Raw genomic sequence first — 72,089 nt, forward strand, 5'->3', positions numbered from 1 at the left:
AAATATGGGGCAGCTTTGGGGGCATTAAACTGTATGGGGGCAGTTATGGGGCATTATACTGTATGGGGAAGCTATGTGGGCATTATACTGTATGTGGCAGCTATGGGGGCATTATGCTACATGGGAGCAGCTATGGGGCATTATGCTGTATGAGGGAATTTGTTTGGGCATTATACTGTATGGGGGCATCTGTTTTGGCTTTATACTGTATGGGTGCATCTATGGGGCAGTATATTGTATGGTGGCAGCTATGGGGGCATTATACTGTATGGTGGCAGCTATGGGGGCATAGTACTGTGTGTGGGCAGCTATTTGGTATTATACTGTGTGGGAGGCACTAAGGAAGCATGATACTGAGTGAGAGGCACTATGGAAGCATGATACTGTGTGGGCTGAACCGGGTGTGCATGTGTAGGGATTGGTGGGATTAGAGGAGTAGCTTAAAATGAAAAACAATTGACGCTGGAAGCCGCTGCATTGGCTGTCCCTCCTTGTAAATCTTGAAAGTTGGGACTTATGCATTACTGGCACATGAGGTCAGGAGGAAGCACTAAATATGGCAGCTTATATGAATGAACCCCAGACCTGACAGCTGATTGATCCGGTTAGGCTGGCCAGATCGATCGGCTGCCAAGCCTTGAAGTGGGTGACACTGTGATAAATACGTGTAACAACAGATGCTGAAGGATCTCTGTGACACCAATGGATCTGCACGTCCCCTGTAATTCTGCTGAAGAGTGGGTGATTATCTCCCACCAGCATTTCTGGATACAGACCTTGGAAGATGGTCGCATTGATCCTTTTTTTTTTTTTTTTACAATAATGCTGCCCATTTGGTGGAGGAGTGAGAGACCATCAGGATTCTTTGCCTCCCGGAGAGAGTTTTTTTTAAAACCTATGTAAAGAATGAAGCATGACAAGGGGGATAGAATACTTGTCCCCTGTGAGTTTTTATTTTTACTTCAAACAGCGTAGTGGAATTACATCCCTTAAATCACCACAGATGGAAATCCCTTGTCTACACATCCTGCCATTTTTTACTTTGTTTTGACTACTACAATCTTAGGCTATCGTGTAATGCTCATTAAATCAACTTATTTACGAAGTGATTTAGTTAAATGGACATCCTTTATCTAGAATGGAATTACTGTGAGTACTACTACATAAACTATAAGCGTAAATGATTGTATTATATTTTACTGACAGAGAATCCTCTAGGTAGTAAATCAGTTTTACAGATGTTAGGCTTCGTTCACATCGGCGCTAGGGTCCCGTTCCAATGTTCCGTCTGAGCTTTCCGTCGAAACGCGACTCTGACTGACACAAACGGAAACCAAAGGTTTGATTTCAATGGTGACGGATCCGGTGTCAATGGTTTTCATTTGTCTCAGTTGTGCAAGGGTTCTGTCGTTTTGACGGAATCAATAGCGTAGTCAACTAAAAATACTCAGTTGTCAATACATACATTTCTAGGAGGAATTATAGAGGAACGTCAAAACAAAGTTCTAAGAAAAGATGCTCTAGCATTGTTATTTTATGGGGAATGGAAGCATGCACTAAAACAAACAAAACAAACAAACAAACAAACAAACATGTCAAAACAGCCGACAGTCCTTTCTTAAAGAGGCTCTGTCACCAGATTTTGCAACCCCTATCTGCTATTGCAGCAGATCGGCGCTGCAATGTAGATTACAGTAACGTTTTTATTTTAAAAAAACGAGCATTTTTGGCCAAGTTATGACCATTTTTGTAGTTATGCAAATGAGGCTTGCAAAAGTCCAAGTGGGTGTGTTTAAAAGTAAAAGTCCAAGTGGGTGTGTATTATGTGCGTACATCGGGGCGTTTTTAATACTTTCACTAGCTGGGCGCTCTGATGAGAAGTAACATCCTCTTCTCTTCAGAACGCCCAGCTTGTGACAGTGCAGATCTGTGACGTCACTCACAGGTCCTGCATCGTGACGGCCACATCGGCACCAGAGGCTACAGTTGATTCTGCAGCAGCAACAGCGTTTGCAGGTAAGTCGATCTTACCTGCAAACGCTGATGCTGCTGCAGAATCAACTGTAGCCTCTGCTGCCGATGTGGCCGTCACGATGCAGGACCTGTGAGTGACGTCACAGATCTGCACTGTCAGAAGCTGGGCGTTCTGAAGAGAAGAGGATGTTACTTCTCTTCACAGCGCCCAGCTAGTAAAAGTATTAAAAACGCCCCGATGTACGCACCTAATACACGCCCACTTGGACTTTGACTTTTAAACACACCCACTTGGACTTTTGCAAGCCTCATTTGCATAATTACAAAAATGGTCATAACTTGGCCAAAAATGCTCGTTTTTTAAAAATAAAAACGTTACTGTAATCTACATTGCAGCGCCTATCTGCTGCAATAGCAGATAGGGGTTGCAAAATCTGGTGACAGAGCCTCTTTAAGGGTTATGGTAGCACCAAATCTGGATGACTTCCAACGTAATAATAAGTGGCGGTGCGGAGTTTGACGCATTTCTTTATTTCTTAGACTGTTCAGCAGATGATCCTCAATGGCAAGGTACCATAGATGCTCCATCCATCTTCCTTATGATTTGCTGTAAATCTGCTCAGGATACACAATCAACACAAGCACCATAATGTTAGGAATGGACGGAAGCTTTATTTTCTACAAAGAATAGTCAAAGCGAGCCAGAAGGAGATCCACATTTAGATTTTTTTTCTAATAGGTTCCTGATACTCCATGTATACCTCAGTTTTCATGTATACTCTTATGACCACCAAACATTGTAGTTGTTCTTGTGATTAATGGAGTCAGTGATTGGATACCCAACCTATCACAAATTTATTTTGACATATACCTTTAATGCCAAAACCCTTTTAACCATGACATTTGACCTATACTCAGGTCATAGCCAGGTAGGGTAAGTATAGAGTGCACTCACGGGCTGAGCCTGCTCCATACAACGCGAGTGTCGGCTGTATATTACAGCTGACACTTCACTGTAACGAGCTGGACACCACCCGAGCGTTGTGCAAAAAAAGTGCAGGTCTATAGCAGCCCTACTCCTAAACGAGAGAGGCCCCCGCATAACCGTCACCTAACTCTCTGAGCCAGAAGGCCCTAAGAGGATCGAGGACTGATGGTCCTCCCTCGCCGAGGCTCAGGGAGACCCACAATACACAAGGATTCGACCTGGGTTGCCACCCCAGTGTCCATCTAGGAGCCTGCATCTGGTTTGCACCTCCCCTCCTCAAAAGAAGGGAGACTGAGGTTGCAAGGGAAGAGGGAACCAGTAAGGCCACACAACTCTTCGCCCTAGACCTCAGGAGGGTCCCAAAAGGGGTACCGCATCTAAAAATCCTTGTGAAAAACACACAGTGAAAGACATCTATAAATTAAGTGAATGTGTGCTGTGATACATCCTGGACATTCACCAGATATAAAAATTCCTCATTGCCTATTTAGAAGGCCGAGCAAATAAAGGTGTGTGCACAAATAGTGTGAAAGATAAATGCGTGCAAATGTCCCCAATGAGTTCAGGCACCCCAGGTTCACCAGGCCTGGGGCACTTAGCACCTCCAGCGTTCAAACTACCCGACCCATGGATTCGATCTGGTGGCTGCCTGATCAACTACAAATGGTACCTTTAAACCAAATTCATACACCAGGGTGCTTATGATCCACCTCTGTGGTTCTCTGCTCCACTCAGCTGCATTTTCTCATCCCTCCCGATGGTCCTACTTACTGGCAGGGATGATTACTAACCACTGATAAGAACAGATACTACACTTGATCTTAGCCAAAAGGCTGAGACGCAATAGGAGAACGATCTTAGTGATCATAGTATCTCCCCTGCCAGGAAAGTAAATTGTACTACATCAAATAACACATGATTGTAGTACTATAGAAGTAATATACACTCTCCAGTGTACATGTGGTCTACATTATGTAAGTATAACCAGTAGAGATCTTAGGGTGAGAACACGCGAGCATATATAAATGTACAACTCTGCCCTTCACCGTGCCAAACAAGTCTGTTTCACCTCTCTCATCTGCACATTATCTAATAATCCAAAACGATTATTTGATACTTTTTCACTCCCTCCTTAGTCCTAAAGTGCAGACGCCAATCACAGATCTCACTGCTGAAGACCTGGCCACTTATTTGAAGTCTAAAATTGAGAACATCCGCCATGATATTATCTCCCAGTATTTTTTACTCAGATCTTTTCTTTACTTTGCACATTCAATCACTTACACCCTCGTGTCACTTTCGGCTCAAAACCATCTCCAAAATCTGCCGTTTTCTTACTGTGGAAACAGCCAAAGCTCCCACTGTTGCTCTGATTCACTCTCGTCTTGACTACTGTAACTCATTACTAATCGGTCTTATAGTCACTAAAGTCTCCCCTCTCCAATCTATCCTTAATGCAGCAGCCAGGCTCATCTTTCTGACCAACCGCTACACCAATGCCTCTACCCTGTGCCAGTCACTGCGCTGGTTGCCCATTCCCTTCAGAATTAAATTCAAAATTATACATCTCACCCTCAAAGCTCTCCACAGTGCTGCACCTCCTTACATCTCCTCCATCTCTGTCTCACACTTTACTCGCGCTCTACTTTCTGCCAACGACTTTAGATTAAAATCCTCCATAATCTGAACCTCCCACTCCCGTCACCAAGATTTCTCTCGTGCTGCACCATGAACTCTCTAAATTGTAATGTGCTGCAGAATATGTTGATCAGGGGTGTAACTAGGAAAGACTGGGCCACATAGCAAAGTTTTGACTGGGTCCCCCCCTCCCCTGGGTGCCACACGCAGACCCTTCTTGTAGATAGCGCCATACAGCACCCCCGTAGATAGTGCCATACAGCCCCCACTCCCCCTTGTAGACAGTGCCCCCATACAAGTAAAACAAAATAATTGTACTCACCTAGGTCCCATTACTGCGATGAACTGAGCTGCTCCCTCCACAACGCCGACGGGATCCTTGCGTAGGCCGGCGTGATCCAGTGACGTCATCATGCCAGCCTACGCAGGGATCCTGTCCCTGCGCCTGATGGGCTGCAGGCCGAACGTGGCCTGTAGCCTAGTAAATGGCAGAGCAAGGAGGTACCTCCCTGCTCTGTCACAGTGTTCAATAGTGTCTGTGGGCGCAGATATTATTGAATGTGGCGTCGCTACCGCTGTAGCAGCAATAGCGGCTGCTACCAGCGCCCCTCATGCCACGGGCCCCGTAGAAGCCGCTATGGCTGCTACAGAGGTAGTTGCGCCACTGATGTTGGTTTTATATAAATAAATATTATTATTATTAATAAAATAAAAATGGTAAGAATGCCTTCTACGATATGGACCTAAGAGGAAAAATAATATATTCTCCCAAAAATCCTGAACATATAAATAACCAGATAGGTACTAATTGATTTAGGCTTAAAATATTGCATAACAAAGAAAATTAATATAATTATCTCAGTAAGTATTTTGTTTGATATATTCTAATAAATGATATATAATGAATTAATTCATAAACTCATGTGAAAGAGGAAATTAGACCAATGTGACAATTTACCAAACAATAAAAGGATTTAATACTTTGCTTTAAGAAATAAGTAACAACATTTAAATTTATAAAGTCTAGGGTAAAGTAATAGGGTAGCAGGGTGAAAGAAATACCCCACTGGAGGGATCTACCTTATACTTTACATAAATAATATATAAATATATATTGAAGAAAAGAACAATATAAGAAACATTTTAACCTGCCATGATTGTATAATAAATCTATGTTTTGAACATAGTATAGTTTGGAAAAATAAATATTGTATATTCCGTTGCTTGCTTGTCATTGGATGAAGGTGATGCCAATCACATTTGAACCAATAAACAACAGCGGGATCATGGCGCCCTCGACCCCAAAATGAAGCTGAATGTCACTTGGCAAAACGCTTGTCGGGACAGAGAAGCAGTGGGTTTGGGACAGAACAATAGCCACTAGGGTCAGGTTATAACCCTCAAGAGCAGTGTTTCCTAATCATATAGCATTAGAGATCACTATATGCACTGCCTACGAGATACAGGAGAGGCGTACATGGCTGACTGCCTCCTCCTGTACTTGTGTAAATTGGATGTGCGGTGTTCATAATAGACGCTGCACATGTTGATCCATTAGACCTGTGCATTCAGCCCATTGATCTGGTGGCATTGCAATCAAAGACTTGCCGAATAGTAATACCTAAAACTATTTACACGCTGGTCTATACATAATTATCATACAGTACCCATTATGTGAAACATGCTGTCATAAACATTTTTTCTTTGGGCGAAGTCATACTTAGAGCGGTTAGGCTAATGACACACATGACCCGCTGTCACTGAAGCCGTCAGTCCCACTGGCTTGAAGGATTTGGGTTGGAGCGCAAGATACCTAATCCAGGATACATAAAAGTTGGATATCAAAAATATATATATATATTTTTTTTTTTATAAAATCCAATTAAAAAGTTGTTTAAAATACCATGATACATTGTATTATTAAAAAGAAAATGTGTGTAAAGGTTTACATAGCCTTAGTGTACAATGTATCTAGAGAAAGTTGAAGGTCAATTATGGAAACTGGTGACAAACAAAAGTAAGAGCCAAAAGCTTGCATTTTCTACATAGTACATAAGTCAGCGAGAACTGGTTATGTTCAACACCAATCTTTTTATAACACTACTTTTCATAACTGTTCCCCGGTTTTTATGGAATACGGAAATTACAGAGAGACACATGATAAGTACAATTATGTGATATGTAATATAACTGATGTCACTGAAACTAGAAACTAACAATGTGTACTTTAGGTAGAACAGAAAGTCTTGTCCATATTGCGGTGACTTATATAAAAAGTACTGTATGTCCTGTGCCATCTCGGAACATACAAGGTTATTCCTGCTGAATATTAAGGTCAGACAGATCTTGTATTCTTATTTTAAGCTGCTGGTCCCAGTCTCGTGTTGTGTCGATTGTGAATAAACTTTGTAACTTCTGAACACACTGCTCTCATTTACTTCACAGCTACCGGTTGTTAATATCCTGTAATTTCCCAAATTAAATTGCTGTTTACACCTAGCCCATGTCAGATTGGCTGAAATACCCAAAAATAAATCCTACGGTCTTTCCAAGCCGACTCTTGTGAGTGTGTGCCTTGTTTTGTGCCTGCTGTGATAGCAATAATTAGAAGGCCGCCTATGTGAGAGCTGACTGGCACGCAGAGCTGGAATTACTCTCACCACTGTTTTGTTTGGATGTTTTTATCTTTATTTTAAGACGAAAAATTTCAGAGGGACACAGAATTGAAACATAAAAATTACCAGCACAATACCGCTCTTGTGCTTAGAGCTTTCCAGTAAATTATGGCTTATTCTATCAGACTCGCTTGTAGTCCAAGGATTTCTAAATAGTGAACCATAGAAAAGAAAGAAGAAAATATTTTAGTTACATGCAAAATACAGTACATATGGAGTAGGACCTTGCAAGGAAGGTATTTTCGTAAGTGCCAACCTCTTGAGGAGAACCGCAGTATCACCTACGGTAAGCGGGTAACCTCCTTTGGTATGGAATCTAATGTATAGCAGTGTTCACCAGTGCCCTTCTTCAAGCAGGTAATGGGCTTTGTGGTGTTCCACCTACAAGTCCTACCGCCTTCTCACCAGGTTTTCCTCATGTGATAGCAGAGTTCATGGTGACAAGCAAAAATGCATATTAGCCCTACTTACTTAATGTTATTCACTAACTTAAAGAGTAATTAAACTTTCAGAAAACTTCTGACATGTCATAGTGACATGCCAGAAGTTTTGATTGGTTGGGGTCTGAGCACTGAGACTCCCACCAATCGCTAAAGCAAAGCGACTTAAGCGTTCGGTTGTGCGCTGAGCCACTTGGTTTCTGATCGGCTTTTCTCAGAAAGCTGAGGTAACGGTGTACGGGCTCAATAGAAAGTCTATTCCGAAGTCTATTCCGAAAAAATCAGTTCAGAAACTAAGCGTCTCAGCGCTCAACCGAGCGCTTCTTTCGCTTCGTTTTAGCGAGCGGTGGGGGTCTCAGTGTTCAGACCCCAACCGATCAAAACTTCTGACATGTCACTATGAAATGTCAAAAGTTTTCAGAAAGCCAAGTTACCCTTTAAAGGGGTTGCCCACTACCGGAAAACTGATGACCTATCCACTGGATTGGTCATCAGTATATCATCGTTCCGGGTCCAACACCCGGACCCCGCACCATTAAGCTGCTGCGGTGGCCTCCGGGCACCAGACGTACATTCTGGACGCAGTTGGCTCCGGCCACGGAATAACGGCCGAGCTGCAGTACTGTATATTGGATATAAAAAGTCTACACACCCCTGTTAAAATGCCAGGTTTTTGTCATGTTACAAAATCAGTCCATTCTTTTGTTGATTTGGAGGTATGCTTTGGGTCGTTGTCGTGCTGAAAGGTGAAATTCCTCTTCATCTTCAGCTTTTTAGCAGAGGCCTGCAGGTTTTGTGCCAATATTGACTGCTATTTGGAACTGTTCATAATTCCCCCCACCTTGAATAAAGCCCCAGTTCCAGCTGCAGAAAAACAGCCCCAAAGCATAATGCTGCCTCCACCATTCTTCACTGGGGGTATGGTGTTCTTTTGGTGACGTGCAGTGTTGGCTTTGAGACAAACATACCTTTTGGAATTATGGTCAAAAAGTTCTACTTTGGTCTCATCAGACCATAACACGTTTTCACACATGCTTTTGGCAGACTTGATGTAGGTCTTTGCAAAACATAGCTGGGCTTGGATGTCTTTCTTTGTTAGAAAAGGCTTCTGTCTTGCCACCCTACCCCGCAGCCCTGACATATGAAGAATACGGGAGATTGTTGCCACATGCACTACTCAACCAGTACCTGCCAGAAAGACCTGCAGCTCCTTTAATTTTGCTGTAGGCCTCTTGGTAGCCTCCCGGACCAATTTTCGCCTTGTCTTTTCATCAAGTTTTGAGGGACGTCCAGTTCTTGGTAATGTCACTGTTGTGCCAAATGTAATCCACTTCTTGATGACCTTCTTCACTGTGTTCCATGGTATATCTAATGCCTTGGAAATTGTTTGGTACCCTTCTCCTGACTGATGCCTTTCAACAATCAGATCCCTTTGATGTGTTTTAAGCACTTTACAGACTATGGCTTTTGCTGTCACATGCAACAAAGAAAATGTCAGGAAAATCCTAATGGAACAGCTGAACTTTATATGGGGTTACTCAGAATCATTTTAAATAATGGAGGCTTTGTACTGACTACTATTTAACATGAGTTTAAATGTGATTGGCTAATTCTGAACACAACCCCATCCCCAATTATAAGAGAGTGTTCACACTTATGCAACCACATTATTATAGTTTTATTTTTATTTTTCCCCTCTAAATTATTTCGGTTTGTTATTCAATGGAATTGTACAGATTATGGGTCACATTAAGGGGATGTTCACACGGAGTATTTTGCAGAGTTTTTGACGCGGAAACTGCCTCGCGGGAAAAAGAAGTGGCATGCCCTATCTTCGGGCGCTTCCGCCTCTGACCTCCCATTGACTTCAATGGGAGGCAGAGAAAGCGTATTTCGCGCTGTTTTATGCCCGCGGCGCTCAATGGCCGCGGGCGAAAAACGGCGCGAAAATCGCCGCGAAAATCGGCGTGCAGGGAGAGGAAAATCTGCCTCAAAGTTCCAAACGGAATTTTGAGGGAGATATTCCTCCCCCAAAATACTCTGTGTGAACATAGCCTTAAGGTGGAAAAAGTTTTGAAATGATTCATCTTGTACTGATTATTTTACATGACAAAAACCTGGCATTTCCTCAGGGGTGTGTAGACTTTTTACATCATATATATATATATACACGTACGTGTGTGTGTGTGTGTGTGTGTGTGTGTGTATGTATATATATATATATATATATATATATATATATATATGTATGTATATATATATATATGTATGTATATATATATATATGTATGTATATATATATATATATATATGTATGTATATATATATATATATATATGTATGTGTATATATATATATATATATATATATATATATATGTATATATTTATCATATATGCATATATATATTTGGCAAGGACGTGGTGTCTGAGGCACGGTTAGCTCCGTCCACAGCCCGACCTGCAAGAAGCCTGTGAGGAAGGAGATCTGAGTGCTCAGTCTGTCTGTTGTTTGTGCCTCTATTGGTCTGTGTGTCTCTGTGCTTTTGTGTGTACATAAGTTCCAGTTTGTGTGTATTTGTGTGTCTAAGTGCCTATATATGAATCTGTATGTGTATATATTTCTGTGTGTGCATCTACTACATTATTTGTACTCAGAGTTATCACTGTGTGTTATCTGTGGTGTTACATAGGACTGCAGGTAACATCTACTACATTATAGGGGAACAAACGGAAGGCGGTCCACGTCCTTGAACCCTGGGTAAATAATCTATTATTTAGCAAACACTTCCACATTTTTCTTAGGTTTCAAATTGTAGTAATTTAGGTTTTAAAATACACTTATATTTTTTTATAATATTTTTTTACAAATACTTATCATTCCCTTTTGCTAGCAAACCCGTGTAACGGGTTTCCTATACTAGTATAACTGTTCCCTTTTTTTTCACTATTAACATTTTTGACCTTTGCCATGTCTGTGCTAAACATTATTGAATGCTTTAACTGTATCTGTCCCCACAACAGCTACTGGAAGACTGATTCATGGATCGATCACCCTTTCCTTGTGTTACATTTCCATCTTCAATATGTGCCTACTTGTTCTGGAAACCCTCCAATTCTTAAAGTACTATCTTCCTGAACTTTAAGGCCTTTTATATTCTATCATATCACTTCTATCGCTTCTCTCTTTTAAGCTAATCATGTTAAATTCTTTCCTGATATGTTTTATTATGCAGCCCATAAACCCTTTTATTTGCCCTCCTCTGAATTTTTCTATTTTTAATAAAATAGAAAAATTCAGAGGAGGGCAAATTTTTGTCATTTTTTTGAGAGAGTCTCCAGAACTATATACAGTCTTACTAAGTGACCGATAAAGTGGTAATATAACCACCTTCTTCCTACTATGAATACATCTTCCTATACAACCAGCATCCTCTATGCCTGGGCTCCCACCGAAGTCTCTAGTCTTTGTGGTCTGTCATTATTTCTTTTTGAGCAGCAGCTAAAACGTTCAATGTAGCTGGGTTCCAGACAGGTTGCAAATTGTGACTAGTAGACTGCTGTCTGTTCACCAGATGACATTTTTTAGGATATGGGGGTTGATAGAGCGCTGCTACTTTCTTGGAAAGTTTATGTATACCTTTGTCATTTTTGTCTAAGATTTATTGCAGCACGGCGCATAACATATGTTCTAATGTAAAGAAAATTCGTTTATATCTGAAATCCATGGTATTTCTGCATTGGATCTGGACATTTTCATACAAGATTACTGATTTATGTATCATACATACTTGAATGTCAGTCACGTTTTAAGCTAAAATTACAACAAAAGTCAAACATAGGACATTGCTAAAATATTAAAGGGGTTGTCTAGGATCAGAAAAAAGTTCACTTTTTTATAAAAACATTGCCACTCTTGTCAACGTGGTGTCTGGTATTGCAACTTTTTAGCATTGAAGTCAATGGGACTGAGCTGCAATACTGGAAATATCCCATGAACAAGAGTGGCGCGGTTTCTGGGGAAAAAAGTAGACACTTTTTTTTTCTAATCATGGGCAACCCCTTGAATATGCCAAGGTGGGATGTTTTGTTCTTTTCTATTATTCGGTTAAACCAAGCAGGTCACTTTCTCAAAGTGATCAAGAAAAAAGCTGTCTTTGAATTAATATCAGCATTGTGAGAAACTAGACATGGACCGCACAATCCACAGTATATACGTTGATCTGAGCCGCTAGGCATAATTTAGAAACATGAACATGAGGTTCTTTGTAAACATTTTGATCAAACTGTATAAGCCCACTTGCCACTTCACGGCGACCTCTTTAAAGTGGGTCCCTACTCTAGCGGTTGCAGCACCGCATGGCGGCTACCGCCACCACAGCACCGCTCCTGCAGAGGGAGCAACACAGGGGCCCAAAAGCACCCATGCCTTCAGACCGTGCCAAGCCTCCTTGGCTCTGGGCCACGTCCCCCCACAAGTGCAGCACTACAGCAACAGACACCACCATACAGCACCACAACATGTGAACAGATGGAATGCGCTCACCTTGCCATGCGCCCCCAGTGGCCAACTGAGAGCACAAGCAAGAGCAGGAACACTTATGAGGTCATTCTGGAATTAAAATCAGCTGGGTATTTTTTCAAATGCGTGGAGTGCTGGTACCAAGTAAAACAAAGGAAATGAGGAGGATAGACTATACAATATCAGCATTGTGAGAAACTAGACATGGACCGCACAATCCACAGTATATACGTTGATCTGAGCCGCTAGGCATAATTTAGAAACATGAACATGAGGTTCTTTGTAAACATTTTGCTCAAACTGTATAAGCCCACTTGCCACTTCACGGCGACCTCTTTAAAGTGGGTCCCTACTCTAGCGGTTGCAGTTTGAATTAATAGATGTCTACTCTAAGGGTATGTTTACACTGCTTATTTTCAGACTTTTTTTGAGCGTAAAATGTTCGTATTGTGCTCCAAAATACACTTAAAAATACGTCTGAAAACAAATGTATTGTTAATGTAAATTTTGGGTTAGCGACCTTTTCCAATACCGCTATTTTTTAGTTCTGTACAGTCAATTTTGATCAATGATAAATTAATGTTTTGTCTCTTATTGTTGATCCTTTTTGTGCTTTTAGAGTTGTGACGATTGTTATGATTGCTCGAAAACAGATTGTAGTGATGATGCCTTTGTGAAAAAGTAGCTTAAAGTGATTGTCTACCCTAGAACACATGCAGTCACCATAATTCGGTTTAGGAGTTTACTTCATGCTGTTACTACATTGAACACAATAATAAAACAGTATGCAGTATGGTCCTAGACTCCCCCTAGTATTAACTACAGGCAGACAAATTTGTATTATTTAACTCTATGGGGATGGATTTTTTTTAACCTTTCTTACACCAGTTTTCTTGCATAGAAAATTTGAAAAAGGCCCAAAAGTTACAACTTATGTCAAAATTGCAACTTTTGGGTCTTTTACGCTGCACTTGACACTTTTTGGAACAGAGTATGAAGCTTACAAAAAAACGTCGGACACCACGGTGCGACTTCCCCATTGGATGAATAAAAAAAAAAAATAGGTATACTCACCGCTCCCCTACTCCCATCCGGGTCCCCTCGGGCTCTCACTATCGGCCGCGGCTTATACAACGTACTGACGCCAGATAGCTTTAGGATGTGACACAGCACTGATGATGTTTAGTGCTTCGTCACATGTGAGGCCATGATACTGCTCGGTGTCAGAACCTTGTTTGAGCTGTAGCATGCTAAAGGGACCTGGAGGGGAGAAGAGAAGAAGAGCGGTGATGTGAGCATTCGTGCGCCTTTTAATAAATCTGTTGCATCTTACGCCAACGTAGCAGATAGCTTAGACTGGTGTATGAAACGTAATAAATTTGCCCGTATGTCTATACAGGGGATTTGGAACTTTGGAACAGAAAAAGTGATCTCCTACCGCTATAAGCATTTATTAAGAAATTAAGTAGTGCGGAATGTTGGACCTAAAAATAATATGGTGGCCATACAACAGTGTGCGTTGTGGGATGAAAGGGTAGCAGGAAAGTTAACCCAAATGGTAATTTCTTACGTGACCCTATATAGTCTTTTACCATGGCATGAATATGTCTTTTAGTTTAATAAATACTTAGTTAAAGAGGCTCTGTCACCAGATTTTGCAGCCCCTATCTGCTATTGCAGCAGATAGGCGCTGCAATGTAGATTACAGTAACGTTTTTATTTTTTTAAAACGAGCATTTTTGGCCAAGTTATGACCATTTTTGTAGTTATGCAAATGAGGCTTGCAAAAGTCCAAGTGGGTGTGTTTAAAAGTAAAAGTCCAAGTGGGCGTGTATTATGTGCGTACATTGGGGCGTTTTTAATACTTTTACTAGCTGGGCGCTCTGGCGAGAAGTATCATCCACTTCTCTTCAGAACGCCCAGCTTCTGCCAGATCACGCTGTGACGTCACTCACAGGTCCTGCATCGTGTCAGACGAGCGAGGACACATCGGCACCAGAGGCTTCAGTTGATTCTGCAGCAGCATCGGCGTTAGCAGGTAAGTCGAACCCTGTTCTGAACCCTGCGAACTTAAAAGAATACAGAAAATGGGCTGACCATATAACCGTTAAAAGCCGGAAATCATCATGTTCCTTTAATTTTAAATAGTAGGGTTATGTTACATTAAAAATAAAACGAAAAACACGACCACAAAACTCACAAAGATTCAGAGTGGTTCCTACACAAACAACTATTTGATGGACTATATAGCAAAAGGGGAAAAAAATCATGTCAGTATGATTTATTAAGTGCTTTAAAAAGTATGCAGCTTTGCCTTCATGAATTTCATGGAATTTGACAACTCCATGGTTTTAAGTTTAGGTTCTTACACAGGACTTTTCAGAAGCCAGCATTCTGGGCTACTTACAAAATGCAGGCAACAGTTTATGGGAATCCAGCCGTTTTGGTATTATGTATATTATGCAATAAAATAATTGAAAACAGAGTTTTTGAAAGAATATACTGTATATTTGTGTGGCTATAGATTACATAGACTTCCTACAATAATGAGTGATTTAACACTTTCTGGATTACAAAGTTAAATGCATTATCTAGTTTAGAAAACCCATTTCATATAACCTATTAGGATATTCTGGGTTAATAGAGGTAGGTCACATGTTCAGGACCCTCATCTATTGGACAGAGTAAAGAGCAGTTACAAAAAGTGTCTTTCACTCTGGAGGATCTGTCCTGTCCTGCACTACACAGGCAACCCATTGATTTAAATGGTCACTGTGTAATGCCTAATTTGTCCTGTGGGGGAACACTTACTGCCAGGTCTCCCCACAGATTACAGCTGGTCACTGGAGTCCCATTAGGGGAATACTTTCTGATCAGTTTATTGTCAATTCACACTTTTAAGTAGTGATTGTCCAAAGCAGAGTATTCCTTTAGGGGCATAATTAGCCCCAAGTCCTATTGCTGTATAAAATTAGTTGTCCAGCCATAAAAAATTGATGGCTTATTTTCAGGATTGGCCATCGACATCTGATCAGTGGGTGTCCGACTTCCGCCCCCCCCTCCCCCGGTCAACTGTTTGGAAGATGCCACGGTGCTTATACGAGCGCTGCTACCGCTTCATTCCTTGCCTGCCTGTACTATAGTGGCTGACACACTTGTAGCAGCAGTTAAAATTATTACAGCCTCTTCCCATTCACTTCAATGGGAAAAGGCTGTAATACTGTGAACCGCCGCTACAAGTGTGTTGGCGATTCACAGCACAAGCAGATAAGGAATGAAGGGGAAGTGAGGCTTGTACGAGCGCCAAGCCCCCTTCAAAACAGCTGATCGGTGGGGGTGCCAGGAGTTGGACCCCAACCGGTCAGGCATTGATGGCCTATCCTAAGGATAGGCCTTCAATTTCTAATGACTGGACATTACCTTTAAAGTTAGTGCACCTCCAGCGATCCCCTTCACGGGTCGCGATTACGGGCACGACAAGCCGCTGGTGGACCCGGACTGCCACTCGCAGTTTCGGCCCGTGTCCCCATACAAACTATGGGAGCACGGCCCGTAAAAAGCACAAGAACGGACATGACCTATATTTTGCGGTACACTGCTACAGCCTGGACACCTTCCCGTAAATATATATGGGAAGGAGTCCGTGGTCAATAGAAGTGAATGGGTTCGTAATTGTGGGCCGTAATTACAATCCGCAATTACGTACGATTTTTATGGTCATGTGCATCGGGCCTTATACAACTGCATTTGGTTGTACACATGGTGTGTCCACCCCTGCTGTATGCTGTTGGGTAGCTTTGTTCACTTACAGTCTGCACACTCCAGTCGTTTCAATATAGGCCAGATTAGGAGGCGGCAGGAATTACTGCGGCCCTTTGCTTCCACCTTGCTGATGTTCGCTGCAGAAGTATATAGAACTTGTTAGTTAATAAAGTCCTGGGGTTACAGCAGCCTTGGCATTGATTCAACAGAAAGAAATTGTGGCACTCCCAAAAACAAATTTGCTGCTTAAATCTTTGTTTTATTGAAGATACATTAAAGAAAGCATACTGTAAGTAAAACCACACTATAAACACCAAACTTTCAGTCCTCCCAAACCTTTATCAATGGTTATCCTAATGATTCTGTTAGCTGGGTAGTAAGGGACTAGCACTAATTTAAACAGACCATTTATTTTTGGTTAGGGTTAACTCTCCCCAATTGTAGTAATCTGGTTTAAAATAATATATATAATATGTAAATATAATATTTAATTTTCTCTCTATCCTGTAAAACCTATATTTTTTTTTTTAATCAAAGTCCACTAATCTCAAAGCAATGCACAATTAAAGTAAAATAAATACAATTATAAATAGTAATAATAAAAGCAGAATGCCCGGATTATTTTATTAGTTCACCTGTACAGTTCACACGCTCATTATATTTTATGTACTTAATGTGACACCAGACTATCGTAATGAAGATCACTAGGGATTATTCCATTAACCATATTCTGTTCTTATTGTGCTATTAAGCTTCGTATAATAAGTGCGCTCACCATCATTTTTATTTAACTTAAAAATTGAATTTTAGATTTAGAAGTATCGTTGTAGTATTATTTAGTTCTTTATATTATTGAAGTATTTTATTAATGTTTGTCGTTCAAAGCTGCGCATCTTCCTATAGAGTGACACTCACACCAGATGTTCTGTACCCAGCCTTGTAATTAGCAGAATTTATTATCCCACCATGATTTGCAGCAAAGCAGACTTACAATTACAGGTTCAATATCTTACTAAACTTTTTAGAGTTCAAAGGTAATTATATATGCCGACATTGTAACACATTATAACCTTAAATGACCTGGCACTAATAAGTTCTATGCGTGGTGACTGTAGACGTTCGGTGGAATTCAATGCTGATGTATTTGTTCATGAATTCTGATTGGCTGATGGTTACATCACCCATTAATGGGGGAACCAGAACAGTTTGGCAGAGTTAGGCCGGGTTCCCAGGGGTCAGATGGAATTTCCGCTGTGTAAAAAAGCGTTCCTACTTACCCCCTCCCTCCTTTGTCCACTCTGGCCTCCTACGATGACGTTGCAGGCCATGTGATGCTGCAGCCAGTGATTGGCTGCAGCGGTCACATGGGATGAAACATCATCCCAGGAGGCCGGACTGCAGGAAGAAGGGGCGTTCTGGGTAAGTATGATTCATTTTTTTTTTTGGAGTTGTGTTTTTTGCGGCGTAATCACTGCGATTACACAGCAAAAGTCGCAAAATTTGGCTTTCTGCTGCGGGTTTTGCATCCCCATTGTATTCAATGGGGAAAACCAGCAACAGAAAACGAACAAAAACGCAGCATAAATTGACATGCCGCGGAATTAAATTCCTCACCACAGGTCAATTTATTAACGTTTCCGCTTCGGTTTTTTTCCCCGCAGCGTGTGAATGAGATTTCCTAAATCTCATTCACTTTGCTGATACTGTAAATGCTCCAGAATTTCCGCACACAATTCCGCTGCAGAGATTCTGCAGCGTTTACGCTACGTCGGAACCCGGCCTTAGGATATCTTTCTGCAAGATCTTCGCTAATCTGCAGTGATTTCTTCCTTCCACGAAATCCACTATTCACATTGATCCCAAAAACTGGATAATAGTAGATTTTATCTCAGCAATGTTCCTCTCTAAAAACGTAGGACGTGTTTTATTGTGGAGACACAACAGCTAATTTGTGGGGTTCCTTGGGCCCATGAGAAAAAATGAGGTCCCATCCTCTATTTATATACATGCGCCCATCCAATTTGATTGCATAATCTTTGTTGTTATCATTGCACACGCAAAACATATCATCAATAAGGTTACCTGTGAATCAACCCATAAGAAATAAACTCTAGTGGCAAGGGATTAGCTTCAAAGTTACCAACCAATGGGGTTGTCTTTTGTTGGACCTTTGGGGCCCCTTTTTGAGTCTGGGCCCACCAGAGAATTCCCTGGTGGCCCAGTTTGATCCTGCCTACTATTTCCCTGATCAGATTACATTAAAAATCATATTAATCTAAAACAAATATGAGAAATTATTTAATTGCAATAGACAGTTACACAGGAGACCATCAGTGGGGCCTACAATATTACTCCTGTATCCCCCGCAGAATACTGTGTGTACCTTGTCCATGTAAACGTTCATCGCTGCAGAAAATTTCAAGGTCTGTTATTATTTTTAGAATGTATTTATAACAGGAATAATTCTTCTCATAGATTCCGGACTCATTTCTACAGAACATTTTCAGCGTGTCGGCCATTTTTTAATTTATCAAGTCAATGCCAGGTTTAACACACCAGGTGTTAGATTAACAAGTTTTGCACAAATGTAACACCTGCCCAACTCATAAAAACACTCTGTACATAAGCAAATATAAATCTAAACCTAGCAGACCCATTTACAGGTTTTTAGGACCATTGAGTCTGACTATTCGCCCCCACCTGCCTAGTTTATAGAGTAAGTCCAGATGTAATATCCTCTAGAATGATATAGCGCTGTACCAAAGTAAGAGACCTGGCTGAATGGGATACTATAAGAAATAAAAGGGGTTCTGTCTGGAATGGGATAGATAGCACATAATAAGGATATTTGCAAAGGAATGGTACTGCAGAGATCTGCATGTAAATACTTTTTTAAAGGGCCAGTTCCAGGAAAGAAGTTCATAGCATTGTGGTACCGCACATAACAAGGCAGGGTTGTATTTTTACATGTGGCTTTTATGGGTCGTCAAGACCCTCCTCTATGAACCAGAATGGGGGGGCTGTCCTGTAGGAGCTGCTCCTGGTCGGCCGGGCCATGCACTAGATGGATGGCCATTTATTTGATACTACATTTTTCTTTCAGCAAACACTGCAGCTTTCCCCAGCAATAACAGCTGATCGCCAGGTGTTCGAGAAGCCGGGATCACGGCGATCAGCTGATCAGTGGATCGGCTTCCACTTAGAAAGGGGTTGTGTTTATGAGACAACCCCTTTAATTCTTTGGTTTTCTCCATTGCAGTCAATGGAAAAACTTGCAGCTAGAACTGCAATAAAACTGCACTCTAATGGCGACCAATATGGCAGGCTCCAGTTTTAAATATCAGGCGGTTTTCAGAAAATCCTATTCACCACAGTGTAACATCTGGCCACATGCAGCAACTTACCACAGAGGCAAAAGCACCACGGAATTGATGTGTGTACAAGCAGCTTGGGGAATAATGTAAAAGAAATAAAGTCATTGATTAGAAAGTCGTATTTATTATGTGGGGATGATGAGGGGTTCAAATCTGGTTCATATAGCTGGCTGTATACTCTCCGATCTGCAGCTGCTTACAGATTCTAGGAATTCTAGCTGGCTGAATATATTAGAAACAATAGCCATGAAAGAATATCTGTAGTATTATCACAACCAATGCTGCAAGATCATTTCTGTCCAAACTTGGACTAGACACCATTGGCCCCAAGCCTAAAGGGGCCCCACGGTAAGTGTGAGTGACATATGGAAAATATGAAGTATCTGTATAATTCTTCAATCTATAAACCAGACCTACTGCAGTATCGCAGATATTTCTGAAGTCGGAATACTCACTCGGTCCTTACCTGGTGTGAAATGTAGCATATTACTGCGATCTATGTCTGACGTTTACAAGTGCTATCATTGTCCGTCCGTCCCCCCTGCACCCAACCCTATCGAGACTGCGAAAGTTCCAGTTTTCTGATGAATGTCGTGCTTTCAGTAAATGACAGGATTGATTATTTGTACATTTAACAGGAGGTTTTAACTGTGTGTAACATTAAAAATGGCATGTCTATTGCAAATCACTTTATTCTGCATGGGGGTGACCACCTGGTTGCTCCACACATTTAAAGATACAGGTCCACCTTTTATGGTTTGACCAGGTTTGCAGACAGATTGAAAAAAAATGTAAAGTTTTAATTTCTTAAATGTTTTTGACCCTATGAATTGCATTTCCCTAGAATTTCTTGTATTTCACAGGGTCCATGAGTTCTTTGATAGTAAGAATTGATCGTGCTCCTTCTCATCCTCTTCCCTTCAGGTCTGCTGATCATAAACATTCAGAGCAAATCACCAACTACATCAATATCTATATCTTACTTACACTTAAAGGGATTTTTCCGGTTTTAGGTTAATAAAGCTTAATCCCAGTATGAATAAAAGTTATACAACTTTCTAATATACTTTGTGTTCAAATTCCTCACCATTATAAAGATATTTGTTTGCTGTCAGTGAATGAGAACATTCTTGTTTATATTCAGAGGCTGCAAACTCGCAGATACGTTTTGCTCTCACTTGAGAAGGGATCTAACTAGATCAGCAATAGCTGCACAAATCTCTCTGGTAGTTTGCTGCAAAGTCTGGAGTCGTGGTTGTTTAGCTCAGAGAACATTGTCTAGACTGGATGCAACTGACAATTTGCACAGTGCCGATGGGTTACCATGGCAACTGGGAGGCTAAAATAGACCTGTCGTCTATGTACAGGAGCATTGCAATGTATTATAAAAGCAATCAAGGGATCACAAGTTCAAGTCCCCTAGTGGGACTAAAAAAAAATATTAATAATAAGTTCAATAAAGTATACCGAAAAAAAATACAAGGTAAAAAAAAAATCCTTTGTGTCCCCTACAAAATGTTTTATTCTGGAAAAAAAATTGTCTAGTCTGTCCTTCCATAACTTTGGTATTATTGTGCCTGTTTAGTTCCTAATACAGCATCATCAAAAGAGTCATGAATGTCTTAGTGCCATCAGAGGAAAAGGGGTGGATGGGCAAAGAAAGAGTCAATGTATGAAACAACTTGTTTTGTTTTTTTTTGTTATTTCTTGATGCTTAATCGAATTGAAGATTTGTCCTGGTTTCTTCCTCCCCAGGCACTGGTTCCTATACCAAATACATGAGTGTTAGGTTTCTGGTTTATTTCCTTGTTTTTTTAGAAACTGTTTTGCATTATATTACTGTATGTCATTTCTTATCTTTTTTAAAAAAAAATATTTATTAAGCATTGTGACTTTTTTTAATTACATTTATTAAATTCTGTCTTGTGCTCTTAAAGAGGCTCTGTCACCACATTATAAGTGGCCTATCTTCTACATAATGTGATCGGCGCTGTAATGTAGATTACAGCAGTGTTTTTTATTTAGAAAAACAATCAATTTTGACGGAGTTATGACCTATTTTAGATTTATGCTAATGACGAGATTACGCTTGCTGTGCTGTAAGTCACACACAAACGTTACTGAAGTGTTGGGATTGTGAATAGACATCACGTCCTGGCTGGAAGTGATGTCTATTAACTCTCAAGACACTTCAGTAACGTTAATGTGTGAGTAAGTGACAGCACATCGTGATCTAGCAAGATTACTATGTGCTGAGTACATGAATGGGGTGTATGACGCTGATTGGTCACTGATTGGTCAGCGTCATACACTCCTCTCCACAACGCCCACTTGGTCAAAAAGTAAAACATGCCCAGTTATCTATTAAGAAAGTCATTATCATAAATCTAAAATTGCTAATAACTTGGTCAAAAACTATCACATTATGTAGGAGATAGGGCACTTATAATGTGGTGACAGAGCCTCTTTCAACTTATTCCTGGGCTAATCTTGGTACTTCTTTCTCTACATTTTAAGGCAGATAATTGTTTGGCATATCTTAAAATCCACTTTGTAGAATTATAGTGCAAAATTTATTCCTATAGGCAACAAGTATAAACGACTAAAATTAAACACCACATGCCTTACCCCTTCTGTAAAAAGGGCAATACATGACAAAAAAAAGGGCATTTGAAAAATACAAATTTGAGGGCACAGCTCAAATTACAAAAAAGCTTAATAAAATCTGTAAAAGGGAATAAAATCAGCAAAAATACAAAATGAAAGGCAGGTAGCCGAGGATAGTAAAAAAAAATCCCAAAAAATTCTTCAAGTTTGTAAATGCGAAGAAACCGAGGTCTAAACATGTAGGACCCCTAAATAGTGGTAATGGGGAGTTGGTGACAGAGGATCAAGAGAAGGCAAAGTTACTAAATGGGTTCTTTAGCACTGTATATACAACAGAAGAAAGAGCGGCTGATATAGCCGGTGCCAGTGCTGTTAATATATCAGTTGATATACTGAATTGGATGAATGTAGATATGGTCCAAGCTAAATAAAATAAAATAAATGTGCACAAGGCCCCGGGACCAGATGGTTTACACCCTAGATTTCTTAAAGAGCTTAGTTCAGTTATTTCTGTCCCCCTCTTCATAATATTCAGAGATTCTCTAGTGACTGGTATAGTGCTAAGGGACTGGTGCAGGGTAAATGTGGTGCCTATTTTCAAAAGGGCTCTAGGTCTTCCCTGGGTAATTATAGACCAGTAAGCTTAACATCCATCGTGGGGAAAATTATTGAGGGACTGTACAGACGTAGCCATCTTTATCCTGACTTAACACATTAAATACACAGTGACAAGAAACTTTAATTTTGGTAGCAAAGTGTCAGAATTCTGAATACACATCATGTCCTGGCTGGAGGTAATGTATATTCATTGTCAGGACACTGCAGTAATGTTATAGTGTGTTTATGTGGCTGCACATAGCGATATAGCTATATCGCTATGTGCTATGTAAATTAATGGGGAGAAGTGCATGACGCTGATTGGTCAGCGTCATACACTCCTCTGTATAACGCCCACTTGGCCAAAAAGTAAAACATGCCCAGTTGTTCATTAAGAAACTCATTAGCATAAAGCTAATATAGTTCATAACTCCGTCAAAAATGATTGTTTTTCTAAATTAAAAACACTGCTGTAAACTACATTACAGCGCCGATCACATCATGTACAATATAGGCCACTTATAATGTGGTGACAGAGCCTGTTTAAGTGACTTTTCAGAATAAGCTATCATATGTGTGTACATGAGGAATAACACTATTTCTGGCCATTATATGACTTGCATGTGGCATTATTTAGCAGTTTTCCGCTCTGCAGTCCCTGTCTCTAATTCTCAGCTGTCTCTGAGCTAGTGGGCGCAGCTTAGCGGCTATCATATCTTCTATGCACTGCACAAAGAGAAGAGGAGAATCCTGCTCTCATATCTCTATCTACCACACACACATATATATATATATATATTGCAGCTGAGAATCCTGCATTGGGGGACATAGAAATCTTACCAGCAGCCTATGTTTTTCTCACTCTGCTCCTGTTTTCTCCCCCTGCTCCCCTCCCCTCTCTATAGACTTGTATGCAGCATGTCTGTTGCTGACACTCTCTCTCTGCTCCCTCTTTTTGTTCAATCTCCCCTCTCCATAGACTTGTAGGGACAGGCAGTGAAGAGACACACCCCCACCTTCTGCAGCCCGTCAATTCTTCTCTGTATCTAGGGACAGACTTTGCTTGGCAACAGGAAGTGGACAGCAGATTACAGGAAGGGCGACACCTAGTGGCAGTAACGTCGCACAGAATTTGCATTGCTAAAACAACTAAATTTTAACAGTTTGTAAATTACAAATTTGATCTATATCAGGTATACTATTAGATTAGAATAAGTTGCATTTAGTGCCCATTTAAGCTTGTACAAAATTCACCAAAAAATATGCGCAATTCTGTATCATTTATTTTAAAGAACGTCTGTAATCAAAATACCCATACTGGTAGGAAATGTGTGTAAGGCATCAGAGTAAGAGCCAGGAATTTTTATTATGTTTTGTTTCCTTTTGAAATAAAGTCCCAGTGTCAGCAATTTTGCTGCATTTTCCATTATCTAGAAGACTTCCCCACTGGGTATGCAATGATAACACAGGAAGTCCAGCACCACTTTATAGACAGTGTGTTCATTGTACCCAGTCATTCAATCTGTTTTACAAACATCCTTTCCTTCTTAAGGAAACTGCAGATATTTAACAATTACGTTTCACTCCTCAGAACAATAAGAAACAAGATATTTTGTTTTAAACGTTCCTTATGTTTTGTGCATTTTGTTATCACAGATATGACAGAAAAGAAGTGACTTATATTTCTCTCTTGCTGAACACAGACACTGCAGCTACAGGGTCTGCACTGTTTGTTTATATGCAGATCTTTCAGTTTCACGTATTCATATATAGAGTGAGCATAATGTGCCCTAAACCCTACATGCCTTTTGACCAACCCTCCACCCTCCCCACAGACTAATACAGAACCTTAAAGGGGTTTTCCTAAATTCATAAACGATCACAGGATAGGTGAGAATTTTCTGATTGTTGGCGCCCCACAGCTGCGACCCCCACCGATCGTGATAATGGGGGTTTCAAAACACCAGATCCTCACTGCCCCCCTCCAGTGAGGAGAAGCTTGAATGGTGCAACTGCTGCTCCATTTAATGTCTATTAGAATCACTGAAACAGACAAGCGCTATAATCGGCTGTTTCCATCATTCCCATGGACATTGAATGAAGCGGAAGCTTGTATGCTCGACCGCCGCTCTATTCAATGTTCTCCTCACTATGTTCTAGGAATGAGGAGGAACAGAGTGTTTGGGACCAAAGTCCCTATGATCGGTTTGGGTACAAGCTGTGGGGCCCCCAGGGATCATCTATGCATAGGTGATAATTAATGATTCTGGGAAAACCCCTTTAACATATATAAATGGTTTTAAATAAACATACTACATCAGGAATTGGGTTGACAAAAAATGTAATCAATAATGTTATGACTAATCTTAACCAGTGGCAGATTTACATCTCAGGAACCTGTTGGCACAGGTTGTCTGGCACCTAAGACTCCACTCATCATGGGGGCCACACCTTTAAGAGGACCGGTCACCTCTCCAAAGTTGTCTGTTCTAGTACATAATTGTATTCCCCATTAATCAGCAATTGTGGAGAATCTTTTCTTCGAACTCTACACTGTGCCGTTCCTGTTATTTCTCCTATAAATGTATGAATAAGTTGACAACTGGGTGTTACCAGTTGGGAGCGTGTGACTACACAGACTGACACTGTCCAATCAGCACTGATAGAGTGAGACTATGTAGGGACACGCCCCTTTGACAGAAAGAATGTTAACACCCAGTTGTCAATTTATTCATAAATGTATAGTAGGAATCGCACAATGCAAAGTTCTAAGAAAATACGTTCCAAAATTGGTATTTTATAGAGAATACAATTGACTAAAATAGACATGTCAGGAGAGAGGACAGGTCTTTAAGTTATGTATGGGTTTAAAATGTTTTTCTGCTCTTACAAATTAAAGCAGGACATTGTGGCGTGCTTCTCACAACATCCAGAGCCCTTTTGTGTGTACCCTTGTTCATCCTGGGTGTCCTCCTCTCATTCCCCCAGCATGTTTACCCATAATTTACATATGAATACACACTATTCATATGTAAATGTTCCCTTTTATCAGGCACCCCCTTCCCTTCCTAGGACCACTGTACTTTTATGTTAATCTAGCCCTGTGTGTAACCGGGCAAATGGAACTTTAGCTGAAATGTAAAGGGGGTTTTACACTGGGGGATTATCGGGCAGACAAGTATTCATAGAAATAATTAAAAAAATATAGATAATTGCCCTGTAAAAAAGTAAAATATTATCGTTGTCGCCGACATGATAATAATGGATGGTGGTCGAGTGATCGGATTAATGACCGCTCGTCCCCATCCATAGCTCCGTGTGACAGGAGCAAACCGGCCAAAATCGGCCGTTGTAATAGGGTCTTAGGCCTTAATGCCAACAAAATTCTGACAGCGACGATGAGGGAAGTGACCTACGTCAGCCAAAAAAGGGATAGCCACCCACCTTGCTGCTCTCTTATATAACTCCTTTCCCAAATCCAATCTACTCCTCCTAAACCAGATTTATTATTCATTTTCAAAACTCAACAGCAAAATAATAAAACTTTTAATACATTTTCTGTTAAAAACAAGGGAATGTTTTAAATTAAGATAATCTGCTTTGTCTGTGGGTTACTGTCGCCGAAACAAAATAGAGTATTTTGTGTGTTGTATATATGCTAATAAAGCTGGATCTGTTTGCAACATGTGTAAGTTTATACAGCTTGTTACTGGGCCTGTTTTATGATTTATCTTTTTGCCCATACAGTACAATACTTATAAAGCATGGCCTTTAATTATTTTATTATGGGTTAATGACATAAATGAATCAATTAGTAAGGCTCTGTTCACATTTTTGATCGTGCCACGATCAGACTAGTGAATCATGCTGCGCTTACTCTATGCAGTAAAAAAAAGGGAAACCTTATCTGACCTATGATAAGGTAATAGGGGGAAAAATTCCAAACGGAAGGTCGGCATAAACCATGCAAAGAACGTAGGAGCATAACTATGAGGGCTCATTGAGACGAGCGGAATACTCGTCCGTGTGCTGTGCGTTGTAATAACTCACAGCACATGGACCCATTCATTTCAATGGGGCTATTCAGAAATGCGTGAGTTTTCACACAGCGAGTGTCCGTTGTGTGAAACTCACTGCATGTCCTATATTGGTGCGTTTTTTCACACCTAGTCGCCCATTGAAGTCAACGGGTGCGTGAAAACCACGGACAGCATACGGACAACATCTGTGTGCTGTCCGTGTTTCACGCATCAGTTAAAAAGAAATGCAGAGAAATAAAAATAAAAAAGTGCCAGCACGGACGTGAAATACGCATTCCACACGCAAAGCACACTGATGCCAACATGCAACGCCCACGGACATGAAATGTAGGAAAAAGGCTACGAGCGGACTTGCTCGTCTGAATGTAGCCTGAGAGAGTGTCATGCCAACAGTACAATTAAGGCTTGGGGTACCCGGCGTCTGAACATACTGATTTTGCAGATGACTTTCATTTGCTGTGTAGCCCCAGCCTAGTCTAAAAGTTCTGCTCTAATACTACAGGTCCCGCTATCCCTTCTGTCTATTTCTAACTGCATATAGCCTGTTGGCATTGTTGAGCATAATTTTCAGTAAGTTTTTTTTATGTTTGACTGTTGACTTTTTAAAGGTTAATTACTAGACCCACAAAAACCCCATTTATTAAAGTGCATCTCCAGTGATTACTAATAATTTCACAGGGCTCTCAGATCCCCATGTGCCGTACCTTTCCCTTCGAAGTTCAACTGTTTATGCTGCAGACCTCTCCTTCCTAATTCACTTATAGAAAGTTGTGATTGTCTGAGATGTTACTGATATAGTGGAGCTGCAGCCCCGTCACGGTCACTATTTCTAAAAGCCTGGCAGCTTACGTTACACTTACCACTCCTCTCTGCCCTCCCACTTTACAGAGACTGCTTACTTCAATCAGTATTTATCTTAGCGAGAGACCTCTACAGAATACGAACATCTTACAATTCCCTGTTCGGGTAAAATATTCAAGGATATATATATATATATATATATATATATATATATACATATATATACACATCTATCACTTTATCTCTCTCCCTCTATATATATATATATATATATATATATATATATATATATATATATATATATATCTCACGATCATCTCTCTTTCAGCGGGGAGGAAGTAAAGGGCTGCAATTCTTTACGCCTCATCCTACTTTGCCTTGTGTGGGAACAAATAAAGTGTATAGAATAAAGCTAATAAACAGCATAGAGCACAAATTTATTTTTTTTCAATTCTAAATTCGAATCTGGTACTTTCAGACTTGGGTAGAGGTGTTCAAGTGGATCATTGTAGGTATGCTTTAAAAATGGCATTCAGGTTTCAGTAATTAAAGCTAATTTTGTGGTATAATGAAAAGTTCTACAATGTTTAAATATACTTTGTGTATCAAATTTTTTCATTTTCAACATCTCCTGCTTATAGTCATTGTTTATTTCTAGAAGCTGAAATTCTGTCATGTACCTGGGCCAACGCATGACCAGAACAGATTTTCACACTCAGGAAAAAAACAAGAAGGTTCCCATTCAATGACTGCAAGCAGAGATATTAAAAACTGTAAACACGTAATACACAAAGTATATTTAAAAATTGTATAACTTTTCATTATATCACAAATTTGCTTTATTTGTTAAAACCAGTTAACCTCTTTTATCTGTTTATTTCATGTTGCTGATATAGCATACTTTTCAGAGATTGCCATCACTCCCATCAGTCACAATCCCCAATGGGGCTCACAATCTAATCTCCCTATCTTAGACCCACACTAGAACCAATTTCACATCGGAATCCAATAAACCTGTCTATATTTTTTTGGTTTCTGGGAGGAAATTGGAGTACCCGTAGAAAACCCACACAAACACAGGGAGAATATATAAACTCCATGCAGATGTTGTCTCTGGTCGTATTTGAACCCAGGACCCCATTGCTTCAAGGCTAACCATGATTCCGTTATTTGACATCTTGTTTGAATACACATCTCAGTAAAGCACGTATTCATCTCTGCTCACACTGCTTGATGTAACCGTTTGGAAATGTGATAGTATTACCCGCCAAGACTCTGTGTACTAAATAGTAGGGGGATCAATACTTGTCATGCAGCATAGTATTGGGATGACGCCATGTGCACATCTCTCTACTGTGTAATGCTTTCTGCATCTGTCTGCAGCTGATATTGTCGTTAAAAACTGAAATACAGACATTTTAGGTTAGGATCAAGACCTAAAACCTTTACTGTAGATTTATGTCCATTCATCAGTTACCCCTTGGGTTAATTCAATTAGGCATACTGTAGCATAAGGGATCAAATTTACTTATAACCACAGAAAAATGCCGGACTTACTGATACAAGGGCAGGTTCAAACAGCAGTTCCCAGCAGGATGCAGACCAGCCAGAATGTTACTTGTAGGGAGATTGTGCAGGTGCAAAATACTTATGAACAGCCACTAAAGGTCCGTTCACATAAATACGTTGTCCCTTTCAGTTTCCCTCCAGCGTTTTGCAGAAAAGCCAGAGGGAAACTGATGCTAGAACGGATCCCATAGCTTTCTATGGGATCTGTTCTGGCATATGGGACATAAGTTGTGAACCTGTGCAGGAGCTGGATCCAAAACCTGCAGCGTTGTTGGGTCTGGCTCCTGGGAGGTCCAGCACCATATACTATCTTAATTCACTGTAGCCGGACAAAGGCTGGGTGCTGCAGCACCCACCTTTCTGCAGCACCCAGCATTGGAATCCCCGGCCAGCGCATTGCCGACACTCTGGCCGGGGAGCAGGAACGGAGTTTAGGGCCACCCATGCCCCCCTGTAGATAGTGCCACCCCCTGTATATAGCACTACTCCCCCCTCCCCTGTAGAAAGCGCCACTGTAGCTCCCTCGAGGAGAGGAATCCCCGGCCAGAGCGTTTCCGATGCTATGGCCAGAGATTCCGCTCCTATGGGTAACCCCTGACGTCACTGTCCATATATGGACAGTGACGTCAGGGTCTAATCCTGGAGCAGAATCCCCTGCCAGAGCGTCGGCAATGCTCTGGCCGGGGATTTCGTTACTAGAGGGAACCCCTGATATCCCTGTCCATATATGGACTGTGATGTCAGGGGCTCCTCCTGGAGGGAATCCCCGGCCAGAGCGTCAGGGACTACTCCAGGAGGGGCGGTGGGTGGCACTTTCTACAGGGGCGTGTGTGGCGCTATCTAAAGGGGTCACTGCAGCATTATCTACAGGGGTTGTGTAGCACTATCTACAGAGGGCACAGTGGCGTTATCTACAGAGGAGGCTGCAGCGTTATCTAAAGGGGCTGTGTGGCACTATATACAAGGGGCTGTGTGGCATTATCTACAGAGGGCACTGTGGCTATCTACACATGAAATTCATCCGTTTTTAAAACGGACTGTGAAAAAGGATGCAAAATGGTTCACAATCGGCCATCAAAAATGAGGACATGGAACGGATTCAAAACGGCCGTCAAAAACGGACCGAGACGGCGGGTAGGAGATGCGGGGTGGGATTGGGTAGCTGTAAAGGCGCCAAAAACTAGCTCCTCCCTGAAGTTAAGGCTAGTGTTTGGCATCTTTGCAGGTTCACAAGACTGCTTCGAAGATCTGAGGTGAGTGGACAGCAGCTGCCTTCTGGGCTCTCGGCGCCGGCCTCAGCGCTGCACTGAATGTGAAACATGTGACATTAAAATGGGTGCGTCAAACTTCAGTGTAGTGCCGATGCCGGAGCAGAGAAGGAGAGCCCTGACATGCCAGGATCACGTCAGAAGTTTTGTGAAATGACAAGTACACAACATGTATCTAATCTATCACAAACTATGCACCACTCTGATAAAATTGGCACATTTTCAGACCCCAAACCACCTTTTTGGCGGACCATTGTGGTAAAAAGTGATGGTAAAAACGGATGGTAAAAACTGATGACAACTAACGACAACCGATAACCACTGATGGTTTTGTGGTAAAAATTGTGAAAAACCCTGATGGCAACTGATACATTTTTACATCAGTTTTTGCATCAGCTGTAATCACTTGAAAGACAAAAAAAACAGATGCTGCTGCAACTGATATATGTGAACACACCTACCAATGATAAGGTGGTGGCGCTGCTTATTATTATAAGATAAGGCTTTTATAAGATGCCAGTAAGATGGTATTTTAACCTGTCCTTGTATCAGTAAAGTACAGCACTTTTCTGTGAGTTCAGACATAAGGTCATAAGGGCCACAATAATGAGTGTAAGGAAGCAGAAACCTGTGGCCACCTCTCAATTTATATGTGTAAGGGCGGATTTACATGAACGTAATATACGTCCGTGCAAGCCGCGTGGTTTTCACGCGGGTCGCACGGACTTATACAAGTCTATGGGGCAGTGCAGACAGTCCGTGAGTTTTGCGCAGCGTGAGTCCGCTGCGTAAAACTCACGACATGTTCTATATTTCGGCGTTTTTCGCTCATCACGCACCCATTGAAGTCAATGGGTGCGGGAAAATCACTCGCACCCCACGGAAGCACTTCCGTGGGACGCGCGTTATTCGCGCAACAACAGTAAAAGAATGAATGTAAACAGAAAAGCACCACGTGCTTTTCTGTTTACAAACATCCAAACGGAGTGTCATAATGTTGGCGGCTGCGTGAATACCACGCAGCCGCGCATCCATATGAACATGAGACACGGAGCTGTCACGCTGCTGCCACGTGCGCAAAATGCAGCGTTTTGTGCGCACGCAGAACGAACACGCTTGTGTAAATCCGCCCTAAGTGGGTAAATAACTGGATCAGTGAAAGAAAAAACGACTCAGATTGGGTCACTTTTAGGGCATGACCACACGTGGCGGATTTCCTCCGCAACTGTCCGCATCAATGCCGCACAGAATCTGCGTTGCAGATTCTGCTGCGGATCTGCACAAAATGTGCAGAAAATTGATGCGGACTAGCTGCTGCGGACTGCGGTAAAAGTACTTCCCTTCTCCCTATTCAGTGCAGGATAGAGAGAAGGGACAGCACTTTCCCTTGTGAAAGTCAAAGAAATTCATACTTACCGCCCGTTGTCTTGGTGACGCGTCCCTCCTTCGGCATCCAGCCCGATCTCCCTGGATGACGCGGCAGTCCATGTGACCGCTGCAGCCTGTTATTAGCCTGTGATTGGCTGTAGCCGTCACTTAGACTGAAACGTCATCCTGGGAGGCCGGACTGGAGACAGAAGCAGGGAGTTCTCGGTAAGTATGAACTTGATTTTTTTTTACAGATACATGTTTATTGGGATCGGTAGTCACTGTCCCGGGTGCAGAAACAGTTACTGCCGATCGCTTAACTCTTTCAGCACCCTGGACAGTGACTATTTACTGACGTCTCCTAGCAACGCTCCCGTCATTACGGGAGCCCCATTGACTTCCTCAGTCTGGCTGTAGACCTAGAAATACATAGGTCCAGCCAGAATGAAGAAATGTCAAGTTAAAAAAGCAACACGGATCCGCAGCACACATAACATGTGCATGACAGCTGCGGACTTCATTGCGGAAATTAGAATCTCCATTGAAGTCAATGGAGAAATTCCGCCATGAGTCCGCCACTGCTCCGAAACAGACAGAGCATGCTGCGGACACCAAATTCCGCTCCGCAGCCTATGCTCCGCAGCGGAATTTTACGCCTCGTCTAAACGAACACTGCTAAATTAAAGTGTAAGTCAATGGACAAACGGCTCCGCTGCGGATTAACGCTGCGGAGTATCCGCAGCAGAATTTAAGTGAAATTCCGCCACGTGTGAACCCAGCCTAACTCGCGGAGTACCACAGTGTTCTATTACACTTGAGGGTATGTTCACACGCCCTGTTTACGGATGTAATTCGGGCATTTTATGCCTCGATTTACTTCCGAAAATACGGCTCCAAACCGCCGGCAAACATCTGCCCATTGAAATCAATGGGGTTATGATGCTCTGTGCACACTGGCTTTTTTTTAAGCGCCGCTGTCAAAAGACGCCGCGTAAAAAGACGCCCACGTCAAAGAAGTGCATGTCACTTCTTGAGACGTAATTGGAGCCGATTTTCATTGACTCCATTGAAAAACAGCTCCAATTACGTCCGTAATTGACGCCGCGAAAAACGTGAACGTGTGAACATACCCTAAAACGCCGAAATATAGAACATGTCGTGAGTTTTACCCTAATTGTGTAATGTAAATAACTAAAAAAAAACGGACCATAATATATTATCTATGGATCTAAATAAGTTGAAGGCTTGAGCAGACAAGTGGCAAACGATGTAAAACACCAAGACATGTAAGGTTGTGCATTTGGGAAAACCGGGTAAAACTGACGTGGAAAAGGACTCTATGATAGTAAATTTAACTGTAGCAGCCAGTGTCAAGCAGCTCCTGCCAAGGCCAATACGATTATGAGATGCATCAAAAGGAAGGTGCATGGATGCACATGATGAGAACATAGTTCTACCACTTTATAAATCACTAGCATCAGACCGCACATGGAATATTTGGGCACCAGTGTACAAGAAAGACATAGTAGATCTTAGAGGGTTTAAAGGCGGGCAACCAAAGTAATAATGCGTGAACGTATTCATTATCAGAATTGGGGTTACTTAGTGATTAGATTGCCTCTATGCCATCTTTTTCCAACTATGTATAAATATACAGTATCAAAGGTCAATACAGAGATGTCTTATGAACTATTCATACCTAGGACTGTAACTATAACAAGGGGCATCCACTACATTTAGAAAAAGGAATGTTTTATCTCAAACGTAGAAAGGATTCTTTACTGTAAAAGCAGGGAGACTATGGAACTCTCTGCCAAAGGAAGTTGTCATGGTGAATATATTGAAAGAGTTTAATAGCGGCCTAGATGCCTTTCTTGGAAGTAATAATATTACAAGTTATAGATTACTGGAGATGGGTTGCTGATCCAGATATTATTTGTGGAGCCATTTTTGGAAATCAAATTCTGCCTAAACGGGCTTTTTTGCCTTCCTCCCGCATAAACATCGGAGGAAAATAGGTTGCCTTAAATGGAGGTATGTCTTTTTTCCACCTTACTAACTTTGTAACTATGAATCTATTTATAATGACCTTGTCAGATTTTGCTGATGATACCAAACGTTGTCGAATAAAATATTACAGAAAGGTCTATATAAACTGGCAGAATGGGTAAAAACTTGGCAGATTAATTTTAATGTTGGTAATGCACATAGGCCACAGGAATAGTATTAATACATATACATTAAAGAGTAACTAAACTTTCAGAAAACTTCTGACATGTCATAGTGATATGTCAGAAGTTTTGATCGGTGGGGTCCGAGCACTGAGACCCCCCAACGATCGCTAGTACGAAGCGGCAGAATTGCTCAGGTGAGCGTTGAGCTGCTTGGTTTCTGATCAGCTTTTCTCGGAAAGCCGATGTAACGGTGTAAGGACTCAATAGAAAGTCTATGGGCCCATACACAGTTATATCGGCTTTCTGAGAAAAAAAACGATCAGAAACTAAGTGGCTCAGCGCTCACCAGAGCAATTCTGCCGTTTTGTTTTAGCGATTGGTGTTGGTCTCCGTGCTCGGAGTCCCACCTATCAAAACTTCTGACGTGTCACCATGACATGTCTGAACTTTCTGAAAGTTTAGTTACCCTTTAAATAGAATAAAACTGGGGATAACAGAACAAGACAAGGCAGCAGTGCTCAATGTTAAGCGGCAGCTGCAAAAGCAAATACGATTTTAAGGTGTATAAAAAAAAAGAGAAATGTATTGGTAATTAAAATGTAATATTACCGCTTTATAAGGACACATCTTGAATATGGGATTCAATTTTGGGCTCCACATTGTAAAAAGGATATAGGAGAGCTAAACAGGGTTCAACGGTGGGCCTCTAGATTATTAAATCAGATGGGTGGTCGCTTATAATGAAAGGCTATACAATTTGGCTTGTTTAGCTTGGAAAAAAAACACTTTAGAGTTGATCTTGATAACATGTATAAATAAATGTGTGGTCAATACAAACAACTGGCATATAATTTATTCTTTCCAAGAACTGTACAAAGGACCAGGGGACATTCATTGCGTTTGGAGAACAGAAGTTTCAGACATCAATATAGGAAAATGATCTTTACTGTTAGGCTAGATTCACACGAGCGTGGGGAAACTCAGACGTGAAAAACGTGACATTTTCACGTCCGGGTCCTGTTTTTACAGATCCTTAAAGACTTGAGCCTATGGAGGGATCCGTGAAACGGGAAGATAATAGGACAGGTTCTATTTAACAACGGACCCTTCACACGGTCCGCTGAAACAACGGCCGTGTGAACGGCCCCATTGAAAAACATGCGTCCGTGTGATGGGCGTTCTTTTAACGGCCATCACACGGATGTATTCAATGCTCGTGTGAATCAGGCCTTAGAGTAGTCAAACTATGGAATGCCCTACCCTAAGTAGTAGTAATGGCAGATACTATGTCCACATTTAAAAAAGGCTGGATGCTTTTTTTTTAATGACAAATGGCATTGAGAGTTATAACTAATCTTGCAATAAATTACGTATAATTTTTCAATCTATGTAACTAACTTGTAGGTTTATGCAAAATCCATTTATGTTAATGGAGAGATGGCCCAAATTCTTAGCTATGTGTCTACTGAAAATAGCAATGGTGTCTGCTCATTCAGGGTCTCAGCAAAGGGTCCCTGCCCCTGAATGCAGATATTATTGTATTGGAAGAACCAATAATTACTTTATGCTAGCTTTTTTCAGTGAAATAGGGAATATACTGAAGATCTGTATGGGTTTACAACTTAATTTAGTATTTAAGTATAATGCAGTATGGGAAACCCTAGCATGTTACAGAAGCACTTTTTTTTTGCAAACAGTGCCACTACTATCTCTGGGCTGTGTCTGGTATTGCAACTCGAACAGATAAATGTGCATAGGCACAAAGAAGTCCCAAATTTCCCAGCTGCTATAGAATTAATTAAAATATAACTTTTAATGTTTAAATTAGAAACAAGTTGGAAACAAGTTGCAGTAAATAGGGTAAATAGTTGTACAAAAGTTTGTTCAATTAAAATTTTTCTTCAGAGCTGGTTAGTCTAACGTTGGAGATCTGGTGTATATTAGGATCTCAGTGTGTCAGGCATGGACGGCAGCTGCAGACTGCTCGGGCAGCCTCTATTATGACACAGTGGTAGAGTTTATTTGTTAGATCAGCAATGATTTTAAAAAAGAAACGCTAGCCCCCCCGACATGTTTCACTGCTTCAGCTCTGAAGAAAAATTTTAATTGAACAAACTTTTGTACAACTATTTACCCTATTTACTGCAACTTGTTTCCAACTTGTTTCTAATTTAAACATTAAAAGTTATATTTTAATTAATTCTATAGCAGCTGGGAAATTTGGGACTTCTTTGTGCCTATGCACATTTATCTGTTCGTTCATTAATATTATCCCTGCCAGCTGCTAGGGTCTCTACCAATTTTTCTGGTATTGCAACTCATCCCTATTAGTCTTTCATTATTGATGAATGAAGAATAACTATTTACATACATGGGAAACCATTGAACTATCTTTTTATATATCTGACTCCCTACTTGCGTCTGAATGAATATGTCCAAGCTGCCCTAACAATTTCTATATGGCTGTGATACATTGTTATTATTTGTTTGGTGGACACTGCATTCGACTATTAAATTTGGCAAGACCATTTGAAGCATTCTGGCGAAATGTATTCCCCAGATGTATCTAACTGTATGTCAATACAGTTACATACGTTTGCCATTACATACCGTTAAAAATAAAAAACATACCACAAGGTACAGTATATATTTTGTTTGTATACAGTTAAATTGAAAAAAAAGTCACCTTTTTGACCTACGATTGGCAATTAAAGTCTATGAGCGCAACAGTACATACATGGGAGATTTTGCCAGTGTAGAGCCCAAATGCAGTGTGAACAGAGCCAAAGATGTAAACAATTTAGACATACTGATAGACACAAACCAGTGTATGAAATGCCTTGTAATGCAGTTGCAGGAGTTGTTTTTAGTGGCACCACTAGTAGCCTGTCTTTTAATACATCCTGCTGGGGGTCAGTGGAAATACTTTGTCTATACAGCCTCCCCTCGTAGTGTTAAAATATTTTTACTTCCAGCTATCCTGAAGTAGCAATAATCTACTCAGTCCTGAGGTTTTCTTGGTTACAGGAGGCATAGATAACATGGTACACCTATAAAGGAATGTGTGGGGTGGTGAGATTCACAAAGAAGTCAAGGAAAATTAAAAATTATCTGTGTGAAAATGTCAGGAAAAAAAAGAAACATCGAAATATTGAATAGATTAGTAGGAAAATAGTAACTTTTAGAAAAATTATAATCTCAATGTTCTCACGTTCATTCGTGGCTACATTCTCTTTCTGATGATAATACTTTGCAAGTAAAGGATCAAAGTTCTTCCTTCTTATGAAACTTTTTGGCAGATATTATACTCACTTGCAACATCATCACGATCTTTTAAAGGTTTCTGCTAAGAGAAGAAAATAAGGAATGCTCATCCTGGCAGCTCGTATAAAGTATAGAGCAGAGGTCAACAATGAGGACAGGAGAAAGCACTGGACAGAGTATAAGGCAGATAACATTAACTGTCCCAATAACCGTAATGGTGAAAGGAATTGCTCTTTAGGACAGTTGGTCTCCTTAGAACCTCATTTTACAGTTTATATGAAAAGATAATCTACATAAAACTTTTTACGTAGATTAAAGGGCTTTTTTGGGACTATAATATTGATGCCCATCTGAGTGTGGGTCTGACTCCCTGCACTCCCCGCAGATCAGCTAGTTATCTAGACACAGCGCCAAACATTTGGTAGTGGCTGTGCCTGGTACTGCAGCTTAGTTCCATTCAAGTGTACCTGCACCAGAGCACAAGATAAAATATTTATGAGTAGCAGATAAAATGTTTATAACAGGTACCGAATGTTTTCTTTAAGTATTTTACCTGCAGGGCTGAATAAGTTTTTTGTCTGTGTCAACCTTGCAGTTTATTGTGCTTTTAATATTAATGGCCTCCCTATTCTTATCTCCCACCAATCAGCAGAATAAAAAGGCCATGGCACTGCAGTGCGGCTTATCAGCAAGGCTCCCGGGAGTCAGACCCCCTACAGACCAGATATTGATTGCCTATCTTGGATAGGCCATCAATAATATAGTCCCGGAAAATCCCTTCTATTCTAAATATATACTATGAAATGATCTTCAAAGATGTACATATGCTTTAAATGAACTTATCAATTACGTATCTTGTACTACATGATTTACAACCTTTATTATAGTTCACAGCCCATAATGGAGCCCATATACTTGACTAGGGTATTGTAGATCTGCTACAGCATGACACTAACTAATATATCTTACCACCTCCATTTTCCCATAAAATACTCTTGTTTTAAATATCCATCATACAAACTATACAAATTCTTATAAATAACTTTGATTTGGAATCCAAAAACATTATAAACGTAATACAGTATAACTATCAAACTAGAATTACTGTTCCCACGTTTTGAAGGGCCTGTCACCAGGCAGTACCCAACAGCCAAATCCCCAGTTGCACCGTGCGGACAAATCTGATAACAAATCTGTCAAAGTTCTAACTCCAGTTTCATTTTTGAACCTGTGTCCTGGGACTGCCCCAGCAAGAACACCACCAACCATTCTGCAGACACCTGTAAAAGGGTTGTCATACCTCCGATGTGCCCCAACCATCTCAATAAGTGCCATCCAAGACCTCCTTTCCACAAACTGCCATAAGAATCGCATCAGCAAATAACCTTCACACCATGCCAAAGACTTATATAGTGGGCAGATGGGCTGCTGTCAGGTCCGGACCACAGGCGGGAAATTATGTCACATTTCTCGTTTATCCTACCACAAATTACTCATTCCCCCTCCTTTTGCTTCCTTTGTCCAATCCCTAACTCTCCCATGTTCCTTGCTCCTACCCTAACCTATTTCTCAATTTTTTTTAACCTTTAACATCTGCCTATCCTCCAAACCCTGTCATGGCTGGGCCTGGCCTATGCTGTGCACATTTGTCCCTTTCTGTTCTTGAACAGGGAACCTCTGCTGTTGGTGTCTACTCCTGTGTAAGCTAATGTAATATCACCAGTTTAAGTTTGGTAGGTAGCCGTGAAAAACTGCTGTGACATCACAGGTAGGTTTCAGACAGGTGAGCTACCGTGACATCACAACTGTGTTTGCATTAGATAAGCAGCCCCGGTGATATATTAATTACACAAAATACATAAAAACAAAACACATCCACCGGGACGCCCAATTGTTGCAGGAATAGATTTCGTAACAAGTCGCATATCTGAATATATCGATTCATTTCTACAGGAGTTTGTAATAAATAGTAAGTTGTACCTTAGAGATTCTACTGATCTCATAAATGAATTAAAGGACTTAAATGTTACTGACAAAACCATTCTCTGCACATGTGACGTACAGTCCTTATACACTTGCATACCACATAATTTGGGTATAGATGCAATACAAATCATATTTAATGCAGATAATGAGATGCAAATAGAACAAAAAGACATTATCTTAAAATTGATAAAATTTGGTCTGTAAATAAATTATTTTTGGTACGATTTTCAATATTATTTACAGATTGCAGGCGCGGAGATGGGAGTGTGTGCGCGCACCCTACGGGACACTGCAGAGCGGCTCGGAAGTAAGTGCTGGCATCTCCTGGGGAGGAGATGTGGGCCAGCACTCACCGATCCATGGCCGCGGTCAGAACGAGGGTCCGCAGCTGTGAACGTTACAAGAATGATGACGTGCATGCACCCGCCTCTTCATACAACTATATGAGGGATACGAAGACAACCAAGTGAGATCGTTCTGTTTTTTACGAATCTCTGGACCGTGTGTGCGCCACTCTGTGGCTTGGGACCATTCTCTGCTTTGTTCCTCGAACAGTACGCCACATGTATGTTGCATGTATGTGGCAGAGGAAGTCCAGATCCGTGAAGGTCCAGTGACCCATGTAGGCACAGAACATTCCGCCTTTGAAGTAACTGGTTCACACTCTGAGTAGCAGGGCAAGCTGTGTGGTAGCCCCTCAGAGACCCGTAGTTGCACGGTTGGAACAGGCTGTGGAGCCTGTAGTCAATTTGGCATAGCCCAACTTGGTGAGAACTCCTGGAGATCTAAGATCTTCAACCCACTCTGGTTGTTGTGTCACTTCATTTAATAAAACCTGTTAAAACTGCAACCCGCTGTGAATATTGAAGAACCTATCTTACAGATCGGAGAAAATTTCTGTTGCAAACGAGTAGAATTGTAAAACATATTATGCATCTACTACTGTGAGTACTACCCACCTTGTTCCTATAGAGTGGGGGCTGTATAGATGACGTATACCACTGTAGCCTATACAGTGGTATAGGTTGCCGCCTTCTGTCGGACGTAAACTTCAGGAGTTCTCCCGACATATACCTTTGACATATGCTCCTGACGTGATGTGAACAGGGCCTTAATTCTACATCTTTGCATGGGACTTCCAAAGATGTAGTGGAGCTTTGTATTAGAAAAATAGAGCAAAATCGGCCGCTATGAAGACAAGAAATTATCAAGCACATGATTTGTCGCCTATTTAATAAACAAAAATGGTGTTCAAGGGTGGACATTCACTTCAAAGGGATGCTAAATCTTCTGTCTATCTACTGTGCAGTTTTATATTGGATATTGGTGACAGGGAGGGGCCATTCTGGGGTGTGGAGAGAAGGAATATAGTATCCCGCAATGGAATTACTGTCAGGAAATTCAAACTATTGTCTACCCCCATGATCACTACTCCCATTTCCAATGCTGAGAAGATGCAGAAGCATTTATATACATATGCAGGGGCATAGCTACATGGGGTGCAGAGGTAGCATTTCAATCTGGGCCCTGGTATCTGAGGGGACTCAATGGCGCCTTTACCATATAATAAGACACCATTATTATAAATGGCATATGGTAAGTTGGGGGCCCTGTTGGAGATTTTGCTTTTGTGCCCAGAAGCTTCAAGTTATGCCTCTGTGCTTATGTGGCAATGATAGTTGAAGCCTTTCTATGAGACTCTATATTAGCTGCTGACTTTACATTTAGTATTTTTTTTAAAGTCGTTTTCCTATCTTGGATATTCATGGCATATCCTGTGCGTCACGGGATATGCCACAATTGTCCAAAAGATGAGGGTACCATCTCTGGGACTCACACCGTTCTCTAGAATGGGGCCCCGTGACCCCCGACCTACCATCTACCACTGTCGCTGGGCTCCGGCCACTGACTTACAAGCCGAGTACTCTGGAAACAGCTGAGCACGTTTTGCTACACTCTGATAGAAGTGAATGTGAGTTACGGTGACAGCGTAGCATAGCGAGGGTACTAAGAACCATGGTATGAAGGCAGACAACAATGAGATCTTTATCCACAAACTGGAAAATTCTTACTCTGCTTCAATGACCGTAATAATAATCATTTCTTCCTGTACTTCCTACAGTGTATAAATCATTCATGAAGTTGGAGCTGTTTTCCTCTGCAAAAATATCCCTACAAAATTTACCACACATGAGTTTAGGATAATTACACTTTGTAAAAATTATTACTGAAGACCTTGACGATTTTAGCACACTCCTCTATCACTGCTTGGATCATAATGCATCCACGTTTCTAAATTACATCCTGAAAAAACTGGATGGTCACCCATATGGCTGAGAAACCATATAGCTGCCATTAAACCATGGTTGTCATTTTTAGCTTTCCAGTTCTGAGCAGCAAGTGTGACCAGTTGCACACTTATAGACGCATATGGATCAGTGCATTATGAGGCAGCTTTGCCAGTCAGAAGTCTGGGACAGCTGGGTGCAAAACCTGCAGACTTTTAAGGGTAAATCTGGGCTTTATAAAAAAAATATATATTTATCTGTAAATGGTGTCGTTTACTGAGAAAAAGCTAATACTCACCTTCTCATTTTCTGTTGCTCCTGCACTCCTGCGGACATTGGCTGGAGCTGTAACACTCTTGACTATGGTACGTTTAATGTTTGTGCTGTCTATGACCTCCCACTGATGCCCCAAATAATGGACCACAACCTGAAATTGGTGTAAAGGCCACAGCAGCCATTTATTAAATACACAAAATATTAAAATGCAATCATAGAATAACCATAATAGAAAGCATTTTATAAAACAACGTCCTGCACTATTCTGCAAACATTCCCCTGTTAAAGGATCCATGGAGGCACTTCAATAAATATATTTTTTACTCCATCCTTTTCTTGTCAGGTCTAGAACTTTCCCCTACAGCCGTGCTGCAACAGACCCGAGGGCACAAACCATCTCTAAGACCTTACCCTTCCTGGGGACCCTGCCCATCAGGAATGTGTAATACAAGCTGGGTAACCACTCTCAGCCCCTACAATACTACCCAGGGTTAAAAGTTTAGTTCTTTTACCAACAATCTTTAATGTTGTTTTCCTTCTTCCCGTTACGTGCCTTCAAAGACCCCTCCTGCTATCGCAAACGCCACTGTGACGACCCATAAGCCAAAAAAAGCAACCCAAGTAATATGAAAATGAAGGGAGGAGGGAGGGCGGGCGGGAAACTTACTTCTCCTATTGTTCGGCAGGAAAGAGAGCTGCCTCTATCCCACCCGGGCTTATATGCCCAATACTCCTCCCCTACTTCAAAGATTCATCCCTTAACCAAACCCCTTTTACTTAACCATTTAAACCCCTTTTGTACCAAAATAACAACTAAAGCTCTACCCAAACCATCTTGTCATGCGCTCTCTTCACTACGTCTGCGTCTTCATTACGATGGGTTTACTATTCTATCACTTGCTCTGCAGCGGAACTACATATTTTCTGCATTTTTTCCAAAGTAAACATTTTAATAAATAAAAATTTTTTTTATATGTTACAAAAAATTGCGCATCCATAATGTACAACTCATCCCACAAAAAACAGAGTCTCATACAGCTACAGTGAGGGAAATAAGTATTTGATCCCTTGCTGATTTTGTAAGTTTGCCCACTGTCAAAGTCATGAACAGTCTAGAATTGTTAGGCTAGGTTAATTTTACCAGTGAGAGATAGATTATATATAAAAAAAAAAACAGAAAATCACATAGTCAAAATTATATATATTTATTTGCATTGTGCACAGAGAAATAAGTATTTGATCCCCTACCAACCATTAAGAGTTCAGCCTCCTCCAGACCAGTTACACGCTCCAAATCAACTTGGTGCCTGCATTAAAGACAGCTGTCTTAAATGGTCACCTGTATAATAGACTCCTGTCCACAGACTCAATTAATCAGTCTGACTCTAACCTCTACAACATGGGCAAGACCAAAGAGCTTTCTAAGGATGTCAGGGACAAGATCATAGACCTGCACAAGGCTGGAATGGGCTACAAACCCATAAGTAAGACACTGGGTGAGAAGGAGACAACTGTTGGTGCAATAGTAAGAAAATGGAAGACATACAAAATGACTGTCAATCGACATCGATCTGGGGCTCCATGCAAAATCTCACCTCGTGGGGTATCCTTGATCCTGAGGAAGGTGAGAGCTCAGCCGAAAACTACACGGGGGAACTTGTTAATGATCTCAAGGCAGCTGGGACCACAGTCACCAAGAAAACCATTGGTAACATTACGCTGTAATGGATTAAAATCCTGCAGTGCCCGCAAGGTCCCCCTGCTCAAGAAGTCACATGTACAGGCCCGTCTGAAGTTTGCAAATGAACATCTGGATGATTCTGAGAGTGATTGGGAGAAGGTGCTGTGGTCAGATGAGACTAAAATTTAGCTCTTTGGCATTAACTCAACTCGCCGTGTTTGGAGGGAGAGAAATGCTGCCTATGACCCAAAGAACACCGTCCCCACTGTCAAGCATGGAGGTGGAAACATTATGTTTTGGGGGTGTCTCTCTGCTAAGGGCACAGGACTACTTCACCGCATCAATGGGAGAATAGATGGAGCCATGTACCGTCAAATCCTGAGTGACAACCTCCTTCCCTCCACCAGGACATTAAAAATGGCTCGTGGCTGGGTCTTCCAGCACGACAATGACCCAAAACATACAGCCAAGGCAACAAAGGAGTGGCTCAAAAAGAAGCACATTAAGGTCATGGAGTGGCCTAGCCAGTCTCCAGACCTTAATCCCATCGAAAACTTATGGAGGGAGCTGAAGATCTGAGTTGCCAAGCGACAGCCTCGAAATCTTAATGATTTACAGATGATCTGCAAAGAGGAGTGGGCCAAAATTCCATCTAACATGTGTGCAAACCTCATCATCAACTACAAAAAAACTTCGGACTGCTGTGCTTGCCAACAAGGGTTTTGCCACCAAGTATTAAGTCTTGTTTGCCAAAGGGATCAAATACTTATTTCTCTGTGCAAAATGCAAATATATATATATAATTTTGACAATGTGATTTTCAGGTTTTTTTTAAATATAATCTATCTCTCACTCGTAAAATTAACCTAGCTTAAAAATTCTAGACTGCTCATGTCTTTGACAGTGGGCAAACTTACAAAATCAGCAAGGGATCAAATACTTATTTCCTTCACTGTATGTCAAACAAAATATAAAAAGTTATGAGAGCTGGTTATGAGTAGAGGAAAAATCAAAAAATTGTCTGGTCCTCGATATCCGTATTCAGCGGACGCTATTTCCGACATTCCGAATGTGACCTTTCGACGTGGTAGAAACCTTCGTGAATTCTTAACGCGGAGTCATTACTCCAGACCACTCATCCCTCGCGATACATGGCTCTCATCTCCTACGGTGGGCTCCTTCCCCTGTGGCAGATGCTCCTTTTGCACATACATGCCTAAGACCAAGTGTTTCACCAACCCCCTAAATGGTTGTAAATTTACCATCAGACATTTTATCAACTGTCAGACCACTGGCGTTGTATATGCTGCCAGATGCCCTTGCCCCAAATTGTATGTTGGCAAGACCACCCAGCAACTCAGGAGAAGGATCTCCAGACATGTCAGTAGTATTAATATGAAAGAGGATACCTCCCTTTCCAGACACGTGAGATCTTTCCATGAGGGTGACTCCAAGGTCCTTCAATTTTGGGGCATTACGCAATTAAAACTCGGTCCTAGGGCTGGCAATCTAGATAAGAGATTACTGCAGGAGGAGGCCCGATGGATACATAGGCTTGGCTCTCTGAGTCCTAATGGCCTAAATGAGGGGTTTACCTTTATCTGCGGATACTGTGACGCTCACACTGTAACCAATACATAATCTCATGCGCTATTCCTCTGTGGCATTTATTGTCACTACTTATTGAGGATCCCGGCGGCATCCACTTGTTTGGTCTATCGTATTGCCATTGGGCGCCGTTCTGGGCTCTTTATTGGCTGCCCCGGCTGTCACTCTCCCCGCATACAGAGCACTCTCTGGGTAACAATCACCAGTTTTGATTGATGTGCGCATGCGCACGGCACCCACTGTGATTGGATACCTGGTAACGGCGTCCTATTGGCTGCCTGCCATGCCATTCTTCTCGGCGTGGAGGCTTGTCATTTATGACTGCCTGATTGGCAGTGAGGAGAGCTGATGCCGTCACACGTCATACATACGTCATGCATACGAGTCTATATAGGGAGCAGGAACTCACACGCGCGCTCATTAGCCCCGTGTTATCCCCTGAGGACGCTGCTTCTGCAGCGAAACATGTCGGGGGGGCTATCGCCATTTTAATAATCACCGACGGTCTAGTCATTGCCTCTACTTGTGTGGGACTGTTCTAATGCACGGCAGTCTGCAGCTGCCGAATCAGTCTCTTTCACTGCGTCCAGCGATGTGCTGGGTGCACGCACCTTGACTTCTGTGACACGTACTGGCCGTCTCTTGATACAATTTTAACTCTTTATTGTTGTCTGTCTGTCTGATACATTAATAAAAGTTATATTTTAACTGCCATTACTGACACTAATCGATTGGTGGCTGGGAAACTGGGACCTTTGTGCCTAGGCACATTTTCCTTCATCGATATCAGTATTGGCCCGGTCCTTAAGTGATTAGTGGTGGCCAACTGGCCATATATAGCACAGCATTTCCAGAAATGTAACTTATAAACATGTGACATATTCTATTTATGCATTATACAATGAGTAGTGAATATATTAATATTTTAATGTTTTTGAGATTTATAAAAAGCCTGGTATGTGTCTAACATAGAAAATTAAGAAGATGTCTTATATTCTTATATACTTACTGTATACTTTCAAATTCTCCTCCAGTCCCCTATTACCAGTCTTAATGGATCTCCTAGCAGTATGGTGCTTGGAAACGGGTGCAATGATGTGTCGTCCATACTGGTGTCATCTGACCATGTCAGCCAAAGGACAGTGACAACACTATGGATGAAATATCACAGTTGCAGTGATTGGTCTCTGGAAACACAAGACATCATTGTGCCAGTTTCCAAACTGTTCTGTGGAGACAAATAGCCGGGATTTAGAGCAAACCCTCTACTGAATCCCTACACCTAGAACCTGATCAATGAGAACCATATGTCGGGTTATTTTTACTATTGTTAAATATTTGCTCCACTATATACAGTATATTTACGTATACAGATTTTATAACCTTTTGGGTAAAGTTTAAGGTGTAATGAACCTGAATGAAATATTTACACCAGCACAACAGATGTGCAAAATTCCTAAAAAGTGTCAATTAAGATTAACGATCTGGAAATTTCTTCCAGTTGTCTGGAAGACAGAAAATAAACTGGCGTTACTTATGTTTAACTGATTAATTCGCATTTCCATTAAAACAAAGCATCATAATATCATTTTAATGTATTGTTTTATTCTACAGGCCCCTGGAAATTGTAATGATTACCACATTTTTCGTAGATCTGCAAGAAGTCATAAATCTGGCATAAGGGGAAAGTGTGTTCCCCAGTGCTGATAGATCATTTAACATTACTCCTGGTGGCAATAATTTTGTATTTCCAGACTTCTTGAAATTCACACTACTATGTAAACAATAGTGTGATCAAACAGTCTTCACTGTAAACAGGTTCTGTCAGCGAGCTCTTTGATCTACCGTATTCACTAGAGGGTACGTTTACACATGTATCGGCATGGGCAACACACCACATAAGAGAGTAACCATCAGAATGAATGGGGAAAAACTTTTGTACTGTCTAATTGTTTTATTGAAAGGTTACTGTGCCTTCCGGTGCCTAGATTTATAAGAAAAAAAGACATGTTCAGCCAGGGGTCAAGAGGTCCAATTACAGACGAACCAGGTCACAATACAATGCCCAAATAATATCCCAATACATTATTCATTCCCACCATATCATGCTCAATAAATGCCACCACACAGTGCCTACTGTCTCCACAGCATCTACTAGAGAAATAAGAGAGGAGCAATGCACTGGACAGCTAGTAGTAACTGGCAAGGGCTAAGTCTGGCATAGAGTTCCCTATATTGGCCAAGTCAGTGCTCTTCATGTGCTGTCAGATGAGCTATGTCCCATAACAATAAAAGTAACTTTTTGAGAAAATTTGAAAATGTACTTGTGTAATGTTTCTTTGTCTTGTCCATATGAATCCTCCTTTGGTGAAGTTATACAGAATGGATCTGCTCCAGAAGAAAGAAGTATTCAGTTTTAAAGAAACACTAACGCCTCATGCACACGACTGTGTGCGATGGCCGATCCCCGTCAGTGATCCGAGGAAAGATAGAACGTGGGGTCCTATCTTTCCTCGGATTGGAGACTCATTTTTCATGGACCCGATTCACCCGCTAAAGGGAATGGGTCCGTGAAGACTATCGGGTGCCACTCGGATGCCGCCAAATACGGCCCGAGTGGCACTACAGTCGTGTGTATGAGGCGTAAATATAAAAATGGAAAATAATAAGAAACTCCAGCAATTCCTTCCTATGATGCTATTATATCTCAAAGCTGAGAAATGTATAATAATAATAATCATATAACATTTGAGAACGAGATAAAATAAACCTGATTTCTTCTTTTTTTTTCATGGCATGTTCTATTTTACTTTCTTAATTACACGCTATCAGCTGAATAACTACAATTAGCATATTTCCAGAAGAGTTTGATGTCATTTATAATATATAGCTTGGAGCAGCCAGTTGGCATAAGAATACAATTTGCAAACAACAATTATATGTAACTACTGTAACTGTTTTTCCTACGAGATCTATAATTTTGTGTTTTTGCTTTTTTTTCTTATTCCCGTTAAAGTATTAAAGGAACACTAAACCTTGTCAACTTGTTCACAGCGTTTGTCAGGATTTTGTTCCTGTAACAGTCTTCTAGAAATCTTGTAATGAACACAGGACTTAATTTCCTCCAAATCTCTTCTATATTTAGCAGACAGACACATGAGGGGGTGTGACTTAGGCATGGAGGCGGAACTTAACATTTTGTCCCATTGCAGACAGAACAGTGTCCTGCTGCAGCCAGTTGTTATTTAGCCAGACATATAATTGTGCAGGAAATTAAGAGATTGGAGAAATTGCATATTTAATGTTCCCTTAAGTACCAAATTTTCTGTTAATCTTGTAATAGCAGAATTTGTACAAAGCCTACTATTGTGGAGTTGCCTCATCGTAGTGGCATCAACAACTTTTTAAAAATGTGTAGGGCAATTCATAAATGTCTTACCATACATGTCTCTTCACAGTTTAAGTTGTAAGTCTAGCCGATCATACATGTAGAGCTTGCCCTATCTTAGTTGGTGACACATGCAGTGGCAGATCATCATTAGAGCAGTTCGGGCAACCACACACGACCGCACGGTCCCCTCATACCAGGTGGCAATGCTAGCACCAGAGGGGGCTACAGTGCTAGCGACGGCCACATTCACTTGTATTTGCATCCTCAGGATGAAGATACAAATGAATACTATAGGCTGCAGGCCACGCTAGGCCTGCAGCCTATAAAGCGCTGGGAAGACTCCATGCACAGGCCGGCACTGTGTGGCACTATATACAAGGGGAGCGCTGTGTGGCAATATGTATAGGGGGGCTCTCTGTGGCGCTGTCTAAAGGGGAATGTGTGTGATTGTGGCGCTATCTACAAGGGGTCTGTGAGATGCTATCTACAGCAGGTGTATATGGAGCTATCTGCAGGGTATGTGTGTGGCGCTATCTACATAGTGGTGTGTGTGGCACTATCTACAGGGGGCATTGTGCTTTACTTTACAGCGTGTGACACAATTATATTCACAGACAGTGTTTGGTACTATTTTATTCAGGGGTGGAGTGCATGGTGCTATCATGCTATTATATATAGGGGCATAGTGTGTGGCACCATGATAATTTTATCTCCGTTTATAGGTGTGGAAATGTTGGAAAAGTGTGAAGACAAAGACATCTGAGTGGCAAATTCTGCAGAAATTTGTCATGGCCGGGAGAAGTCGTCATGAAGTCTGGACTGGATGGAGAAAAAAAGAGGGAAAAAAAATACTAGAATCTGAGAAGTTGTCACCTGTGAGTCACTAGATTTCTAAAGAATATGTCACCTCTCCTGACATGTTTATTATAGGAATACCTTGGATTGCGGTGGAGAAGGGGGGCCCAAGTTTGTGTAACAGCCTAGGGCCTATGGTCTACTTAATCCACCACTGGCCCCATGCATTACTTTCTGTCGTCCCCCCCCCCCCTCCATATGGTGTACTGTCATACAGTGTGCAAATAACCAACATACAGTTTCCAAATAACAGCTCTATTGTAAAGGATCTGCCAGGCACAGCTTCTTTATCAACGCCCATAGGTAATCAGTCTGCACCTGCTTCTAGGTCTGTGAGACTGACTGCATCTTCCACCACTCAGGATGGCAGGCTTAGGAGTGGGAGAGCCTATCGCAGCCTGGCCAGACGGAGCTAGCTCCTGCCCTCTGTCTTTTTATACCTGCCTTTACTGTTCCTCCTTGCTTGTGAATCTTCTCTGTTGGTTTCCTGGCCCTGCTGCAGCTTCTGATGTATTTGTCCCTGCTTCGTATTTACCCTGGCTTGTTAACTACTCTCCTGCTCTGCGTTTGGTACCTCGTGCTCTCCTGGTTTGACTCGGCACGTTTACTACTCTTGTTGCTCACGGTGTTGCCGTGGGCAACTGCCCCGTTTCCCTTAGGTTCTGTGTTCCCTTGTCTGTTTGTCTGTCGTTCGCCTAGGGCGGGTCGTTGCAAGTAGGCAGGGACTGAGTGGCGGGTAGATTAGGGCTCACTTGTCTGTTTCCCTACCCCCATCATTACATCTATACATATAATGCCTCATCACTAGTGCTCTACCATGTATTAAGAATACAGCTATACACAAGATATTAAGATTTGTGGTGGTTGCAAGCATTAGATGCCAGGCTATTTGTGGTAGCAAATTAATGTTCAGAGTCCTGGATCTAGACCCTAGTGCACCAATCCTACAACCCACACTGATGTAGAGGTGGTAGGCAGATATTGTCCATGTTTATCACTTTTCAAACGTGCACCAATCTACAATACATTTTGTCGATTGGTGCTCGTTGCTCCCTTAAACGGAGCAATGTTCATTTAGTATGAGGTTGAATGATCTCTCGTCCACATGCATTTGTATCATGTGGGTAGCACCATTATCTGTTTACACAGTGAGATGTGCTGCCGTCCAACGATTAATTTTTTTAGCAGCATATAAGATGCAATCAGCTGATGAACGAGGGTTGCCCCATATACCAGCTGATCGTTGCCCTGTTACACAGGGCAATGATCAGGAATGAGCGTACATATGAATGCTAGTTTGCCCGAACATTGGCCGGTGTAAAAGGGCCTTAACACTCATGTACACATATTGCAGCCACCATACATAATCTCTCTCACCTTGTGGCAGCTCCATCCAAAAGTTCTGGGATGTCAGCAAGAAAGAAAGGTGCAGAAATGTTTTATAAAAATCTGTTATAAAGTTATTTTATTTCTAGTAACGTGGTCACTTATGGCCAATAAAAACAAACGTATTCCTGAAAAACCTCTTTAAGGCTATGTTCACACTGGGTATTTTGCCGAGTTTTTTGACGCGGAAACCGCGTCGCAAAACTCGGCAAAAACGGCCCGAGAACGCCTCCCATTGATTTCAATGGGAGGCGTCGGCGTCTTTTTCCCGCGAGCAGTAAAACTGCCTCGCGGGAAAAAGAAGCGACATGCCGTATCTTCGGGCGCTTCCGCCTCTGACCTCCCATTGACTTCAATGGGAGGCAGGAGAAAGTGTATTTCTCGCTGTTTTATGCCCGCGGCGCTCAATGGCCGCGGGCGAAAAACGGCGCGATAATCGCCGCGAAAATCGGCGTGCAGGGAGAGGAATATCTGCCTCAAAGTTCCAAACGGAATTTTGAGGCAGATATTCCTCCCCCAAAATACTCCGTGTGAACATAGCCTAAAGGGAACCTGTCACCAGCATTTCACCAATTGATCTTTACTTATCCCTCGCTGGCCGCTGCTGTCAAAGTTTCTTTGCCGCTATCCCCTCTCCTAAACTCCTCCTCTGACTGTGAATAACGGTCTGCAAACATTTTGCGCCTTTTATCGTAATAATCTGGTGTCCCGTTGTACGCACACACCAGAAGAGGACATCAATGCACAAGCGCGGGATTTTGTGTGGCGAGGAGCTGTCAATCAGAAGTAAGGAGGCGGGGTAAACTCTGAAAGACTTGAGGATTGAAGATTTGACTCTTTTCAAATGAAGATTTGCCTCTAATGCTCATTAGCATATGGTGTTGGGAACACTAAAAATCTAAATACTAAAGCTACAGAGCCGACTAAGAAGACAATTATAGCTTATATAGAAATGATTTTTCACCTGCTACCACCTGGTATTGCTGGTTTAATATGTGAAATGCTGGTGACAGGTTTCCTTTAAGGGTAAGTTCACACAGATTTGTTTTTGAGGCGGAAAAAAAACTGTCTCAAAATTCCCTTGGGATTTTTAAGGGAGATTTTGAAATGCCAACTTTTTTTGCTGCATTTTTTTTTTCCGTGTTGTTTTTAGGCGTTATGTAAAATGAATCCAATGCAAAAATGCGGGTGGTTTTGGTAAAAAAAAAAAACGTAGCAACAAACACTTCAAACGCTTCAAACAAGCGGCACAGGTTTTTTCTGCCTCCCATTGATTTCAATGGAGGTTCAGAGGCAGAAACTATGACAAAAAAGGGCATGCCGCTTTTTTTTTCTCCATTAGTGGTCAACATACCTTCCAACCGTCCCGGACGCAGACACAGTTGAACCCAATACTGAAGCAGGAAACCTGCTTCAGAATTCGTTCAGAGCGGAGGAGCAGAGGGAGCTCCCCGGGCACAGCACTACTTTAAGTGGTATCCCCATTGCAGATAGAAACCCCCATATATGGACATTGACGTCAGGGGCTCCATCTGGACTAAAATCCCCAGCCAGAGTCGGCAACAGGGACTCCGCTCAAGGAGTAGCCACTGATGTCACTATCCATATATGGCTACCGTCTAGGAGTGGCATCCCCGGCCTATGCTCTGGTTGTATGCTATTTACATGGACACTGTTGCACTATATAGGGGCACTATCTACTGGGGACACTGTGGTGCTATCTACATGGGCTCTATCCACATGGGCACTGTCACTATCTGCAAGGGCACTGGCACTAGGGGTAGCTAAGCGGGCATTATACTGTATAAAGGCAGCTAAGGCACATTATACCGCATGGGGCAGCTAGTGGGGTATTATGCTGTACGGGGGGCAGGTTTTGGAGCATTAAGCTGTATGGGGGCATTATACTGAATGAAGCAGCTATGGGGCAGTATGCTGTATGGGGGAATTTCTTTGGGCATTATACTGCATATTGGCATTATACTGTCTGGGGGCATCTATTTGGGCATTATACTGTATGGGTTCATCTGTGGGCAGTATACTGTATGGTGGCAGCTGCGGGGCCATTATACTGTAGGGTGGCAGCTATGGGGCATTATACTGTATAGTGGCAGCTATGGTGCATTATACTGTGTGGGATGCACTATGGGAGCATGATATGATGTGGGCTAAACCGGGTGTGTATGGGTGGGGATTGGGTGTGATTAGAGGCGTGGTTTAAAAGAAAAAAAATTGCTCCTCTTTCTGATACCTGAAAGTTGGGAGGTATGGTGGTCAATAGCCACCCGGGGGAAAAAAAACGCCTCTAACTCTCAGTGAAATCAATGGGGAGAGATTTGAAGCATTTTTTTCGTACTCATTTCTGCGTCAATATTGGTGCCAAAAAAACTCAATGTAAACTGGCCCTAAGATAACAGTAGACCCAATAAAATATATAACTAAATATTCCTAATTAAACTAGTAAATGAGCAGGAACCCTCAGATCATCCAATGGTTTACAACAATATGGGTCATCTTATAGATATTACTGAAGAGATCTTGCAACAATCCGTAATCTACCCACTCACACATGCACATACAGTGAGACATGAGCAGAGAATACCTGATTCATGTCATTGAAGTTGAGGCAATTGACTTGAGACAAATTTATGAAAAGGTCTCACGTTTTATGAGGAATAAATTACAGATCCAATTTCATGGGATAAGTCATACACGGAGGGTTTCCCAAGGACATCTCAGAATTTTGTCCATGATAATTAATAACATTTTTACATTGTTGGTGTAAGTTTGAGAGAGGGTGTTATACATTTGATATGTGTCCTTGTGCCATATTTTAACCACCGCATTTTTGCAGCCCAGAGACCTTTAGTCATGACCCCATTAAATGTATGTTAGCTCTGTTCATTACAAAAATGTTTTCATTGTTTATTGTAACTCATTAAACTTATTATTGAGGTGTTTAGTGCAGATTTTTTAAATTGCTCTTTTTCCTGGGGGCCCCCATGCACACTGGATGAAAGCGGGCCGACTATATAATGGGCGGTGCCACTAGTTTTGAAGCTGTGGCTGGTTCTGTGTGTAAAGTGTTAGCCCTTGGAGGACGAGAGTAACCAGCGCTTACTTAGAGATTGGCTGCCCTGAGGTCTGTCCTATAGAGAGTCCTGTAAAGAGGAGAATAGGTTAAGCCACAAGAGTACTTAGAAGTAAAGACAAGTGGTAGTGAGTAATCCCCCCTCCTGGAACAAGAGAAGGTCAAGTGTTATGCTGCAAGCAAGTTATTTGTGTTACTGCTACACCTAATATTACTGTTTTACTACTGTTACAAGTTAAAAGTTAAGTTAAGCGATCCATAAAGAGACGGTACCCCTTTTCTTTTAAGAACTTGTACTAGACTGCGTATACCACCTCGTGGTCTGGTACTGTACTCTGCTACAATCTTGCTGCGCTGAGTGTTGTGTGATGTGAACGCTGCACGCTTGGGCTAATCCATGAAAGTTAGTAGTGTAGCAACCTCGAGAACCCATGAAAGCACAGGGCAAATCTAGACTAAGTGACTGCAACCCCGCAAGTTACACGAAGGTGGGGCTGGCTGTGGTAGGGAGGAGCCTTCCAGAGACCCATAGTGACACTATGGTGCAAAATCCGACAGTCACTTAGGGCGTATTCCAACACTGGTGAACCAGCTGGCATATCTCAAGGTCCCTTGCGCTGGCAAGGATCAGCCTGTTAAACCATCTGCTCACTGTTTGTAATACTAAGAAATGCGTTCAACGAAAGTACCATACTGTTGTGAAAAGAATAAAGGCTACTGTTCAAATGGAACTTATTGTCTACTGTGTTCATGATCAACCATTCCATACTTAAAGATGAGTGTATAATGTTACTATCATTAATTTTCTAGACCTCCAGAAGTGCAGGAGTTGCCATTGAATACCTTGATCTTTAATGAAAAGATGACTCCGATCATATTACCCTAGTCTGTACAGTAAAGCTGGGAAGTAAGCGGCAAAAACAGGAAGCGTCAGCCTATTGTAACTACTCTAGTGGCCAGTGAAGCCAGACGACTTCTCATTGATTGCAAATTCTTGGACCCAGATTATGCTTGCTGCTAAGTTTTTAATATCCGCTTTCTTAAAGCATTTAGTTGTTGCTTCCCTATTATAATAATTGACAAATGTCTAAAATATCTCCTTACTGCCACCTAGTAATTTTTAAGAATTCTTTGAATAGTGGGGGTTGTTGAGTTTTGACCAGCTCCATCAGTAGTAGTGTGGCTGTCAGTTTGTCTAGTTTAATATACTGTGTCAGCTCATTGTGGTTACTAAGTATTTCACATACTTCAAGCTCTAGGAAATCTTTGGAGTAAGATTTTATTACACATACGTAGCACAGCAAATACTGGCAGCACTCTTGAGATATAAATCATTGTAATACTCAGTCATTTCAACAACTGAGTCAGTGATGTACCCCTCTAAGATTATATTACAATCTGTGGCAAGAAAGTATTTGAAGAGTAGACATAGGTTATATTCAAGGGCTTGAAGGTGGTTTTCCAAAATAGACATTAATGACCTGTCAATCAGACACATGACTATAGTGACATTGGTGTGAGTCCAGCAGCTGGGACTCCTGCAAATTTCAAGATTTCACGTTCTAGCACTGATATTAATAAAGATACGATTGTACATTGACAGCTTCATCCCCTTTAAAAATAATATAATTTCTATTTACCAACTTCTAGATTGTATTAGAAGGGTTTCCCAGTCCCTAAAAAATTGATGGCTGTTGTGAAGGGGCCGCAGCGCTGGTACGAACCCGGCTTCCCCTTCATTCCAGTCACTGCTTGTACTGTGAATCACCGACACAGCAGTACGAGCGATTCACAGTATTACAACCTTCTCCCATTGAAGTCAATGGGAGAAGGCTGTAATTGTAAAGGATCTGCCAGGCACAGCTTCGGGGTAACTCCCAGAACTAATCAGTCAGCACCTGAGAATACATCCCTGAGACTGACTCCTGCTTCCACCATTCAGGCTGGCAGGCTTAGGAGTGGGAGAGCCTATCGTAACCTGGCCAGACTCAGCTAGCTCCCGCCCTCGGTCTATTTAAGCCTGCACTTCCTGTCCCTCGGTGCTTGTGATTCTTTCCTTGTGGTTTCCTGGCCCAGCTACAGCTCCTGCTATTTTTGATCCTGCTCCATACAGACCCTGGCTTACCGACTACTCTTCTGCTTTTCATTTTGTACCTCGCACACTCCTGGCTTGACTCGGCTCGTTCACCACTCTGGTTGCTCACGGTGTTGCCGTGGGCAACGGCCCCCTTTCCTTGCTTGTGTCGCTTTGTATGTTTGTCGTGTTTGTCGTGCACTTACTGAGCGCAGGGACCGCCGCCCAGTTGTACCCCGTCGCCTAGGGCGGGTCGTTGCAAGTAGGCAGGGACAGAGTGGCGGGTAGATTAGGGCTCACTTGTCCGTCTCCCTACCCCCTGCCATTACATAATCACAAGCCCATACCTAGTCTACCCCTGGTCCCTGACACCACTATGGACCCCCGTGAGACCCTGGCTCAGCAAATGCAGGGTCTCTCCCTTTCAGGTCTCTTTTGGTGGTAGGTCTGCTACCGACAGTGCCTTCGTGGATTCAGGGTCCTCTACTAATATCATGTCTGTGGAATTTGCTATGTCCCTTGCTATGCCTCTGATTGATTTGCCTAAACCTGTCCCGGTAGTGGGTATCGACTCCACCCCTCTTGCTAATGGTTATTTTACACAGCATACCCCTGTTTTTGAACTCCTTGGTGGCTCCATGCATTTGGAGCAATGCTCTGTACTGTTGATGCAGGGATTATCGTACGATTTGGTTCTAGGTCTTCCCTGGTTGCAGTTGCATAATCCCACGTTTGACTGGAATACTGGGGAGCTAACCAAATGGGGTAATGAATGTTGTACGTCATGTTTTTCTGTTAATTCTATTTCTCCCCCTAAGGAGGCGAATACGCTACCCGAGTTTGTTCAGGACTTCGCTGATGTTTTCTCTAGGGAGGCCTCCGAAGTGTTACCTCCTCATAGAGAATACGATTGCGCTATCGAATTGGTACCAGGAGCTAAGCTTCCTAAGGGTAGGATATTTAATCTTTCTTGTCCCGAACGTGAAGCTATGAGAGTGTATATCCAGGAATCCCTGGCCAAGGGTTACATTCGTCCCTCTTCTTCTCCGGTAGGTGCTGGCTTCTTCTTCGTGGGGAAGAAGGATGGTGGTCTTAGGCCATGCATTGACTACCGTAGCCTGAATAAGGTCACGGTAAGGAACCAGTATCCCCTTCCTTTGATTCCTGATCTCTTTAATCAGGTTCAGGGGGCCCAATGGTTTTCTAAATTGGATCTACGGGGGGCGTATAACCTTATTCGCATCAAAGAGGGGGATGAGTGGAAGACTGCGTTTAACACGCCCGAAGGCCATTTCGAATACCTCGTCATGCCCTTTGGGTTGTGTAATGCCCCTGCGGTCTTCCAGAATTTCATAAATGAGATTTTGAGAAATTACCTGGGGATTTTTCTGGTAGTGTACCTTGATGACATACTGGTGTTTTCCAAGGACTGGTCCTCCCACATTGAGCATGTCAGGAAGGTGCTCCAGGTCCTTCGGGAAAACAAACTGTTTGCCAAAACCGAAAAATGTGTGTTTGGGGTACAGGAGATTCCATTTTTGGGTCAAATCCTCACTCCTCATGAATTCCGCATGGACCCCGCCAAGGTTCAGGCTGTGGCGGAATGGGTCCAACCTGCCTCCCTGAAGGCGTTACAGTGTTTTTTGGGGTTCGCTAATTATTACAGGAGATTTATTGCTAACTTCTCGGTCATCGCTAAGCCCCTTACGGACCTCACTCGCAAAGGTGCTGATCTCCTCCACTGGCCTCCTGAGGCTGTCCAGGCTTTTGAGGTCCTTAAGAAGTGCTTTGTCTCGGCCCCGGTGCTGGTTCAGCCCAACCAAATGGAGCCATTTATCGTGGAAGTTGACGCATCTGAGGTGGGAGTGGGGGCTGTCTTGTCCCAGGGTACCAGGTCCCTCACCCATCTCCGCCCCTGTGCCTACTTCTCCAAGAAGTTTTCGCAAACTGAAAGTAACTATGATATTGGCAACCGCGAACTCTTAGCCATTAAATGGGCATTTGAAGAGTGGCACCACTTCCTGGAGGGGGCTAGGCACCAGGTAACGGTCCTTACCGACCACAAGAATCTGGTTTTCCTAGAATCTGCCCGGAGGCTAAACCCGAGACAAGCTCGATGGGCGTTATTTTTTACCAGATTCAATTTTTTGGTTACCTATAGGGCTGGGTCTAAAAATATTAAGGCTGATGCACTGTCGCGTAGCTTCATGGCCAGCCCTCCTTCGGAGGAAGATCCTGCTTGTATTTTGCCTCCAGGTATAATCATTTCCTCGATCGATTCTGATTTAGTCTCTGATATTGCTGCTGATCACGGTGCAGCTCCCGGGAACCTTCCTGAGAACAAGCTGTTTGTTCCCCTGCAATTCCGGCTAAGGGTACTTAGGGAAAATCATGACTCCGCACTATCTGGCCATCCAGGCATCCTGGGAACCAAACACCTCATTTCCAGAAATTATTGGTGGCCTGGGTTGCCTAAAGACGTTAAGGCCTACGTCGCCACTTGTGAGGTTTGTGCTAGGTCCAAGACTCCCAGGTCCCGACCAGCGGGCTTACTGCGTTCGTTGCCCATTCCCCAGAGACCTTGGACACATATCTCCATGGATTTTATCACCGATTTGCCTCCATCCCAAGGCAAGTCGGTGGTGTGGGTGGTGGTGGACCGCTTCAGTAAGATGTGCCACTTTGTGCCCCTCAAGAAACTACCCATCGCCAAAACGTTGGCTACCTTGTTTGTCAAACACATCCTGCGTCTCCATGGGGTCCCTGTCAATATTGTTTCGGACAGAGGGGTACAATTTGTTTCATTGTTTTGGAGAGCCTTCTGTATGAAGTTGGGGATTGATCTGTCCTTCTCCTCTGCCTTCCATCCTGAAACCAATGGCCAAACGGAGAGGACTAATCAATCTCTAGAACAATACTTAAGGTGTTTTGTCTCTGACTGTCAATTTGATTGGGTCTCTTTCATTTCCCTCGCCGAATTTTCCCTTAATAACCGGGTCAGTAACTCGTCAGGGGTCTCTCCTTTTTTTTGTAATTTTGGGTTTAATCCACGGTTCTCCTCCGTTTCACCTGGTAGTTCCAAAAATCCCGAGGTAGAGGTCGTTCATCGGGAACTGTGCACAGTCTGGGCCCAGGTTCAGAAAAACCTAGAGGTGTCCCAGAGCGTACAAAAAACTCAGGCTGATAAAAAACGTTCTGATAACCCCCTGTTTATGGTCGGGGATCTGGTGTGGTTGTCGTCTAGGAACTTGCGTCTCAAGGTTCCGTCCAAGAAGTTTGCTCCCCGGTTTATTGGGCCGTATAAGGTCATTGAGGTCCTCAATCCTGTCTCCTTCCGGCTGGAGTTACCCCCGTCTTTTCGGATACACGACGTGTTTCATGCCTCCCTCCTCAAACGCTGCTCCCCGTCCTTGGCTCCCTCGAGGAGACCTCCTGTTCCCATACTCACCCCTGAGGGGGTGGAATTCGAGGTGGCCAGGATTGTGGACAGCAAGATGGTCCAAGGCTCCCTCCAGTACCTGGTCCATTGGAGAGGATACGGGCCCGAGGAGAGGACTTGGGTACCCGCCCGGGATGTTCACGCTGGGGTATTGGTCAGGAGGTTCCACCTGCGTTTCCCCAGTAAGCCAGGTCCACTTAGAAAGGGTCCGGTGGCCCCTCATAAAAGGGGGGGTACTGTAAAGGATCTGCCAGGCACAGCTTCGGGGTTAACTCCCAGAACTAATCAGTCAGCACCTGAGAATACATCCCTGAGACTGACTCCTGCTTCCACCATTCAGGCTGGCAGGCTTAGGAGTGGGAGAGCCTATCGTAACCTGGCCAGACTCAGATAGCTCCCGCCCTCGGTCTATTTAAGCCTGCACTTCCTGTCCCTCGGTGCTTGTGATTCTTTCCTTGTGGTTTCCTGGCCCAGCTACAGCTCCTGCTATTTTTGATCCTGCTCCATACAGACCCTGGCTTACCGACTACTCTTCTGCTTTTCGTTTTGTACCTCGCACACTCCTGGCTTGACTCGGCTCGTTCACCACTCTGGTTGCTCACGGTGTTGCCGTGGGCAACGGCCCCTTTTCCTTGCTTGTGTTCCTTTTGTATGTTTGTCGTGTTTGTCGTGCACTTACTGAGCACAGGGACCGCCGCCCAGTTGTACCCCGTCGCCTAGGACGGGTCGTTGCAAGTAGGCAGGGACAGAGTGGCGGGTAGATTAGGGCTCACTTGTCCATCTCCCTACCCCCTGCCATTACAGTAATACTGTGTAACACCGCTACTGCTGCCCCTTCAAAACAGCTGATCGGTGGCTGTCCCGGCAGTCGGACCCCGAGCGATCAGCTATTGATGGCTTATCCTCGTTTTTAGGGACTGGAAAATCATTTTAAATCATTACATTAAAAGGGGAGGGGGCCAATGCACAGTTATTTCTAATTAAAATTAGTTCCAGGAACCCATCAAGATTAATGAAGTGCCACCTGTCTGACGCCCCATCAATATGACTCTAAGCATACATACTTAAACAAAAAATATAATCAGAAAATAACATTGTTTAAATCCGGTCTTTATCATAAGAATGTATGTTTTAAAAAAAAAGTTGGTGTTTTTTTAACATTTTATTATGTGACTCTCCACATATATTAATAAAAAAAATCCTGAATAATCCAGTTTTCACATTGACTACTAGAGCAGATGCAATAGGCTGACACTTCCCGTTTTCTCCAGCTCACTTGACAGATTTGCTCTGTAGACTGGGACAGGGTTAGAGTCCTTTAATTATTATTAATGGGGCAGGGATTTAATGACAATTTTATTGTTCTGAAGACCTAGATAAGACAAGAGAACAAAACTACACATGTAGACAAGGCTCTGTATGCAGCTCTCCTGTCCCTTCCTGGTGCAGTACTCCATCTCTTACTATATTAGTCTATTGGCACTTTTCTGTGTATTAATTCCCATTCATTACAACTGCCGTAAAGCATGCACACACATACTTAAATCTTGCTTGGGTAAGGATGGCATATACAGTATATTGACAGCCATATCGCTGCATGAATGTGACCCTCAAATAAATTTTCTTTTATACACCACATAATATGGGTGACATGGGCAGCAAGAGCCAATTTTTTAAGGGAACAAAATCACTTATGCATTCCTGATTTTGGCTACTGCCAACATCTTGCTTGCTGCGAGGGAGTACAGTCACACAATGTTACCATATTATACATCTCCTATTAGGAACTAACAGATCTTAGACAGATATATAGATATCACAGTCCATGTTCATAGTGTTCAACACCGTTAGATCTTGCTGACTGCTCCTTACTTAGCCCGTGAAACCGCATTCCCCAGACCTGAGCAGTGTGGACTATTACTCTTCTCATGTTCTCTATACTTCATGCCTGCCAAGTCACACAACGTCTTACACCAAGACATTCTCATTTGAGGTCATTCACGTTATATCACAATGACTCTACCAAGTTGCAGTAAATCTAAATTCATCATAATCATTGATGTTTCGAGGTAAAATCCAGGTCTAAACAGCAAAGACTTTCCATTTTTCAGTCAATGAGCCCAGTATTGAGCCATATCCACAGTAGCAAAGTCTGTGCTCTCTAAGTGCCACTGCGTGAGCATGCATCCCATTCAGTCATTGCCACTGTTCCAATGAACCAGAATCCATAAATATAGCGTTCAAGTTAAGGTCCAAAAGTCTGTGCTACTGTTTTTCTGACAGTTTCCAGTTCCACTACATAGGCCCTTTTCACAGTGAGATTGCAGTGTCCGTCGGAGGTTTCCATCAGGAGCATTCTCCAACAGAAATCTCTGACATATAACTTTGGATGGATGCCACTGTATAGGCATACAGTGGTATCCATCAGCCATAGGTTATTATAGCAGCCATTAAACATATTGTAATGTCAGGGTAGGGAGACAGGCAGGTGAGCCCTAATCTACCCGCCACTCAGTCCCTGCCTACTTGCACGGCCCATCCTAGGCGATGGCGTACAACTGGGCGACGGTCCCTATGCTCAATAAGTGCACGACAGACAAACAGACAAGGGTACACAGAAGCTAAGGGAAATGGGGCAGTTGCCCACGGCAACACCGTGAGCAACAAGAGTAGTGAACGAGCCGAGTCAAACCAGGAGTGTACAAGGTACCAAATGCAGAGCAGGAGCGTAGTCAGTAAAGCCAGGGTCAATTTGAAGCAGAGGTCAATAGTACTAGCAGGAACAGCAGAGCCAGGAAACGAGACAGAATCACGGGCAAGGGAAGAGCAGGAAATGAAGGTATAAATAGACTGAGGGCGGGAGCTAGCTCCGTCTGGCCAGGCTGTGATAGGTTCTCCCACTCCTCAGCCTACCAGCCTGAGTGGTAGCAGATCGAGTCACTCTATCAGACCTAGGAGCAGATGCAGACTGATTAACCACGGGCGTCAACACAGAAGCTGTGTCTGGCAGATCCTTTACACATAAACATCATGAAAAGCTCATGACGTTGTGAAGGATGATTTATTTGCTTATATTCTCTGTATGAAATTACATTGTGAATTATCAAGCAGGAGGCCGAATTACTAAGATATGTATTATGTGAAAGTGATGATAATGTTTAAATGATTTAGTTTCGTGCAGCAGCCATCTTGTCTGGAGTTCCCATCTTGGTTTTATTGTAGTGAATAGAAAAGTCATTGTTCCTTTAATACAAGTAATGTTGATTTCGTATGTTTTATCTTTGACCTTGGTTCCCATGCGAAGATGGACAGGGAGTGAGATGGGAGTGAGATGGGGGGATGGCAAGTATGCGTGAGGGAAGGTCTCCCCCCATCTCCACGAGGGCATTCTGTCCAAAAGAGAGATAAGAAACCTGTAAACATAATGTGTGAAGAATTATAATGATGTATTTTATTGTATGCTTTTTACTGAATAACAAATATTGTTACATTGTCTCTGATTGGTTTACCTAAAGCCGACACCCCTTCTGAATTTCAGTTTAACAGTTTGAGTTTGGTAATAAATCCTTCAGATGAGAATTTTGAACATATCAGCAGCGTCTGTGTGTTTTCTTCTCGTCTCTCGATATATATCGGTGAAATATCCTAATTAGGATTCTGACTAATGGAGTCTGGCCTTGAGAGTCTGTTGGGACTCGTATAAATTTCAGTCTAATATATTTTGAGCGATGGATTTCCACGACAGTAATGGTGCCGATAAAACCCAGGAAGATTGCACGTCTGATAAGCTGTCACTGGAGAGGTCTGGCTTTGCATCTGTGAATTACAAAAAACCGCGGTAGGTAAGGAGCTTATTCTTACACCATTCACACATGTATTGCGTAAGCCTTGGAATCCAGCTGTCAGAACGTCACTTCTATGGACGAGACTCCTTAGTCAGTGGGTTGAAAGATGGATCCAAAAAGGTATGTTGAAGCTTTTTGTGTGATGAAGGATTACAGGTGTGTACGTGATCTTAAACTGTTGATATGAAAGACATGAGAGAATTTTTGCCAGCAAATACATAGTTAACCAGGAAAAATTGTGAGAAGCCTTTGGAATGCAGTGACGTAGTGCATGGCAAAGAGAAGTCGTAACTCACATGTGAAGTATTTGAAATGCAAAGAGTTGTTTTGGACTGTGAGGAAAAAACAAAACTTCTGCTTGCTGCTTTGTTGTAGCGTTATTTGTTATTTAGTTGTGTAAAATTGTTGAGGATTAATAGTTGTTCTGTTACCCGTTTGTCTGGGATTATAGTTGGGAGGTATTGACTGTTTGTAGGTGAGATAGTTGTGAGTAATATCATGTAGTACCACAGGGGCTTCAATGGTTAAGTCCTGATAATGTAGAATCCAGTGCAAGGAGAAGCAATTGTGTCTATATTGAATTTGCACTCAATACCATTACCCAGTGCAATAGGGAAAACTTTGAATACTGTATTAGAAAATCATTTATATTTTCCTAATGTATTGCCAGCCAGTGATATTGTGTGTAAGGGTCCAAAAACCAGTTGTATGCATTGCCAGACTGGCATAAGGTGGGAATCAGTACAGACTGATTTCTGGCACATGATTATCCGGCATATACACTTTGATGTAAAATAACATCCAAGTAATTAAGTCTGTAGTAGTATAACATCAGACCGCTGGATTGAATACCGTTGTAATATAACATCCTGTATTCAATGAATGACCCTGACACTTATCAAAGGTGCCACCTGTGTCGTAGTAGTAATTACAGTGAAGAACATTGGTATTGGCTCAGACCCATAGCCCGTAAAGAAATTATCACCAACATAGATAACAGCCCCCTAAACTACAACCCACAGAGTGAACGGCTGAGCGGGGAGGATAATATATTTATGTTACTAAATATAATTTGCATGTGAAACCATTGCAAAGTGCTAGAGGAAAGAGTTTGGGATATATGCTACATCATGGGCTCTATGAACCGAAAGACACCCCCCGGCAGCAAGTGTTCTGCATAAGTGAAGTGACCAACTCCTGCTTGAATCAATGGAGGTTCATGAATGTCGATTGTGTTGAAGAATTTGCTCTTGTAATTGTTGATTGGCAGCATTTTGTCTGTTCTTGATGTTCAATACAGTGAGGGATCAGAGGATCCTGCTGCTAGAATGTCTGGAGGAACGACTTTTGATATCGTATTGGTAAGACAGTCTAGGAGATAGACTGGTCTGAGATATCTGTCGGCAAACGTGGCCTGTTTGCCTGGAGGTGGGGGATTTACCGGAAATCACCCTACTGCTCTCCGACCATGGGGTCAGGAGGAAGTTGGACAAAGATGCTTTGGGGCACTGGTCCCGGCCAACATTAGAATGAGCAAAAGGAGCTGGGGCTTTAATTATAAAGTATGTGAAGGCAAAATAACACACTGAAAAAAATTGTTGAAAAGGCTGGCAGCCGTAAGAAGGATGTTTGCATGTGAGAAAGAACAATTTAAATACAGGTGTAAATTTTCATTGGAAGAGTGAAGAAAATGGAGCAGCCAGGTACATTGCAGTGACTAACGTGGGTCAGAACGGGGGGAGTGCAATGTGAACATGTGTGATGTGATGAAACATCTGTGTGATGTGTGTAATGTAACATGTGTGATGTGATGAGACATCTGTGTGATGTGTGTAATGTAACATGTGTGATGTGATGAGACATCTGTGTGATGTGTGTAATGTAACATGTCTGAAGTTTGAAACTAATGGCCACAATAAAAGCAGAACTATATTGTATGTTTCCTATTTTTAACAGCAGTAATGTCTAAAAATGTTAGTGTTTTGTGTATGGGGTTAAAATCAGTTCTACTTTTTTTTTCATTTTTTTTATGGAACGTGTTTTATTTTCGCGCAGCGCAGTCGTCTGTAACTACACCAAGCGAGAAAAATATTACAGCCGGCTGGATCTGTTTGTAAAAAGATAAAAGCTATACTACAGATTAATGTGTTATAATGTGATAAGATTTATTGTTGGAATGTTTTAATGTTAATTCAAATGTATTAAACTACAGATATTGTGAGACACGGGGTCTTGAACATGTATGTGCCCCCTCTGTTCCCTATTCTTATGTACAGCTTATTGGTTTGCAGTAATTAATATTACCAGATATATTATTTTCTGTGTTATTGAATAACTAATGACATTTGTCTTGTTTTTGTTTTCACACATGAGGCACGTGCTATGGTGCTGCCTAAATGTTATTTTTGAAAATGTGAGATGTTTTGCAGGTAAATTGTTGCAGGTCATTTTAAAGATAAAATGTATTTTTGTCAGGAGAAAGTAATCTTTTTTTTTTGTTCCAGGCTGTTGTGTATTACAGGGGGTTAAACTAGTGCCACCCCGATAGAGTGTCTAATTTCATTATGTTGATATGTAGTTTTGAACCCTGCTACATTATTTTCGCAGAGTCCAAATAGGAGGGAATGGTGAAGGGACTGATCAGGTAGTTTTGTTTTGTGTTTTATTTTGTTTTGAATTAATGAATTTGGTTCTAGGAGATCTACAAAATGTGTATGAGTTTCAAGGCGTAACCCAGATTAAATGTGTATGAGCTTCAAGGAGTAACCCAGATTAAATGTGTATGACAGTAATTTATATTTTGAGGTTTTTATGTGTAGATGGTTCCAGATCCCCCTCCAGCCAATTTACACAGGAGGCAGAGGTGACGTCACTCACAGATGAGTCTGTACAGATTTAGATGGGGAGAAGGCAAAACAAAAAAAATTGTTTGAATATTGTTTCTTTTATGCCAGATTTCAGTAACATATTTTGTTTGTTTTTGTATTAATCAGGTATTTACAGGACCTGGTGGGTGGGATTTACAAGTGTTCTGGATCATCAGATAAATGTGGAACAATAAAACTCCACCCTTTTGAAATGTTCTATCTATATGTGACATGGGTTTCCAATGTAAATTTGTAATGTAGACATACTTTATCATATACAGCATGTGTAGAACAGGATACGAGGCACAAGGTAAATTACCCAGAAACCACTCTCACCTTCTTGTTCATCTCAAGGAGCGGAGTTGGAGGTGCTCGCTGAGGCTGTAACCTGGCAGAAGGTAAGACGGCCGACATTTACACTGACTCTAGGTACGCTTTTGGCATCGCCCACAATTATGGGCCCATTGGTAGTAGGAACTTTATTGGATCATTGGGTAAGCCAATTGAGAGAGCAAGAGAAAACAGAACTGACAACAAGAGTATGTGCGGCCAGGTATCAGTAAATTGGCTTGTCCCTGGATACAATAATGCCACCGCTAGGTTTGTAGCAGCCGGCATGATGTGCGCACGGCATGACATAGGTAAAACAGCAAAGGTACCTGTGAAAAGTGCAGCCCGGCCAGATTAACAGTCCCAGCGACTGCAGAACATACAACTACCCGAGGTAGAAGTGTATGACAATGTGCTCGTGTGTGTAGATCTGTTCTCATGGGGGCCTGAAGCCCGGCCTGTATTTTCCCCACTGCAGACGTTGTGTGTAAGTGACAGGGGAACAATGTTATCCCAAGTATTGACCTGATGTTTGTACAATAAGATATCAGCAGTTCTCCAGATGTTATTCCAAAGTTAGTTTGTTTAACAATTGTATTTAAGAAGTGTTGTGGGAATATTAAATATTGAAGTTAAGTTTTATGTAAAGTTCTGGACCAGCTTTAGCATTGGACTATTAGAGTCATGCGTCAGATAAAAGGTACAGAAGTGGAATATTCCCATTTGAAAATATTTTTAGTTATTTGTTTTTTGTCATTGTTATTGTGAAAGGAAAATTCTGTGCAGTGTTTGTGTGTGGGTGTATATATAAATGTATATATATATATATATATATATATATATATATATATAAAAAGAAGAAAAATGAGTTTGCATGTATCACTTCTAGTTATTGCTCAATGTGAACGTTTGATGTAAAGATGTTATTTGTTAATGTTTTTCTTCAAATTAATTATTTGATTAAGATCAATTAATGTTTATACAATGAAAAAGTTTGTTCTCCACAGGAAGAGTCCAACTGGGAGCGGAAGGCGTGAGAACCAGATTCTAACAGAATGTGGACGGATAAGGGAACGTGAATCGGTAAGACCCAAGGCACTCTTGATGGCTTTTGCATTGATGGTGTATGACCTCACATAGGCCCCAAGACTGCAAGGATCGATTTGGTGAGATCTAATTGGTATGTCCCAGGCTTTACAGCTGTTGCTGCTAAATTCTGTTAGAGCTGTTTGATTTGCCTACAGAACAGTCCTGGTAGACCGGTGCCAACCTTATCATACCCGCCTCCCACGAAGAGAACAGACCTTGAGAGGCCTCCCCATGCAATACAAATTAGAGTAAGGAAAATTGGTTTGCGACATTTGTCAGATAAACATGTTGAATCTGTGTATATTTTGGTGAGCTGGAAATGTTCCAGGCAATCAGATCAGATCAAGGTACAAATCCTGCTGGAAAGCGTGACACCAAGTGCAAATGAAATGTACCCAATAATTACACATCTTCTAGGTGCCCTGTCCATTGGAACAGAGACGTTTTTCTTATATAAAAGGTGTTTGTTTGATTTAGTTTAAGGGCCTGACATTGTTACGTAGATGTTATCACCAGATTAGTAACAATTGACAAGGGTTGGGGTCCCCGAGCAAGTGGCAGTAAACATGAACTAAAAGATTTTTAATACGATGAACTCCATTACTGAGGTGCGGCAGGAGCAGCCCGAGCCAGTACAACGCGTTTGTCATGAACTGACGGCAGTGTCACAATTCCAAGCAGCCGCCCAGACAAGTAAGAAGACAGATGAGCGGAGGGTTTGTGGGGTCACAATAACACCCCACTAATCCGCCTACGTGGGATCTCACACCAGGCTCACAGCATGAGGTGTTGTGTATAGCCCGGTGACGTAAACTAAAAGAGACGGTGTCTGACAGATGAAAAGGACCAAATCAAGTCGTGATGACATCAGCAAAATTCCAAGTAAAGACCAAAGACCTGAGTGAATCCGTCAGCAGTATCAAGTGTTCTAATCAGAAGACAGGAGAAGAAGAGGACGATGATGTACATGACTTGTCGATACACTGGTGGGACCCCATACCCTAACCGGACATTGGTGATGGCATCATATTAGTTGTGGCCCTATTGATATATTGTTTGAGTTTCATAATCATAATATATAATTTCTGTAATTTAATATGAGAAAAAGGGAGGTTTGTGAAGGATGATTTATTTGCTTATATTCTCTGTATGAAATTACATTGTGAATTATCAAGCAGGAGGCCGAATTACTAAGATATGTATTATGTGAAAGTGATGATAATGTTTAAATGATTTAGTTTCGTGCAGCAGCCATCTTGTCTGGAGTTCCCATCTTGGTTTTATTGTAGTGAATAGAAAAGTCATTGTTCCTTTAATACAAGTAATGTTGATTTCGTATGTTTTATCTTTGACCTTGGTTCCCATGCGAAGATGGACAGGGAGTGAGATGGGAGTGAGATGGGGGGATGGCAAGTATGCGTGAGGGAAGGTCTCCCCCCATCTCCACGAGGGCATTCTGTCCAAAAGAGAGATAAGAAACCTGTAAACATAATGTGTGAAGAATTATAATGATGTATTTTATTGTATGCTTTTTACTGAATAACAAATATTGTTACATTGTCTCTGATTGGTTTACCTAAAGCCGACACCCCTTCTGAATTTCAGTTTAACAGTTTGAGTTTGGTAATAAATCCTTCAGATGAGAATTTTGAACATATCAGCAGCGTCTGTGTGTTTTCTTCTCGTCTCTCGATATATATCGGTGAAATATCCTAATTAGGATTCTGACTAATGGAGTCTGGCCTTGAGAGTCTGTTGGGACTCGTATAAATTTCAGTCTAATATATTTTGAGCGATGGATTTCCACGACAACGTCTACTGTACATGGTATAGTGCAGTCTGCTACGCTATTACATACAGCAAAAAACTGTATTCCTGATGTACGTATACAGACCAATGGAGGTCAAAAAACACTCTTTTGGCCATAGTCGCAAAAAATGGGAGCTTATGGCTACGTTTGACATGTGCGCTGGCGTATACAGCAAACGTACAGGGGAAATGCAGTGTGAACAGGCCCATAGAGTTAAATGATAACATTTGAACTGCCTGCAGCCACCCTTAGAGGGAGCTTAACCCCTTCCTGACATTCACAGTATATACACGGGGAAGGCCAGGAGGAAAAGTTTGGAGCGAGATCTCGGACTGAGCCCACTCCACAACTTGTGCGTGTCGGCTGTATGTTACCGCTCACACTGTACTGCTCACACTTAGATACAGCGATCAATAGCGACCATGGCATCTAAGCCATTAGAAAGAGGGGGTGGCCACCTTCAACATCCCATCAGCCCCACCGCAACGCTTTTCTGGGGTGCCGATGGTTGTCTAATGAAGGCCCGCAAGTCTGCCATCTTTGTGCTCCCTGTAAAAATCACTTTATACTGCGATACATTAGTACGGCAGTATATCCTGTAAGTGATACAACAATCGATGGTTCAAATCTCCTAGGAGGACTAATAAAATAAATTAAATACAGTTAAATAAAGTATTTTTTATATACAAAAATAAAAATATTAAAAGCTAAAGTGGAAAACCTTCTCCCATTCTCCCCTAAAAGTTACGTTAAAAAAAATTATAGAACTGGTTTCACCGCGTCCATAATAGTCTGCACTATTACGGTATAACATTACTTAACACGCATAGTGAACGGGTAAAAAAAAACTAAATATTTAAAACACCAGAATCGCTGTTTTTTTGGTCACCTTATTTCCCACGAAAAAATGTAGTAAAAAGTGATCAAAAAGTCTTGCATACCCCAAAATGGTAACAATAAAAACTACAGCTCGCCCTGCAAAAAAAAAAACAACCTCTGACATTGCTCAATCGACTTGAAAAAAAAAGTTCTGGTTTTCAGAATTTTGCAATCCAAGACAAATTTCATTTTTAACAATTCCTTTTTTCCTTGTAAAAGTAGTAAAACATAAAAAAACCTATATAAAGTTGGTATCGCTGTAATAATATTGACCCGCAGAATAAAGTTAACATGTCCTTTTTACCGCATGGTGAAACCCTAAAAACAATGGAGGAATCACTGCTTTTTTTCCCATTCCTCTCCACAAAGAATTTTCCCCAGTCTCCCAGTTCATTATATGGTATAATAGATGGTGCCGGAAAAAACTTTGACTTGTCTCTCAAAAAACAAGTACTCATATGGCTAAATCGACGGAAAAATAAAAAAGTTATGGCTTTTGGAAGGTAGGGAGGAAAAAACGAAAACGAACAATGGCTGGGGAGGGAACGGGTTATAAGCTTGTTTATTCACTATGTACTTAATGTACTTCAAAGCTCATTCTCAAGATCAGGAAATGTAAATCTAGCCTTCCGGGTGAAATTTCAACGCTTAGGACTGGAGCTAAATGGACGACTTTTCTGGAACAACAAACTAAGCATCACATTGAAATGTTACTGACAACTAGTACCCACCATCTGCAATAGGATTGAGTTAAAGGGTGAATTGGAGTGAAATCAATTTTCATTGTAGGTTCTAATAGAGAATTATAGATATCACTAATGAATTCACAAACCTTCCATCCCGCTGTCCATAGTCAATGACATCTATCAGTAGCACAGGTGTCCTTAGAACTTGACACTGTAATGGCGTGTACATATCTCAGCAATCAACCCCAGAAATTTGTGTTCCAATCTGTCCATGTAAAGGCCATGCCAGGGAAGACAGAGCCGCCCGGCACCCCGGACGGCAGCTGCACCAAATACATTCCTAGTAATCATGTGTGCAGAGTCTTAATGTGATAACAGATAACTAGTACCAGAATCCTACAAGTCACTATGGAGTTAATTATACCTCACACAAAAAATACAATTAAACAGCATCATTTGCTACAACTCGCCCATCAAGATACTGGGGACAGAAATAGCAATAATGAGGCTTTTGCTCTTCTGACAAGAAATAGATCAGAAGGCAGCATGGATATAAACCAGCTCCATTCATCTAACACAAACAGATAGCAGGGCAGCAGGGATACGTTTGTCAATGTAGTAGAGCTAAATATTTAAAGGCTTTGTAAACCGTCGAAAGAGTTTTTTTTTTTCTAAAAACATTGGTGTATTTGATGCAACTTTTAAATTAGTTTTTTATTAAAAATTATTTTTACTTTTTGAGATACAGCTGCTCTGTATCCTGTATACAGAGCAGCTGTATCATGCGCTGAGACCTGAATCCGTCAGATCCGTGGGACTGACGGGTTCAGTGTCAGCGTGTCTTTGACACGCAGGATCCTCCTATAATCTCTCACATCTAAGTTATGAACTTTGATGTCATCGGTAACAGCTCGATCCAGCGTGTCAGAAACACGCAGGACCTGTTTCACTGAAATAGTCAGTCCCGCGGATATGACGGATACAGGATTCAGCGAATGATACAGCTGCTCTGTATACAGGATACAGATCAGCTGTATCTCAAAAAGTAATGATAATTTTTAATAAAAACTTATTTGAAAGTTGCACCTAGCACACGGATACATGTTTAAAAAAAAATGTAAAAAATCACTTTCAAAGGTTTACATAGCCTTTAATTCAGCAGTGTCTAGACTAATGTTAGACCCTATTCACATCAAGATTGTGATGTAGGTTTAGTTTGTACATCACGAAAGTCCCAGGCGTACATGCTTAGCGTGTCTATATGGCTCCATTTACAGCTTCCTTTTGGCCTCAATAGTCGGTATACCGCTTAAAAAATAAATTGTATGGAATGGCATAGTAGACTACCTAATTTGATACGGTATCCAGTAGTATGTTTTTTTTATCGCGCAATATGTTTTTCAACATGGGAGCTTATGGGTGAAGATGCCACTATATATAATCTGTCA

General features: G+C 41.8%; 1 long non-coding RNA gene and 1 other non-coding gene across 4 annotated transcripts; both read right to left on the minus strand.

The window, feature by feature from the left end:
- Nucleotides 1–3,623: 3,623 nt before the first annotated feature.
- LOC142664214 (U2 spliceosomal RNA) lies at nucleotides 3,624–3,807 on the minus strand. The gene has a single exon (XR_012851225.1). It is a non-coding gene; the product is annotated as a U2 spliceosomal RNA (small nuclear RNA).
- Nucleotides 3,808–20,974: 17,167 nt separating this feature from the next.
- LOC142663658 (uncharacterized) lies at nucleotides 20,975–38,753 on the minus strand. 3 transcript variants are annotated; one of them, XR_012851128.1, is made up of 3 exons: nucleotides 38,361–38,753; nucleotides 37,008–37,139; nucleotides 20,975–21,137 (listed from the first exon to the last, which is right to left on the minus strand). It is a non-coding gene; the product is annotated as an uncharacterized LOC142663658 (long non-coding RNA). The 3 variants fall into 3 exon arrangements; XR_012851129.1 differs by having other exon boundaries at nucleotides 37,109–37,142; XR_012851127.1 differs by having other exon boundaries at nucleotides 37,008–37,142.
- Between the last annotated feature and the right edge of the window lie 33,336 nt (nucleotides 38,754–72,089).

Source organism: Rhinoderma darwinii, chromosome 11 (genome assembly GCF_050947455.1).
Source record: "Rhinoderma darwinii isolate aRhiDar2 chromosome 11, aRhiDar2.hap1, whole genome shotgun sequence".
Taxonomy (NCBI): Eukaryota; Metazoa; Chordata; class Amphibia; order Anura; family Rhinodermatidae; genus Rhinoderma; species Rhinoderma darwinii.